Source organism: Bos javanicus, chromosome 18 (genome assembly GCF_032452875.1).
Source record: "Bos javanicus breed banteng chromosome 18, ARS-OSU_banteng_1.0, whole genome shotgun sequence".
Lineage (NCBI taxonomy): Eukaryota > Metazoa > Chordata > Mammalia > Artiodactyla > Bovidae > Bos > Bos javanicus.
In genome coordinates, this window is record NC_083885.1 from 57,780,002 (window position 1) to 57,849,962 (window position 69,961).

General features: G+C 46.0%; 4 protein-coding genes across 15 annotated transcripts in view; 1 reads left to right on the forward strand and 3 right to left on the reverse strand.

Moving 5' to 3' along the window:
* Nucleotides 1-4,210, forward strand: part of LOC133229701 (cytoplasmic tRNA 2-thiolation protein 1-like) — an 8,292-nt gene extending 4,082 nt beyond the window's left edge. The window contains 3 exon segments of the mRNA XM_061386415.1: nt 1-227; nt 229-505; nt 2,219-4,210. The exon segment at nt 1-227 is cut by the window's left edge and continues 41 nt beyond it. Of these exon segments, the coding sequence (XP_061242399.1) occupies nt 1-227; nt 229-505; nt 2,219-2,754 (1,040 nt within the window). The 3' untranslated portion in view covers nt 2,755-4,210.
* A 6,799-nt stretch (nt 4,211-11,009) lies between these two features.
* LOC133229684 (sialic acid-binding Ig-like lectin 5) lies at nt 11,010-26,130 on the reverse strand. 6 transcript variants are annotated; one of them, XM_061386365.1, is made up of 9 exons: nt 26,026-26,128; nt 25,540-25,929; nt 25,063-25,326; nt 24,788-24,859; nt 23,765-24,022; nt 23,396-23,680; nt 23,078-23,168; nt 21,862-21,943; nt 11,010-11,575 (listed from the first exon to the last, which is right to left on the reverse strand). In XM_061386365.1, the coding sequence occupies exons 1-9, from the start codon at nt 26,060-26,062 to the stop codon at nt 11,384-11,386; spliced, it is 1,671 nt and encodes a 556-aa protein (XP_061242349.1). In that variant the 5' UTR covers nt 26,063-26,128; the 3' UTR covers nt 11,010-11,383. The 6 variants fall into 6 exon arrangements, with proteins under 6 accessions (XP_061242349.1, XP_061242350.1, XP_061242348.1 ...); XM_061386366.1 differs by having other exon boundaries at nt 24,788-24,835; nt 26,026-26,127; XM_061386364.1 differs by having other exon boundaries at nt 23,396-24,022; nt 24,788-24,835.
* Nucleotides 26,131-28,008: 1,878 nt separating this feature from the next.
* Nucleotides 28,009-41,739, reverse strand: LOC133229706 (sialic acid-binding Ig-like lectin 14). Of its 4 annotated transcripts, none has more exons than XM_061386428.1 (7): nt 41,626-41,739; nt 41,140-41,529; nt 40,663-40,926; nt 40,377-40,424; nt 39,341-39,553; nt 39,102-39,237; nt 28,009-28,102 (listed from the first exon to the last, which is right to left on the reverse strand). In XM_061386428.1, the coding sequence occupies exons 1-7, from the start codon at nt 41,660-41,662 to the stop codon at nt 28,072-28,074; spliced, it is 1,119 nt and encodes a 372-aa protein (XP_061242412.1). In that variant the 5' UTR covers nt 41,663-41,739; the 3' UTR covers nt 28,009-28,071. The 4 variants fall into 4 exon arrangements, with proteins under 4 accessions (XP_061242412.1, XP_061242413.1, XP_061242410.1 ...); XM_061386426.1 differs by having other exon boundaries at nt 28,010-28,102; nt 39,341-39,595; nt 41,626-41,738; XM_061386427.1 differs by lacking the exon at nt 28,009-28,102 and adding an exon at nt 38,042-38,832 and having other exon boundaries at nt 39,341-39,595; nt 41,626-41,736.
* A 12,953-nt stretch (nt 41,740-54,692) lies between these two features.
* Nucleotides 54,693-58,851, reverse strand: LOC133229705 (sialic acid-binding Ig-like lectin 14). Of its 4 annotated transcripts, none has more exons than XM_061386424.1 (7): nt 58,256-58,851; nt 57,770-58,159; nt 57,293-57,556; nt 57,013-57,084; nt 55,995-56,207; nt 55,756-55,891; nt 54,693-55,485 (listed from the first exon to the last, which is right to left on the reverse strand). In XM_061386424.1, the coding sequence occupies exons 1-7, from the start codon at nt 58,290-58,292 to the stop codon at nt 55,470-55,472; spliced, it is 1,128 nt and encodes a 375-aa protein (XP_061242408.1). In that variant the 5' UTR covers nt 58,293-58,851; the 3' UTR covers nt 54,693-55,469. The 4 variants fall into 4 exon arrangements, with proteins under 4 accessions (XP_061242408.1, XP_061242406.1, XP_061242407.1 ...); XM_061386422.1 differs by having other exon boundaries at nt 55,995-56,249; XM_061386423.1 differs by having other exon boundaries at nt 55,995-56,249; nt 57,013-57,060; nt 58,256-58,849.
* Nucleotides 58,852-69,961: the final 11,110 nt, after the last annotated feature.

The window sequence follows — 69,961 nt, forward strand, 5'->3', positions numbered from 1 at the left end:
CTGCCCCGCAGTGCGCCTCTTGCCACAAGGCGCGCGCCGCCCTCCGCCGTCCGCGCTCGGGCCAGGCGCTGTGCGGCGCCTGCTTCTGCGCCGCCTTCGAGGCCGAGGTGCTGCACACGGTCGTCGCGGGCCGCCTGCTGCCCCCTGGCGCCGTGGTGGCCGTGGGCGCCTCGGGCGGCAAGGACTCCACGGTGCTGGCGCACGTGTTGCGCGAGCTGGCCCCGCGCCTTGGGCATCTCGCTGCACCTCGTGGCGGTAGACGAGGGCATCGGCGGCTACCGGGACGCGGCGCTGGCGGCTGTGAGGCGGCAGGCGGCGCGCTGGGAGCTCCCGCTCACCGTCGTGGCCTACGCGGACCTCTTCGGGGGCTGGACTATGGACGCCGTGGCCCGCAGCACGGCTGGCTCCGGCCGCAGCCGCGCCTGTTGCACCTTCTGCGGGGTGCTGCGGCGCCGCGCGCTGGAGGAAGGGGCGCGCCTCGTGGGAGCCACGCACGTCGTGACCGGTGAGCGCAGGCGCGGCCCAGAGCGGGCCTGGTGGGAGGGGCGCATGCGCAGGATAGGGCACCGTAAGGGCGCTGGAGTGCGTGCCCAAGTGGTAAAATGGAGGCTTCGTGTGTCTTAATTGGAGAATCTAAATAGCAAGAAGGGGATATGCACGCTCACTGAAGGTTCATGGGCATATCGTGTGCACATCTTTACAAGCTTTTGAGTCACTGCCATTATCTGGTAACATTCATGGATGCCAAGTCACTTCAGTCGTCTCTCTTTGCAACCCTATGGACTGTAGCCGACAACAGCCAGGCTCCTTGGTGCATGGGATTCTCCAGGCAACAATACTGGAGTGGGTTGCTATGCCCTCCTCCGGGGGATCTTCCCAACCCAGGGATAGAACCTGCGTCTCCTGTGGCTTCTGCATTGCAGGCGGATGCTTCACCGCTGAGCCACGGGGGCTCACATGCTGGCACACACAGGTGGCAAATAGAGGGGTGGAAGAGTACTCTCTGGGGCTAGGGCTGTGGTTTTCTGCAGTTTTTTTTAAATGACATTCTCTGTGTCCCTTTTCATAAAAGGAGGGGCATGGCGGGATATCGCCCATCAAAAGCCATCTATAGTCTGAAACGCAACTGTGTCTTTTAACTCCTTTTGTCTTTCATTCTCTCTCTGCTGACTTTTTCTCTGTCCCAGTCATTACTTCAACAAATAATTATTGACCATTTATTTTGTACCACATGCAGGCTATGTACCGGAGAACAAACTACCTAACCTCAGTTTCCTCTCCTATACAACAGGGCTATTAATATTATCCAGATCCTAGACTTCCTGGGACTTAGATGAATTATGTATGAAACACTCAGATGAGAGACTGAGAAACAGTAAACCTATAAACATTTGCTGCTATGATGATGCACAAGCCAGTGTCTGATCCTGTCCATTTCTCACATACATAATTACAACCTGTAAGTGCAGCTAAGGCAAGTGATGCAGGAAGACCTAGTGAAGGGAGAAAGGAAGAGTTTCCTGAGTAATCAGAGACCTGAAGGCTGAGTGGGTCCTTAGATGAAGGACCAAAAGGGGATTGGGAGAGATTCTGAGCAGAGGAAACAGCAAAGGCCCTCAGGAGGGAAAGTATGGTCGGGTTGAGAAGCCCTAAGACCCATTTTTACTATAGACTCAAGTATGAGCATTCCATAGACAGAAGCGCCTGGCGGGCTCCATGGGGTCGCAAAGAGTCGGACACGACTTTCACACACACATACAAAAATAAGATGACAAGTTGCAGAATAAATTGAGCTTCAGTTTTACGGTGACTGTTGTGTAGATGCGCACTTACTGCCTCCTGGTCTTCTAAACGCCATGATCTGCATTCCCAGAGGCACTTGTGTCAACAGCCCACTTGAGAGTCTCCATCAAAGGCCATGTGGACGTCTATGCAGTCTGAAGTACACTTTTCACTGAGATTGAAGTGAGATTTGTTGCGTAAAGCACTTTTACTCGATACATGAAAGGGCGCCTAGCACGGGGCCTGGTCTGCGATAAGTGGGGGGTAAGTGAGGCACCCCGGGTTGCTCCACGGGAGCCTGGGTGCGTCGCCCTCTTGTTTCTCGCCGGGTCCCCCAGCAGCCTCCCGCAGGCCACCCCGCGGTGCCCCGGCGTCTCCTCCCGAGGCCCCGCCGGCCCCGGCCCCCTCCTCACTGCTCCCGTCTCCCCTCCCTCAGGACACAACGCGGACGACATGGCGGAGACGGTGCTCATGAACTTCCTGCGGGGCGACGCGGGCCGGCTGGCGCGGGGCGGGGGCCTGGGCTCCCCGGGCGAGGGGGGCGCCCTGCCGCGCTGCCGCCCGCTGCAGCTGGCGTCGCAGAAGGAGGTGGTGCTGTACGCGCACTTCCGCCGCCTGGACTACTTCTCCGAGGAGTGCGTGTACGCGCCCGAGGCCTTCCGCGGCCACGCGCGCGACCTGCTCAAGATGCTGGAGGCGGCGCGGCCGTCGGCGGTGCTGGACCTGGTGCACTCGGCCGAGCGCCTGGCGCTGGCCCCGACCGCGCGGCCCCCGCCGCCCGGCGCCTGCTCCCGCTGCGGGGCGCTGGCCAGCCGCGCGCTCTGCCAGGCCTGCGCGCTCCTGGACGGCCTGAACCGCGGCCGGCCCCGCCTGGCCATCGGCAAGGGCAGCCGGGGGCTGGACGAGGAGGGGCCGCCACGGGAGCCGCAGCCGTCCCGACCGCCGACTTCCGAGCCGGTCCCCGACTTCTAGAGACCCCAGTTCCCCGCGGGGATCCGGCGCCGTGGGGGCGCGGGGCCGCCTATAAATGACACGGAATGAACCCGAGTTACCTGAGCCCGGGCTTCGTGTGCAGCTGGGAGAGAGACGGAACCTGTTAACCTGCGATCTTGCAGACGCTGGGGCTCTAGGCTCCTGGGGCTGGGGGCTGGGGACTCCTAGGTCTCAGAGAGGGGAGCACTAAACGACCTTCCATTCCTGAGTGAGTGGGAATTAGGGGGCTGCTTGCCTGTACCTCTGTGGGGTTCTGGACGTGCTCAGATAGCCCTAACCCTTCTCGATCGCCTACTGCCCGCCTGATGATCGTGTTTGCCTGTAGTAGGATAAGCACAAACACGCAGCTGGATGGACATGTCAGTTACAGCACTCATGGTGCTTCTGTGTGAGCGCTGGGTGTACTGCAGGCGCTGGGCCATCTCATTTCACCCGCACCACGATCTCATTGGCTGTAGCCCGAGGCCCATAACTGGCCTGGGGTCACCTCTCTGGAGCCCCACCTGGGGGCTCACACCCAGGTCCACCTGGGGCTCTTCAAGACAGTGGAATTAGTCCTTATCCCCACTACCACCTGAATCTCTGATGGATGAAGAGCAACTGGGGCGGCTCTCCAGACTTCAGATTCTAGAGGCAGAGCTGGGTGAGCTTGGGTCAGTGACTTAACCTCTCGGATCTTCCATTTGCTCCGCTAAAAATGGAATCAAGGCCTCCCACCGAAGCACTGTTGTGAATGTTTGATAAAGCCCTCAGTAAATGTGTTCGACTTGGCTGTTCACTTGGCTGGCCACCAGGGGGCGCTCGATTTCGGGGTTGCTGCCCTGCGGATCCAGACGGGTGTGAGGCTCGGAAACTGCCTGCCTGACTCCTGAGGAGGCTTGGGGTCCTCAGTCCCACCTCCAAGCTTTGCTGGGTTGCTCCTTTGTTAGAAATGCCCTCCTTTCCCATCTTCCTGCTCACATCCTCCAGGAGCCTCCTGGAAGTGTCCCTGAATCTCTTCTCCCACCCTGCCCAGCCCAGGACATTGGGACTCTCCCAAACCCCAGCCGCTGGGTCTTGTTCTTACCGTGTGGCCATTCAGCCTTTTGGGGTTTTGTTCTCCCTAATTGAACTGAACTTTGGGGACAGAAACCAGATCTGTGTTTCCACTGGATAACACAACATCATTCTTTCCACATTTATGGAGCCCTTGATGTCTGCAAGGGCATTTCTAGACATCGGTGGGAGAGAAAATTAAAAAAAAAAAAATTAAAACCATTTGGTTGCAGAATTTACAATCTTGTGGGAGAGAGGTAATAGGCAAATATGTAATATGAAGTCATAATGATGGGTGCTATGAATAGGAAACAAAACAACATAAGGGGAAAGGGAGTGAAGAGTCCTGTTTTAGTTTTGAGAGGCCAAGGCCTCTTTGAGAAGGTGACTTTTGAGCAAAGACTAAAATAAAGCAAACAAGGGACTTCCGTTGTGTTTCAGTGGATAATACTCAGCACTCCCAATGCAGAGGGCCTGGGTTCGATCTCTGGTCAGAGAACTAGATCCCACATACCACAAGGAAAGATCCCGTGTGCCCTAAGACTTGGTGCAGCCAAATAAATCTTTAAAACAGTGCCAAATAAAGCAAACAAGGTTTCCATCCTTAATGGAATATCTCATGTCAGAGTAACACTTCCATTAAGACCAACTAGGAACACACACGCTATTTGAACACATGAAACAGCTACCAAGACAGCGAAGAGGCCACAAAAAAGAGCAGCTCGTTCAGTGGGAGGGGCCAGAAGGCAGAGAAAGCAAGCAGAAAGCATAAGCTAAGCTGAGCTGAACTTTCAGTAGCAACACAAGGCTGGAGACAGAAATGGAGTGTGGGGCCAATGAGGCAGGCAGGACTGGAGGGGCCAAAATCCTGGGCAGAAGGGAAGAGCATTGGGATCAGCCCATTGTGAGGAATGGTTGTGACAAGAGACACTGCCTTGCCAGTTGTTGGGTGTCCTACCCCCTCACCAGACCCTAGCATGGGGTTCAGGATCTCCTTGTGCCTTGACTCCGGGGTCGCCAGGATGCAAATGTCAGGTATTAGGGTCAGCACCAAGGAGGGACAGAGAGAACCAGAGCTCGCAAAGCATGACAATAATGAGAGGCTGAAACTGAGAAGTGAGGTGCTGGCTCCAGCCCAGAATTAGATGTGATGTTTGCAGGTTTCTGGGGTCAATTTGAGTTCAGAAAGCCACTTGATTTGTAGACAGCTGTCAGTCAATTCTCAGGTTTCCCATGAATCCTGCAATCACACCTTGAGAATGAGTTCTAACCTCTTATCACTTCCTCCAGTCCCAGAAAACCTTCCCTCTTTATAGCATCTATCGAATCTTCCTCTTCTTACCCCACTACTACCTTTTCCTGATCTTGCCTGGCTTTCTCTACTCTTCATAATTCTCTGTGCAGTGGCCCATTGAGGCCCCAAGATCTTTTCCCCACTCTGAATATTTACCGTTCATGTAGAATGAAGGAAAACTTAGAATTTACTTTTGTGACCTATCAGTTAAACCAGATTTCTGAGACTTCATTCCTTTATTCAGGCTGAATCAGGACTTGGCAGAGCACCAGGCACAGAAAATGATCATAATCATGTTCTCTATCATCCAGAGTCCCGCGGCAGTATGACAAAGGGGTTAAAAACAAGTGCAGAATATCAACCTACTGAAAAGTGAGGGGAGAAAGGGGAGAAACCTGACACAGAAGATTTTCTGCAAAGGGTGAGGGTAGTCAGTCCTGAGGGAAAAGGAACTCAGTAGCCTGTGAGAAATGCATTGTGTCTCTGAAGCTAAGTCCCCTACCCCCCTGGAAGAGGAGGTTTTCAGGGGAGACTGAGGAGCTTGGCTGTCTCCTGCCCAGCACCTCTGTCCTGAGGGACAGAAGGTCACCAGTCCCGTTTCACAGCCCTCTTTCCTCTGCATTTGAGACTAGTCAAGGCACTAGGGGGACTCCAATCACCTTGCCAGACCCCCGGAGCGCCTAGCTGAAGGGTTGTCGCTGTCCATGGTCCTGGAGCGTAGCTGGGGTCCCAGTAATGGATTCTAGGAATCCATGTCCTCTTAGACCACACTAGAACTATCGACTTCTTTCCTCACAGCCACTAGATAAAGCTTAGGAAATAATTAATCCTTGTTTAGGTGATTGTTTTGTGTTGTGGGGGTGTACTCGCCAAGGCCCACACTACTTGGTGAAAGTGCAAGTTGCTCAGTCATGTCCAACTCTTTGCAACCCCATGGACTATACAGTCCATGGAATTCTCCAGGCCAGAATACTGGAGGGGTAGCCTTTCCCTTCTCCAGGAGATCTTCCAAACCCGGGGATCGAACCCAGTTCAGTTCAGTCACTCAGTCATGTCTAACTCTTTGCGACCCCATGAGCTGCAGCACCCCAGGCCTCCCTGTCCATCACCAACTCCCGGAGTCCACCCAAACTCATGTCCATTGAGTCAGTGATGCCATCCAACCATCTCATCCTCTACTGTCCCCTTCTCCTCCTGCCCTCAATCTTTCCCAGCATTGGGGTCTTTTCAAATGAGTCAGCTTTTGTATCAGGTGGCCAAAGTACTGGAGTGTCAACTTCAACATCAGTCCTTCCAATGATCACCCAGGACTGATCTCCTTTAGAATGGACTGGTTGGATCTCCATGCAGTCCAAGGGACTCTCAGAGTCTTCTCCAACACCATAGTTCAAAAGCACCAATTTTTCTGCCCTCAGCTTTCTTCATATTCCAACTCTCACATCCATACATGACCACTTGAAAAACCATAGCCTTGACTAGAAGGACCTTTGTTGGCAAAGTAATGTCTCTGCTTTTTAATATGCTGTCTAGGTTGGTCATAACTTTCCTTCCAAGGAGTAAGCATCTTTTAATTTCATGGCTGCAATCACCATCTGCAGTGATTTTGGAGCTCGGAAAAATAAAGTCAGCCACTGTCTCTACAGTTTCCCCATTTATTTGCCATGACGTAATGGGACTAGAAAACAACAGAATGGGAAAGACTAGAGATCTCTTCAAGAAAGTTAGAGACAACAAAGGAATATTTCATGCAAAGATGGGCTCAATAAAGGACAGAAATGGTATGGACTTAACAGAAGCAGAAGATATTAAGAAGAGATGGCAGGAATACACAGAAGAACTATACAAAAAAGATCTTCATGATCAAGATAATCACGATGGTGTGATCACTCACCTAGAGCCAGACATCCTGGAATATGAAGTCAAGTAGGCCTTAGAAAGCATCACTATGAACAAAGCTAGTGGATGTGATGGAATTCCAGTTGATCTATTTCAAATCCTGAAAGATGATGTTGTGAAAGTGCTGCACTCAATATGCCAGCAAATTTGGAAAACTCAGCAGTAGCCACAGGACTGGAAAAGGTCAGTTTTCATTCCACTCCCAAAGAAAGGCAATGCCAAAGAATGCTCAAACTACTGCACAATTGCACTCATCTCACACACTAGTAAAGTAATGCTCAAAATTCTCCAAGCCAGGCTCCAGCAATACATGAACCGTGAACTTCCAGATGTTCAAGCTGGATTTAGAAAAGGCAGAGGAAGCAGAGATCAAATTGCCAACATCTGCTGGATCACTGAAAAGGCAAGAGAGTTCCAGAAAAACACCTACTTCTGCTTTATTGATTATGGGAAAACCTTTCACTGTGTGGATCACAACAAACTGTGGAAAATTCTGAAAGAGATGGGAATACCAGACCACCTGACCTGCCTCTTGAGAAACCTATATGCAGGTCAGGAAGCAACAGTTAGAACTGGACATGGACCAACAGACTGGTTCTAAATAGCAAAAGGAGTACGTCAAGGCTGTATATTGTCACCCTGCTTATTTAACTTATATGCAGAGTACATCATGAGAAACGCTGGGCTGGAGGAAGCACAAGCTGGAATCAAGATTGCCGGGAGAAATATCAATAACCTCAGATATGCAGATGACACCACCCTTATGGCAGAAAGTGAAGAGGAACTCAAAAGCCTCTTGATGAAAGTGAAAGTGGAGAGTGAAAAAGTTGGCTTAAAGCTCAACATTCAGAAAACAAAGATCATGGCATCTGGTCCCATCACTTCATGGGAAATAGATGGGGAAACAGTGGAAACAGTGTCAGACTTTATTTTTGGGGGCTCCAGAATCCCTGCAGATGGTGACTGCAGCCATGAAACAAAAAGACGCTTACTCCTTGGAAGAAAAGTTATGACCAACCTGGATAGCATATTGAAAAGCAGAGACATTACTTTGCCAAAAAAGGTCCATCTAGTAAAGGCTATGGTTTTTCCAGTGGTCATGTATGGGTGTGAGAGTTGGACTGTGAAGAAAGCTGAGTGCCGAAGAATTGATGCTTTTGAACTGTGGTGTTGGAGAAGACTCAAGAGTCCCTTGGGCTGCAAGGAGATCCAACCAGTCCATTCTGAAGGAGATCAGCCCTGGGATTTCTTTGGAAGGAATGATACTAAAGCTGAAACTCCAAGAGTTAACTCATTGGAAAAGACTCTGATGCTGGGAGGGATTGGGGGCAGGAGGAGAAGGGGACAACAGAGAATGAGATGGCTGGATGGCATCACTGACTCGATGGACGTGAGTCTGAATGAACTCCGGGAGTTGGTGATGGACAGGGAGGCCTGGCATGCTGTGATTCATGGAGTCACAAAGAGTCAGACACGACTGAGTGGCTGAACTGAACTGAACTGAATGGGACTGGATGCCATGATCTCCGTTTTCTGAATGTTGAGCTTTAAGCCAACTTTTTCACTCTCCTCTTTCACTTTCATCAAGAGGCTCTTTAGTTCTTCACTTTCTGCCATAAGGGTGGTGTCATCTGCATATCTGAGGTTATTGAGATTTCTCCTGGCAATCTTGATTCCAGCTTGTGCTTCTTCCAGCCCAGCGTTTCTCATGATGTATTCTGCATATAAGTTAAATAAGCAGGGTGACAATATACAGCCTTGATGGAACCCAGGTCTCCTGCATTGCAGGCAGATTCTTTACCAGCTGAGCCACCAGTGAAGCCCTTGGGGCCAGCCCCTAAAGAGATTCCTCGACCAGAGCCAATGTTGTAGATGGGCTGGCCCCTGTTCTTATTATGACTGCAAGATACACTTCAGCAAAAACTATCAGGAAACTTTGAAAAAAGCAAGGCCTACTGCTCACAAGTCCTGGAGGATACACAGCACACCCGAGGCTCAGGTGAAGGAGGTGGGAGAGAGCATGGATCCTTAGCTCTGCCTTTATTGGGGTACACGGTGGGGTCCCTAGGGTATCGTGGGTTCACTTTTATGGCGAATTTAAAACATAGGAACTGGAATTAGGGCGTAAGAAGGGGAAAACAGGGTCACACAAGAGTCAGTTGTCTACTTCACACAGAGCTTTCTAAACGGGAACTTCAGGGACTTCTCTGGAGGTCCAGTGGTTAAGGCTTCTCCTTCCAGTGCAGGTTGGGGCGTGTGTGTGTGTGGGGTTCAATCTCTGGTTAGGAAGCTAAGATCCCACGTGCTTTGTGGCAAAAAACCAAAATATAAAACAGAGGCTATGTTGTAACAAATTCAATAAAGATTTTTTAAATTGTCCCCATCCAAAAAAAAAAAAAAATCTTTAAAAGGGAACTTCATGGGTGCGGTCACCTGGCTCTTTAAAGTCATAGCTGTCAATGTTTATTTGAGATGAATTATTTGACCTTGATGCCTCTGAAATGGATGCCTGGGCAATCAAAAGTTTAATGTCAGGCATTTACATTCAAAAAAGCTTAAGCTTATTGTTAGGCACTCACACTACACAGGTGCTGGTGAAATACTGTCTATTTTTGCATTAGTGCTTCTTCCCGTAAAAATTAATTCAATTTTAGAGGAAGGGGAGTATGAGCTCTTTCTTCAGTAAAAGAAAGAGCTCATACTCTCAATCCAAATCTGTCGACAAGCTCAGGTTTGAAGGATGAGATGGTGGAAACAGATGAAAGCCAGGTAGCCTGACCTCCAGGAAAGAGATCTCAAATTGCAAAGACATTTGTGTGAACCAGCCTGGAAGGCATAAGGAAGGATGGACCAAGAGGAGAGGGTGGATGAGTACATAGCAGTGAGGTCGCCAGTCAGTCAGTCAGTTCAGTTGCTCAGTAGTGTCCAACTCTTTGCGACCCCATGGACTGCAGCACACCAGGCTTCCCTGTCACCAACTCCCGGAGCTTGCTCAAACTCATGTCCATCGAGTTGCTGATGCTGTCCAACTATCTCATCCTCTGCTATCCCCTTCTCTTCCTGCCTTCAATCTTTTCCAGGGTCATGGTCTTTTCCAATGAATCAGTTATTCACATCAGGTGGCCAAAGTATTGGAGTTTCAGCTTCAACATCAGTCCTTCCAATGAACACCCAGGACTGATCTCCTTTAGGATGCACTGGTTGGATCTCCTTGCAGTCCAAGTGACTCTCAAGAGTCTTCTCCAACATCACAGTTCAAAAGCATCAATTCTTTGGTGCTCAACTTTCCTTATAGTCCAACTCTCTATGGACAGTTTTAGTGTGGTGCTAAGAGGGAATAGGTTTGTTCAGGAGAGTCGGGGTCAGCTCTCTGGCTATTGGAAAGATCCCTTTAGGGTCTATAAATGAAATAAGGAAGGGACTGGAGGTCAGCAGGTAAAGAAATATGCTGGAAGAATGGACAGATAAATGTGAGACAAGGAGATAACCCCAGAGAGATTATAAGATGCTGTATTATGAACTGAATGCCAGGCTGAGGGGCTAGTCTTTCCCTGGGGAGACTCCAAAGAGTTTCGGGATGGAGAATGACATCAATAAGTTGCCACTCTGTCCTCTGTTCTGGTGTAAAAAACGAATAAACTGAAGCCTCAGTTAGAGTCCAGAAGGGGGCACTCTCACTGGCAGTGATGATACCAGAGCCCAACAGGAAGAAGGAAGACTCCTTTCCTGGCAAGGACTCAGCCAATGAAAAGCCATGGACTCACTCTTTCCTCTAGCCCTCAACTTCCTTTGCTCCTCTATAAAAGTGGTCTCCTTCCCTCCTTGAATTGGAACTTGCACATGGCTCTCCATGGTTGCAGACCCTAAGCCGCAATTCTAGGCTAATGCCAAATTAAACCCATCTTTGCTGGGAAATAGCTGTCTGTCTACTCGTCACCCTCAGAAGAACTTGACGGGAGGACCTTTCTGTTCAGGAAGAGGAACCAGCAGACACTAGGCACACGCCATGTGATGGGACCTCTGTTCGTTGGTTTTAATATGTTCTTCCTTTTTTTCTTTTGAGGATTTTCCCCTTTATTTTTTTCTTTTTATATGTTCTTTCTTTAACGTTCACCAACTTGGAGGTAAGACACATGATCTCTGATTTACAGAACAGAAAACCGAGACACAGACAGGTGGACTGAATTGCTTGATGACGATACCTTAGGAAGTGCTGGAACCTGTCTGTGAGCCTGTTTCTCTAATCCCATCCCCTGTCTTCTTTCTGTTCTACCTGGGGACACTCATACAGTAGTTAAATATTGCCACCAAGGCTTCATCAACTAGTCCCTGACCTCTCCTTGTCCCCATAGAGGCTGGGACTGAGGTCTGGATGAGTCCTCATTAGCTTGTTTTGATCTCAGAGTACTCGGTGCTGGTGGCCTCCTGGTCCTGAGGCTTCCGAGATATCATCTCATGAAAGTTGAGGGAGGCATAATGGAGGTCTTCCTGTTCCCCTGGGGGTGGGGCGTCCTCTGCAGGGGACAGCACCATCTGGTCAGGGGGGCTGTCTGAGCAAGGCTTTTGCCTGGAACCCTGAGAAAAAGGGAGAAAAAGGAGTCAGAGAAGGAGTAAGCAGGCATGAGCCCCAAAGGAAAGTTCAGTAGATGGGACATTTATTCACTCATCTTATTCCTCACGTGCTTCCTGTGAACTCAAATATTCACTCATTCATTTACAATTTTGCCAAGACTGACTGGGCCGTATTGCAGGCTTATGAATCCTATTTAACCTTCACAGAAACCCAGTAGGAGTGATATTCTTATTATTCCCATTTTACAGGTAAGAAAATTGAGGTGGGGGAGAGGTGAAGTAACTTGCCCAAGGTCACTCATAGAATGGATGGCAGAGCGAGGATTCAAACCCAGGCCTGCTGTTTTCTTGACAGTGTACCCTGCACCAAGTCCTGGGTGAGAGGCCAAATGAGCAGTGTGAGAAAACAGACATTGACCCTGACCTCAGGCAGCTTGCAGTCGGCTAGGAGGACTGGATTAGAGACAAGTAAACACAGCTAATGTCTAACTCTGGTGTGATTTATGAACTAGCTTGTGCAGAAGCCAGAAGAGATGGCAATTCTGGATCTTGGACCTGGGTCCCATAAAACAAAAATGAAAATAAAGCAGGACCCAAGTCTCCCAGAAAAGAGGGTACCCAGACACTGGTATGCCATTCTCTTTTCTCCAAGTCTGTCCACGCACACCTACACCATCATGCTATAGACGAGTGTGTCGAAAGCAACATTAGCCTTCAAATGCTGCTGCTACTGCTAAGTCGCTTCAGTCGTGTCTGACTCTGTGCGACCCATAGACGGCAGCCCACCAGGCTCCCCTGTCCCTGGGATTCTCCAGGCAAGAACACTGGAGTGGGTTGCCATTTCCCTCTCCAATGCATGAAAGGAAAAGTGAAAGTGAAGTAGCTCAGTCATGTCTGACTCTTAGCGACCCCATGGACTATAGCCTACCAGGCTCCTTTGTCCATGGGATTTTTCCAGGTGAAAGTACTGGAGTGGGTTGCCATTGCCTTCTCCAAATAGTAGCTCATAAAAAAAGAAAAAGAATTCCAGGTTAGGAAAAAACGGTTTCACAACCTCAGAAAAAAAAAAAAAAAAAAAAGCATATCTAGACAGAGCTGTCCATATTAGGCATGAGCAAGATGGAATGACAAAACAGCTAGGTATTTTGACACTTCTGTAGCCAAAGAGGGAGAAATAAGAACATGTATCTTAATAGCCTTACCATATATTAAAAGAGGATTGAATTGATCCTCATAAGACAACACGGGCTTCCCAGGTCATGCTAGTAGTAAAGAATCCGCCTGCCAGTGCAAGAGACACAGATTCCATCCCTGGTTAGGAAGATACCCTGCAGTAGGAAGTGGCAACCCACTCCAGTATTCTTGCCTGGGAAACCCCATGGGCAGAAGAGCCTGGTGGGCTGCAGTCCATGGGGTTGCAAAGAATCAGACATGATTAGGTGACTGAGCACGCAGAAGACAAGATGCAGCTCAGATGAATAAACAGGAGAAAGCACTAAGTTCATTCCTTCATCCAACACCTCTTTGCTGAGTGCTGGTTATGAGCTAGGTGCCATTAAGTGCTGTTCTTTCAAAAGAGGACATATGAGGAAGTGAAACAGCCCAAAATACCTGCCCGCATGCCCAGTTCCTTATTAGAGAGGGGAATAGTAACATTAGGTAAGAGTTGTAAGCAATTTCCCATGACCTAGGCACATTTCTAAGCACTTCTTGTAACAACCCAATGAAACATGTACCAGCATAGCAATGGCCTCATTTCCAGAAGAGAAAATAAAGAAGCAGAGAGGTTAACTAACTTGTCCAAGGTCACACAGCTTGGAAGTGGTTGAGTCCAGGACTTGGACACAGGAGGCTGAACTCCAGGGACTATGCAGCTCATTGCTTTACTATTCTGCCTACAGTATCAAAGTTACAGAAAGGCTGAGAGAGTTGACTTATCAGGGAAAAAAACCCTGATGCTGCGAAAGATTGAAGGCAAAAGGAGAAGGAGGGGGAGAGGATGAGATGGTTAGATAACACCACTGACTCAATGGACATGAATTTGAGCAAAGTCCAGGAGATAGTGGAGGACAGTCCATGGCGTCGTGCGGTCCATGGGGTCGCAAAGAGTCTGACACGACTTAGTGGCTGTACAACAACAACATAATGGGGAAAACAAAGCTCTATCAGGGTTCCTGTTAAGATAGTGAATTCACACATACCACTGGCTCTGCTCACCAAGATCCAACAATCAAAAACTGTAGATGGAACTACGGGATAACAAAATTTTATAATCAATTGTTGATTGATTAATCACCTTGAGGTTACTGGGGGGAAGTAAAAGCTAATTTGAACACATGGGGCTGGGGAGGTGACACGCTACAGCCCAAGGCTAGGGAAGCTGGCTTGTCAACAAGAGGAAGAACAGGTTCCCACAGATGTGCTTGAATTCTGCTCCCTTCCCTCCTCCACCCTTGCCTTGGGGCAATCATTGCCTGCAGAATTCATAGAGCGTGGACAAGATGGCTATGTGCATGTGTCCAGAGGTAAATGCACCGAAGGCACCACCCCAGGGAGCACCGAAGGCTCCCGGGGTGAAGAGAAGGAGAGAGGCCATGGAGCCTCACTGGCCTTTGGGATTCTTGTCCTCCCTTTCTTCTTTCCCAAACTCCAGAGTCTGGTGGATCAAAATCCACAGAGATTTTGGATCAAAATCCAAAGCTCCTTCTCCTTGAGGTTGGAAGGCAAAGGGGTGACTTACTCTGCTTTTTCAGCGGAGAGAGGGGGACACGAAGTGGGACTGGTGGACAGTGGTTGTGGTGCCTGGGGCACTCCACCCTGCGACTGGTCCCCATCACTCCTTTGAGCCAACACAGGCCAGCATCTGCCCTTCACCTTCACCCAATCAACAGTCCAGACCAAATAGCTAACATCCCTGGGGAATATGCACCCCCCCACCCCCTGCCAGGTCAGAGGACTGAGCACCTGCAAAGTGTAAATATCCTGGAAGAAAAACCAACCAAAGGAGGCTGGGAACATCATGTACCTTCAAAAAACAAGTATTAGAACACTTTGATCAAGAGTTTTAAACCAAGCATGATAAACGCACTAAGAGGAGTAAGTGCTGACGTTACATCATGAACGTGAGACTAAGAAATTACGCTACTCTCTCAATCCCTCCCATCCTCTCCTTCACCAGCAGTGTCCAACATGAGTCTGTTCTCTCTCTGTATTATCATATGTAAATGAGATAGCAAGTGGGAAGTTGTTGTATAACACAGGGAGCTCAACCTGGTGCTCTGAGACAACCTAGAGGGGTGGGAGGGAGGTTCAGGAGGGAGGGGACACATGTATACTTGTGGCTGATTTACGTTGTTAAATGGCAGAAACCAACACAACACTGTAAAGCAATTATCCTCCAAATAAAAAAAAAAAACCAACAGGAAAAGAAATTATGTACATCACTCAGTAACGATGTAATATCTCCAAGTGGTGACATATTGTAACTAGACAGCATGGTGATCATTTTGAAACAGAAATATCGAATCACTTATACTTCAAAAACAAGAAACAAGCAAACCCCCAGAAAGAGAGATCAGATTTGTGGTTGCCAGAGGCAGAAGATGGGGATGGGGAAACTGAATCAAGGTGGTCAAAAGGTACAAACTTCCAGTTATAAGATAAGTATTGGAGAGGTAATGTAGAACGTAATCATTAGAATTAGCTCTGCTGTATGTTATATATGAAAGTTATTCAGAGTAAATCCTAACTGTTCTCATTGCAAGGAAAATATTTTTTTCTATTTCTTTAATTTTTTGTCTATAGGAGATGATGGATGTTCACTAATATTATTAGGCTAGTCATTTCATGATGTATGTAAATCAATTCATTATTCTGTACACCTTAAACTTATACAATGCTCTATGTCCAATATATCTCAGTAAGACTGGAAAAGAAAATTATACATATCAGTAATTATGTACATAAGATGTAAAACAAGAAGTTATGTAATCATGTAAGTTACATAAAAAGGAAATGTGTGTGCAGTTCTGTAAAACATGGAAATATGATGTCTGAGATATAAAAATAGGAAGAATCCAATGGTGGGATGAAGAATAGAATAAATACAATTGAAGTACACCCGGGAGCTAGAAGAACCTTTGAGTCTCCCATAGAAGGAAGCAGGGGAGGATGAAGAACGGAACATGTGAAAATGAAAGTTATGAATGACGAAGGAACTAGAAAATCTCAACATTCAGATGATAATGGTCCCCAAATGACATGCTTTCTCGGGGGGCCACACCACCGGCATGTGGGATCTTAGTTTCCCGGCCAGAGAGCAAACCTGTGCCTCCACACTGGGAGCATGGAGTCTTAACCACTGAGCCACCAGGGAAGTCCCAGTAGTCCCCAAATGAGATAAAAATGAAACCAAAAGAGGAAGAGATAATTGGACAAAAATAGTGGAGATAAAATTGTCAGAATTACAGAAAAAGTGAACTACATCAGCACAAAGTACCTCGCAAACACAAGAAAAAAGACAAGGAAAAGTCCACAGCCAAATAAAGTACAGTTCATCTCAAGACTGTCAAAACTAAGGAGAAACATGCAAATGTTTCCAGGGAGAATGAGTGGATTACCTGCCAATGTGTGAGACTTGAGACCTCTAACAGGGATACCCGGTACAAGAAACAGTGAATCAAGTGTTCAGAGTATCCAAAGGAAATCACCTTGATCCTGGAATTGAGAGCCTACCAAATAAAATTCAATTGTGGGGGCATAAAAATATTTCAGATACAAGTCTCAATACAGGAAATACCAAGTTAAAAACATGTTAGGAGAAAGAACTCAAATACAAAGAATGCAAATAAAAATAAGAAAACTAAGAAACCACACACAATGAATATAAGATACAAAGGTGATCAGATTACCTCAGCAAAATGTGTAGCTGTCTATTTTTTTTAATGATCAGAGAATAGAAAAATGTTGAGTGTGTTCATAATTACGCAGAATGAAAACTGGAGATCTAGAGAAAGAACCAGCATGGCTGTAGAAGGTGGATGGAGGGGACACCAAAAGATATAACAGCACTCGAGTTCTTTTTGTTAGGTGTAAGACAGAGATGTTACTTTTTTTTTTTTAATAAGAGAGGAGAAAATGAAATGTTTAAAAAAAATGGAACCAAGCAAAAGGAGAAGGTGAAATAGCACAAAGAAATCCACGTATATCAAGAACCACAATAAATACAAATAGCGTGAACTTGACACAGGATGTCAAGTTGGATTTTCAAATACCTGGTTCTAGGGCTTCCCTGGTGGCTCAGTGGTAAAGAATCTGCCTGCCAATGTAGGAGACACAGGTTCGATCCCTGAGTCCAGGAAGATCCCACGTGCCTCATGGCAAATAAACCCTTGCACCAGAATTACTGAGCCTGTGCTCTAGAGGCTGAGATTCACAACAAGAGAAGCCATCGCGATGAGATGGCACCACAACCAGAGAATACCCTTGCTGGCCACAGCTAGAGAAAAGCTTGTGCAGAGCGAAGACCCAGCACAGCCAAAAATAATAAATAACATTAAGAAAAAACAAACTTAGTCATATACTATTCAAAAGAATCATTGCTAAAGCATTAAAAAAAAAAGTTAGAAGTGGGTGGGGAGAGGAAAGGATGGAAAAATACCAGATATCTAACTAACCAATGACAAAGCGGTGTGTCTATCTTAAGATCTAACCAAATAGATTTGAAACAAAAAGTATCACTAGACAGAGACAATCACAAGGTGTGGTTAAACGTGAGAAGATACGATACTTCTAAACTATACCCTTTTAATTTAAAAGTACATCACCTGTAAGAAATATATTTGATAAAACTCCAGGGGAAAATTGACAAGTAAACTGTCATAAGAGTTCAGATAATGATAGTTTAGGAAGACCTATTAGTAAAGATTTGGATTTGAACAATACAATGAACACACACTGGCCTATTGACCTTAGTTGGAATTTATGAAATAGAGTGTATATATATATACTTCTTAAGCATACAGGAACTATTTACAGAAATTCTTCACATAACCAAGTCACAGATAAAGTCTCAACAAAGTTAAAAAGTAAATATCATCAAAAAAATGTACTCTGACAAAACCCAATTTAGTTAGAATTTAAGGATGGAAAGATGTTTTAAAATCCCCATACATTTGGATTTTTTTTTATTAAAATTTTTTTAATTTATTTATTTGGCTGCACTGGGTCTTAGCTGCAGCATGTGGGATCTAGTTCCCTGACCAAAGATTGAGCCTGGGCCCCCTTCATTGGGAGCTCAGAGTCTTAGCCATTGGTCCTCCAGGGAAGTCCCCTACATTTCAATTTTTAAAAATCCCCAATAATTTAAGATTCCTAAAAAAGTCACAATAGGTTTTTGCAATGTTTAGAACTGAATGGTATTAAAATAACACATTTCAAAATGTGTGAGGTGAAATTAAAGTGGTGTTCTGAGAGAAATATATCCATAAAAACTTTTATAATGAAAGAAGGGTGCTATATATTAATAAGCTAAGTTGTTGTTGCTTAGTTGCTAAGTCCTGTCTGACAAACTCTTTTGCCAGAGTACTATGAAGTGTAGCCATACCAGGCTCCTCTGTCCATGGGATTTTCCAGGCAGGAATACTGGAGTGGGTTGCCATTTCCTTATCCAGTGAATCTTCCCGACCCAGGGATCAAACCCGGGTCTCCTGCATTGCAGGAGGATTCTTTTCACCAGGGAAGCCCCCAATGGGGAATTAATCCTAATTAAACAATATGCAATTAAGAGAATACTACTCATAACCTTTTGTCAACAAATTATAAAACTTAGATGAAATGAACAAACTGTTATCTCTAACACACTGTTTGTGTGTTAACGGACACACAAAATGACTGAGTTAGAAAAACCACATATAGAGACAAGGGCAGACCCAGCGGCCTGTACAAGTGATACTTATTAATCATTCAAGAAGCAGATCATCTCAATTTTACACACTCTCTTTCAGATAATATTAATAGGAAAAATGGGAAGATTCTACAATTCCTCGATATTATCTTGATACCCAAACAAGAAAACAACAACAGGAGAAAGGAAGACGGAGGTCCATTTCACTCTTGCATACAGATGCAAAAGTGCTCAACAAAATATTAACAAACTGAATCTACCAGAGTTTTAGAAAAAGAAAAAAAAAACACTCACTGTGAACAATTTCATCTTTTCTCAGGAATGCTAGTTTCAAAATAGAAAATGTTGAACCGTTTCGCTCACCACTGGTAACAAATTATAGGGAAAATCATATCAGTGGATGTATCTGAAAAGTTCAACTGAGATGTATGATATAAACATAAAGTTATTTAGTGATAGAAAAGAACTTCCTCAGCCTGATAGAGACTATCCATACAAGCCACGACAGTTAAAAGCAAGAATATCACAAATTTTTCAGATGGTATCTTTATCTCTGAAAACGGATGGTTACAAGTAAGATATAAGAATTTTCCAGCTACCAAAGCAACAAGAATCTAAATGACACTCAAGACCAATTTGAGATTTTTTTTAATTACAAAATAAATCCTCACACTTAAAAAGAATTGTTTTTCATTCTGCATATAGCAATGAGCAATCAGAAAAAAGCATGTACAGTAGTAGCAATAACTAGTATTTAGGAAGAAAAAAATTTTTAAATACTAGTTATTGTTATAGAATAACTAGATGACCAAGACCTGTGTGAAGGAATTCTCCATCTTTCTTGAAAACATTTTTTTTAAAGACTTAAATGAATAGAGATAATCTGTTCTCTTGGATTAGAAGACTTGAATCCACAAATACACTCTTCCTGGATTGACCTATAGGTTCAATGCAATTCCAATCAAAACTCCAATAGGAGTATTTTGGGGAACTTGACATACTGATTTTAACATTTAAATAGAACAGCAGAGGTCCAAGAGTAGTCAAGACAACTTTGAAAGAAGAATCTGGAGAAGGACTTGCTCTATCAGATACCAGGACTTATTTTTGAGCTTATAGACTGTTGAATGTAGACACAGTTTTGACTCAAGGACACTAAAATTGATCATTGGAATAGAAGAGGTCACAGAAAGAGGACCACCCACATTTGGAATTTTGATGAATGGCAGATCCACAGGGGAGGAAGTGAAGGACTATTTTGCAAAAAAAGAAGGAACATATATAGGTCAACACTGTACACCACACAGAAAAATCAACTTCCCATAGATGAAGTCTTTAAATGCCAAAAGAAAAACAGAAAACTTTTAGTAGAAACTATCCTTGAATATCTTTCTACATCTTAAGATGGGAAAGAATTTCTTAAACCCCAAAGTTCTTATTACAATTAAGAACTTATCATCAAACGTCACCTTTAAAAAGGTAAAGTATGAGCTACTCACTGGGAGAAGATATTTACAATGTATATAATCTTTTAAAAAGCATAAAAATGTATAAAGCTCTCAAATTTAATAAGAAAAGGTCAAACATTCAGTAGGAAAATGGGCTGTCAATGAGACCAGGCATTTTATGGAAAAGATGTTCATATGCTGCTGAAGCTGTAGAGAGATTTTCATCTTCATTGGTAACCAAGGAAATGCAAATCAACACCATAATGAGAATGTGAGATGACTGAAAAAAAAAATTGAGAAAACCAAGTGTTGGAGAGATTGTAGATCAACAGAACCTGATAGGCATAGATGAGAGTATGAGTGAACACAGTTGCTTTGGAAAATATTGCCATGATCTTCTAAATAGGAACTTTACAGACCCTATGACCTAGTAATTAAATTTCTTAAGTAATGCTAAAGGAAAACTCTTGCATGTGAATACAATGAGACATGAATAAGGAATGTTTGTAATTGCAACACCAGGAAACAACTCCAATGTCCATCAATAGGAGCTTAGATAATAGACATAATCATAAAATGCATCATTATACAATGGGGAACTGCAACTTTGTGCAAAAACATGAATGAATCTTTGCTATATAAGACTGCGTCTACAAGGCAAGTCCAAGAAGCATACCTGGCACATGACACCCTTGGAAGGTTCAGAAGCAAGTAAACTGAAGAGTGTATATTTGGGGTAAACATATATGTGGTAACACCAGCATCAAAAGATTCAGAGCAGTGGTTACTGGGGGCGGGTCAGAGTAGAAGGATAGATGAAAGTTATCATCAGTGTTTTAAGTCTCAGGTTGGATGGTAGATTTACACGTGTTTATCATATCATGTGTAACGATGAGTAAGTAAAAGTGAATAGTGCTTGTTCCATTGATACTAGCTCAGTGATTAACAAAGCATTTTGGATAATTCCATTTGGGGCAACACAAGCCCAATTTTTAAAAAGGGAACAGGGGTCTTGCTGGACAGGGATGGTGTGAGAGAAAATTACAGCCCTCGTTCTCAAGGACTTTACATATACGATGAGAAGGTGGAGACAGGTCAATGCACTGATGTTGTGTGATGTAACACAGGGTGTCGGGGATGGACACAGGACTTGGTGGATGGAGAGAAGGAAGGGAGAAGGCAAAGGTTCCCAGAATAAGAGATGCTGAGCTTGCAGCTGGAAGGAGGCAGCGAGGTGGATGGTTGAACTGCGAAAGGGAGGGCAGCTCAGGTAGTGAAGGGAAAGTTGCTCAGTCATATCTGACTCTTGGCAACCCCATGGAGTGTATAGTCCATGGGATTCTCCAGTCCAGAATACAGAGTGGATAGCCATTCTCTTCTCCAGGATATCTTCCCAACCCAGGGATCAAACGCAGGTCTCCTGCATTGCAGGTGGATTCTTTACCATCTGAACTACCAGGGAAGCCTAGTTCAGGTAGAAGGAACTGTATATTCAAAGACTCCGAGTCATAAGGGAATAGATCTCTCTGGACACAGGGAGAAGGCCAGTGTAGCTGGACCCTAGGGCAGGACCAGTGGCTGGAGCGGCCGTCAGGGGAGACGCCAGGAAAGACATCATATATCAGACCAACGATTATGACTTGATTCTCTAAGCATTGGGAGCAACAGCTTTGAGACTCCAGAACGGCTGGAAAGTACTGGTTTGGGGGGAGATAGTTCTAGCAGCCTGTATCCAGTAAAGAAGTGAATAGGCTCAGTGGTCAGCAGAGCACCACTGGGCCTGGGAGATGAAGGGGAAGAACCGAAGGGAAGCCAGCTCCCAGGTGTCTGCCTGGGGGAGCAGGCAGGAGCAGGAACTACTGATGGACTTAGCCTGAGTCTGCCAAATGGACATGCCTGGGGCCCCCACGGCTGGAGAAGACGCCCGCATCACTCACCCAGGCGACGGTACCCATGACCGGGTCTTCATCATCCACACCCTCTGGTCTCATGGCTGCCTGCTTTCTGCGGGCTTTCAGTCTAAGAGAAGAAACCGGTGTGCTGCAGTCAGGGCGGCTCAGACAAAGGTGGGCAAGCTGCCTCCCACTGCCCTCCCACTGCCCCCAGAACGACGGCTCGGGTATCCAGACCCTGAAACACTGGACTCAGAGGCCTTCCTGACACGGAAGTAAGTGCTTCATCTTCTTGGATGACCAGGACTTTGGCCAAGACTGAATTTCCATCACTAGAGACTTGACTTACAAACTTGTACATGAATGTCATTATTATTGACATGGTGGCCAAAACAACCCAAATGTCCATCAGTGGATGAACGGATGAGTAGATGAATGAGTAGCTGAATGAGTAGCTAGTAAATGAATGAGTAGATGAATGAGTAGCTCCATTCATTCAAGGGAACATTGTTTGGAAATAAAAAAGAATGATGGAGACGTCTCTGGTGGCGCGGGGGATGAGAATCCGCCTGCCAATGCAAAGGACACAGGTTCAATCCCTGGTCTGGGAAGATTCCATGTGGCTCTGAGCAACTAAGCCTGTGCGCCACAGCTACTGAGCCTGCGCTCTAGAGCCCTTGAGCTGCAATTCTGGAAGCCCGCACATCTTAGAGCCTGCACTTTGCAATAAGAGAAGCCATGGCAATGAGAAGCCTGTGTACCACAACCAAGACCCAGCACGGCCAAAAATTAATGAATTAATTTTTTTTTTTAAAAAGGAGTGAAGGACTGCCATGCATGAACCTTCAAAACATCACGTAAAGTGAGAGAAGTCAGTCACATGGGACCACATATTTTATCACTGCCCTTATTTGAAATGTCCAGAACAGACAACTCTAGAGAGATGGAAAACAGCCTAGCGTTTGCCTAGGGCAGAAGGTGGAACGGAGGGGATGATCAGGGGTGTGGATTTCCTTTTGGTTTCTCTTTCATTTGGGGCTAATGCAAAAATTCTGTCAAAATCACTGTCAAAGACACGCAGTTCTGAATAGACTAAAAGCCAATGAACTGTGTACCTTAATGCACGGGAATTACATCTTGCTAAGGCTGTTACCCAACTCTGAACCTAATCTACGCTTCTCCACATTTCTGGGATTAAGAGACCTCTTTCCACACTCCCTACCACACACCTCCCTATACCTCCCCAAGAACACAGACTTACATGTAAAAGAAAAGGAGGCACAAGCAGAGGGACAGCAGGGCCATGGCACCAGCGCCTCCAAGAGCCCCAGCAACCAGGAGTGCAGGCTTCCCTGCAGGGAAGACGGCCAGGAGATGATCACGATCCTGAGATCGGTCTCTTGCCTTCCCGCCTCCTTGCAGAACTTTCTGGAGAGCCTCTTCAGGCCTGAGAAGGAGCCCCCTGTCCTAAAAAGCACCTTCTGCCCTGACCCCAGCCCCTCTCCCCGCCAAGCGTCATCTTCTCTAGGATGGAGACCCCTATCTCCTCTAAGCCTCTTCCCCCCAACAGACCCCTGACCTGGCAGCAGCAGGACAGACCCGCTCCGGGCCCCATGGATGTTCAGGGCCTCGCAGCTGAGGCTGACGCCAGAGCTGAGCCCCACTCGGAGGCTCAGGGAGCCGTTGGCCCAGGGCCCGGCGGAGCTGGAGCTGACCTCGAAGGAAGCGTTGCTGAAGTTCCCCTCCAGCAGCCCCTTGCCCAGCCTCCAGTGCAGGGAGGGGGCCGGCCGGGCTCGGGAGGAGCAGCTGCAGCGAAGACTCTCGTCCTCCTGGGAGCAGGAGGGGCCCAGCAGCTGTGGGGGGGCTGTGGGAGAGATGGGAGGGATCAGGGGCACCCCTCCCCTCCCTGGAACTCCAGCATCCTGTCCCCAGGAGACCCCACACTCACAGACCACGATGAGGCTCAGGAAGATATTTTGGAAGCCCAGCGGGTTCTGAGCCCGGCAGGTGAACTCCCCTTCTTCTGCTGCCCCTACACAAGGCAGCTCCAGGACCCCGGTGCTCGAGATGGGGGTGGCCTCCAGGGCGGGAGACCCCCGGAACCAGCTCAGCTGTGCAGGGGGGTTGCTGTCAGCAACACACAGCAGCTGCAGCTCCTGGCCCTCCGAGATGAGAATAGATGAGGTGTTCTGCAGAATCTTGAAGGCTTTGGGGGAAAGCGCAGTGGGAGAGCTGGGGGAGGCTGAGGTCTCCTCCTCCCTCTTTCCCAGGATCTCCTGGCCTCGCTCTCTCCTCCCCCCGCTGGCCAGCTGGGTTCCCTGCAGTCCCAGGGCTGGGCCTTCCCACCCTAAGCAGGCTGAGCCAACATGTCTGGGCCTCGTATCTTCAGGGGAGGCTTGGTGTCTCAATGGGACAGGCCTGGGCTGTTTGGTGGAAAGAAAACCCAGAGCCTCAAGGCTTGAGATGTTGATTCAGTGAAGGCAGCAGAGGATGCGACTAAGGAGGCTTTTGTGGAAGAAAGCCACACAATAGAACCATGGTGAAGGAAATGGGCTTTGAACAGGGTGTGTGAGTGTGTATACGTGTGGGGTGTATGTGTGTGTGCCTGAGTGCACGTGTGCCTGAGTGCACATGTATATGTCCATGAGTGTATGTGTACATGATGGGTGCCTGTGCTGTGGGTATATCTCTGTGTATATGTGTGATGTGTATGTGCCTGTGTGTATGGGCATTTCTGTGCATGTCTCAGTGTATGTTCACGTGTATGTACTATATGTGTGTGTGCCTGTGTGTGTGAGTCTCAGTGTGTATTGCATGTGTGTGTGGTCTAGTGCATGGGAGGTGGGGCAGGGTGGTGATTTTCTCCTTGCTCCTCCCCTATCCGATCACATTCAAGCCCACTCCCCTGCCCCACCTTGGAGGCAGTCCCAGGAGCAGGACCCAGCCCTGGAGAGGAGAGGTCCTGTCCTACCTGTGACATTTTTGAAGGAGAGGCTGATGTGGAGGTTCCTCGGAATATCTGGGGCAGAAAGACACGGGCTTGCTGCAGAGGGAGGAGTGGGAAGGAAACTGACCAGCACCCCAGGAGGGAAACCAGGAAGGAGGGGTGGGTGTCCTTCATGGCCACTCCCCACCTCAGCCCCCAGGGCGCAGACCCACAGACGAGTAGGCTGGCCTTCTCTCTACACACACACACACATACACACACCACCACCCTCAGGGACCCCATCACCCCTCCACACTCACAGGAGACGTTGAGAAGGACGGTTCTCTCTAGGGTCACCTGCTGGAATGTCACCCGACAGGTAAGGTTGGTGCCGTGGTCCTGGGGCCTCGGGGTGAGGGTGAGCTCCGAGGAGTGGAGGGTGTCTGGCTTCATGGCATCAAGGGCGTCCCCCGCCCAGGAGAACAGGAGAGGGTGTGGCTCCTCACAGGCTAGTGACAGTGTGCAGGTCAGCTTTGTGGGGCGGCCGGACACCAGAGGCTCCAGAAAATGGATGTCGGGTTTCCCTGGAGAAAGGGAGATGAGGAGACAGAGGGAGATGCCTGGACGCAGGGGTGTGGGGACCCAGAGGGTCAGGGTCACAACTCCTTCCCAGTTCTGGGTCTCTCCTGAACCCTCAAACCCCAAGACCTGGAGCAGGGAGGGCTCCTATACCCTGTTCCTGTTCTAATAGAGGAGTCTCCATGGGCCAGGATCCTCTCCTGGGCCCCCTGTCATACCTGTCACCTGCAAATTCAGCTTCTTATCTTTGTAACTGTATCTCACATCATGTCCTCTCTCCACTCGGAAGTAGTAGACTCCTGAGTCGCTCAGCCTGGCCTGTCTGATGCTCAGGGAGCAGTCATTGTTGCTGGGGTCCCCGAGGAGGCTGAATCGGCCCCGGGTCTCTGGCTTCACTCGTTTACTTGGGTCGTTTGTGGCCACAGCATCATTGGTGTGCTGGTCTTTTTCCCGGAACCAGTAGGTGAAAAGTTCGGCAGAGTAATACCAGGGATATCCCGAATTCCAGGGGTAGGAGAAGGAGCAGGTCACGCGGACGTCCATGCACGCCTTCACCGCCACTGATTCCTGCACTTCGAGCCTGTACCCTGCCATTTCCTGCAGGGACCCTGGGGAACACAGAGGCTCAGCGGCAGCTCCAGCCCCTCCCCACGCGTGCTCCCCTCCCCCAGCCGTGAGCCCCGTCCCCCACCTCCCCCACTCACCCCCCCACAGCAGGGGCAGCAGCAGCAGGGGCACCATGTCAGCATCCGCCAGCACAGAGCCAGTTCAGGTCCCTCTGCTGGGGAGGGAAGCGCCCTGAATGTGGGGAGGGAACGAGGAAGCCCCAACAGGAAGCCAGAGGGTGACAGAGACAGAGCCTTGGCCAAGCACAGAAGGGGAACTTGGATGCCCCAGGCCATGGAGGAGGGGTGGCCCTGAGAAGGCAGAAGGTCACACCCCACACCCCACACCGCAGGGGGAGATCCTGAGGCCCCCAGAGGCCGAGAGGCTTCACCGCACGTGGCTCTGACATGACCACCCATCCAGTGATGCTCGGGTCCACGGTGGGATCGCCCAGCGGGCGGCACAACCAGAAAAGAGAAACGGGGTCCAGCCCTGGTCATCGGGTGGAACCGACTCTGCAACAGAGAAACACTGAACTTTCTGGAAAAGAACATTGAAAGATTTCTCAAAACCATTCAGACTTGGGCAGGAAGACTCACATACGCTGGAGGGTGGAACCCAGGAAGGAAAGCTGAGAGTGAAAAGCTCCTTTGCCCAGAAGGGTTTTCAGAACAGGGTACACAGGCTGTGTGTCTTCATGGATCCGAGGGTCTGTGGGACCAGCCGACCAGGACACAGGCCCACGCAAAGTTGGGTGGTAAAGGAAGAACTTTGCCACATTCAGCTGGGACCCCAAAATCTAGACCTCACACAGAAACACAGTTCACAACCCCTCACTCTGGATGGCCTCCTTTTCAAAGCCACATGAAGGCTTAAGTCATGTGTGCAAAAAACCTGTGAACTTGCTGCCCTTTCGGGAAAAAATTCTTTAATTTTCACAAGTTTGACTATGATCATAAACATTTTTAGACACTTTCAGGAAGAAGCTATGGGACTGATGGAAAGTTTCTTTTACAGTTAGATAGAAATAATAATAAATTTTTTACTTTTTTAAACTACAGAAACAAAAAGAAATGTCCGTCAATCAATCAATTATCTTCTTTCTACTCTATTTTAGATATCATATAATTAATCTTATTTCCTCATATAATGGGCTTCCCTGCTAGCTCAGATGGTAAAGAATCTGCCCTCAGTGTGAAGACCAGAGTTCGATCCCTGGGTCAGGAAGATCTCCTGGAGAAGGGACTGGCAACCCACTCCAGTATCCTTGCTTGGAGAATTCCATGGACAGAGGGCCCTTGCAGGCTACAGTCCATAGGATCACAAAGAGTCAGACATGGCTGACTAACACTTTATTAGTAGAATATTCATATTAATTAATATACATGATTATTCTCCTAAAACGAGGCAATCAAAGAGGATCAGGCCAAAAGTATGGGGAACAGGTGTTACGCAGGTGTGATAGGTGTGCCTGACTTGTGAGAAAAATGGTATGGTGGCCCAGTGCTTAGCACTCTGCACTCTCACTGCCTCTGGCCCAGATTCAATCCCTGGTCTGAGAACTAAGACCCTACAAGCCCTAGGTCATGGTTGTAAAAAAAAAAGGAAGGAAGAAAAATAGTCTTCAATAACTGTCTTATCTTTTGGTTTTCAGCATTTTATGTTTTGTGATTGATTACATAGGTTTCTCATTTCGAAAGAAACTCAGATGTGATGTGCCTGTGATAAAGAGACTTTTAGGAAATATATATTTGGCCTTCATCCACAGTTCCTGGCTCACAGATTCATGAATTGTTGGAATTTTCTGATTGATAAGAGATATGGCAGGTTCTTTGTCCAAATATTTGCTCTTTGTTCTCAGTCCCTGAAAACACTTCAGGGCCACACCAGAGACATGGGGGTCACATTTTGTATTTGGGGGCCATGTCTGTATTGTATTCAGTGACACCATTGTTTTGCCTAAGGAGGGATCTGAGCACTTGAGTCAATGTCAGGCTCCACAGAACCCTGGACTGGCCCTGCCCAGGGTCCTGGTGAAAAAGAGGGGATGAGCTCTCTCCCTCACTCCTCACCGGTTGCGGGAACATTGCTGGACAAGCAGGCGCTGGAGAAGGCCAGGATCCGCAGGGCTGTGCAGCACACCTTCAGAGCGGCTGGTGTCCAGCAAAGGTCAAGCTGGGACGGTCAAAGAACAAGAAACAAGCAGTGTTGGTGAGGACGTGGGGTAAAGGGAACCCTTGGGCACTGCTGGTGGGAATGTGAATTGTGCGGCCACTATGGGGACACTGTGCAGGTTCCTCAAAACTAACAATAGAGCCTCAAGCACTTTCACTTTGGGGCCTTTAAAGAAGATGAAAATGGCAATTTGAAAATATATATGCACCCCATGTTCATGGAAGTGTTATGTACATTATTGAAGACACGGAAACAACTTCCATATCTAATGATGAGAGAATGAAAAAGAAACTGCAGTGTGTGCATACTCGTGGTCACTCTTCAGCTATAAAAGAGAAGGAAATCCTGCCTTTGCAATACATGGATGGTACGCGAGGGCATTAGGGTAATGAAATACGTTAGACAGAGGAAGAAAAATACTGTATGATCTCACAGGTAGGTGGAACTAAAAAAAAACAAACAACATAAAGTCAAAGATAAAGAGAAATAACTGGTGGTTCTCAGAGGTAGAGAGTGGGCTCTATGGCAAAATTGGCAAAGTGGTCAGAAGGTACACATTTCCAGGAATAAAATAAATAAGTATGGACATGTAATGTACATCATGGTGACTATATTTAAAATGTTAAGGACACTAATACAGTTAACAATACTGCACTGTACATTTGAAAGTTGCTAAAAGACTAGATCTTAAAATTTCTCTTCACAGAAAAAAATTTTAGCCTTGTAGATATAAATGTTAATTAGGCATATGTGGTGATCATTTTGTAATATGTACATATATTAAATCATTATATTGTACACCTGAAACTAACACAATATTATACCTGTATCTCAGAGAGAATATGTGTCTATGTATGTAAAAGATTTGAACAATGTCAATTGGGGGCTTGGATTAGAGTGGTCCAAAACTAAGAGAGTGTTCCCTGCTTGACAGGCTCCAGTGGACTTTCAACAGCTGCACAATCGATTACTTACGTTACATTTCCTCTGTGGAAATATACAATACGTAGTGTGGCTTCTAGTGTGGCTACTGTCCCTGATTTACTGATTAAATCTCCAGAGATGAAAACAATGAACACTGGATGAGTGCGAATGCCTTTGTGATAAAATTCACAGTGCATTGGAAATAAAAGAGAAATTCCCTAAAAAGATGAAGGGTATCTTTAGATAACATCATACTTAATGGAGTACCATAGGTTCCACCCTAGCAAGTCAACAAATATCGGTAAAAGGTATAACAATTGAAAGGAAAAAAGAAAGATTTTGTACATAAAAGTTCTACATGTAGAAAAATCCAAAAGTTTATACCGATACATTTAGAGGTTTAACAAGAGAGCACAATGACTTGAGACAAATTCAAACTTGAAAAATCCATTGCAGACTTCCCTGTGGTCCATGATCAAGCATCTGCCTTCTAAAGCAAGGGATGGGAATTTGATCCCTGATAAGGGAACCAAGGTCCCACATGCCTTGCCACTCGGCCAAAAAAGATCAATTACGTTCTCATATCACAGTAATATAAAACTGTATGAGAGCCATTGACAGTTGCATCAAAAATTAGGATATACCTGGAATCTATCTAACATTTAGAAAGGTATACAACAAGAGGATATACAAAACCTCAATGGAGAAAATTATAAATCTGTCTTGAAGGACATTAAAGATATAAATAAATGGGAAAATATACCACATTAGGGGTTTGAAAAAAGAATATAAATATCCATTCTACTCAAAATAATGTGCAGAATCAAAATGTATGTCACCACATCCCAAGTGGACATCTGTGGAACTCAATAATTCCACTGTAAATTTTATTTATTTATTTATTTATTTTCCACTGTAAAATTTAAAAGGAAGCAGACATTTCAAGGAAGGCAAGGGAACCTTGAAAAGAACAGTGTGTGAGGCCTGGCTCTGCAAGTTGTGAAGATACAGAACCCCTTGCCTGCTTCCTTAGTTGGACAGTCATGTCCGACTCTTTGCCACCCCATGGAATGTAGCCCACAAGACTCCTGGGTCCATGGGATTGTCCAGGCAAGAATACTGGATTGGGTTGCCATTCTCTTCTCCAGGGTATATTAGAGCATAGTAGAACAAAACTTTTGGACTGAAAGAGGGATGGTCAGGTAGACTAGTGGATCGGAAAAGGGAACCTAGAAATAAACCCCAACCACAGGAAGCATCATGTGTAATAGAAAAGGTGATAGAAAGAAGTGACAAAGAGATAGGCGTTTCAATTACTCTGTGGGCGACAGGGGATCTGAAGCCAGTCAAATGCAACTGCACCCCTAACTCATATGGGAACCAAAATCAAGTGCAGATGGGCTGAAGATCTATTTAGAGAGACAAACAGTAGAGCTGCTGCAAGACACTGCAGCAGGTGTCTCCATGAACTGCGGGGGATGGGGGGGGCAGGATTCCTGAACAACACAGAAACAACGCCATCTCTAAGACAGACGCCGAAATCCCGAGCTGTATTAAAATGAAGAACTCTTCATAACAGACATCCCTGGGAGTGCCGAATTGAAAGCCATCAGGTGGGAGAAGACACTGATGACACAGATAACCATCAAAGGAACAGTAGTCAAAATATGAGTTTCTACAAATGCCTAAGGTAAAAGAAATATAGAGAAATGGGCCCAAATGAGCAGGACTTTCATCGAGGGCAACGTATAAGGAGACCGTCAGGGAATGGAAAGCTGCCCCACGTAACTGCAGTCAGGAACCTGCACATTAAGGCACTAACAGGGCATGACTACGTGTGCTCCAAGTAGCCAGCTATTAAAGTCTCTCAAAACACCAACTGCTGGGAAAGTGTGGAGCAGTGGTTGTTGAAATCTAAGTTGGCCCACACATTTGAGAGGAAAACAGCTTCTTACAGCAAGCTGAGCTTGTTCTTACATGAGGACCCAACACTTCCACTCCTTGGATGCATGTTCTAGACCAGCCATGATGATGAATGGTGGCCAAAACCCACATGTGGCAATTGAAGGGTTTAAAGCCGGTATAAGGCTGGGTGTTGGGAGGGGCCACATGAAGTGCTGTAAGGTGAAACGACACTGGGTTTCCAGATTTAGTACAAGAAAATGAATGTAGATGATTGTGGGCCCGATTCCAATGTGTCTGTCAGTTCGACCACATCACGCACAAGCAATTCTGTTGAATTGAGTTGAATTCTCAGAATTCAACTCAACTCAATCCAACTCAATGTTGACACTGTCTACCTGTAAATAGCATCACATCCTACAAGACTTCAGTTCTTCCAGACTGCCCCTCCAGTTTCATATGCCTGTTTCAAATCCAGGTTGTCACATGTACACCTGATCTGCTGGTTACTCATGATTCATTCAGTTCAGTCATTCTGTCATGTCCGATTCTTGGAGATCCCATAGACTGCAGCATGTCAGGCCTCCCTGTCCATCACCAACTCCCGGAGTTTACTCAAACTCAAGTCCATTGAGTCGGTGATGCCATCCAACCATTTCATCCTCTGTCGTCCCCTTCTCCTCCCGCCTTCAATCTTTCCCAGTATCAGGGCCTTTTCCAATGAGTCGGTTCCTTGCATCAGGTGGTAAAGTGTTGGGGTTTCAGCTTCAGAATCAGTGCTTTCAATGAATATTGAGGACCGATCTCCTTTAGGATGGACTGGCTTGATGTCCTTGCAGTCCAAGGATTCTCAAGAGTCTTCTCCAACACCACAATACAAAAGCATCAATTCTTCAGCAGTCAGCTTTCTTTATGGTCCAACTGTCACATCCATACATGACTACTGGCAAAAACATGGCTTTGACTAGACAGACCTTTATCGGCCAAGTAATGACTGCTTTTAAATATGCTGTCTAGGCTGGTCATAACTTTCCTGCCAAGAAGTAAGTGTCTTTTAATTTCATGGCTGCAGTCTCCATATTCAGTGATTTTGGAGCCCCCCAAAATAAAGTCTGCCACTGTTTCTACTGTTTCCCCATATGTTTTCCTTGAAGTGATGGGACTGGATGCCATGATCTTAGTTTTCTGAATGCTGAGTTTTAAGCCAACTTTATCATTCAGATGGGTATATCCTTCCTTTTCTCCTTTGCCTTTCGCTTCTCTTCTTTTCTCAGCTATTTGTAGGCCTCCTCAGACAACCATTTGCATTTTTGCATTTCTTTTTCATGGGGATTGTCTTGATCACTGCCTCCTGTACAATGTAACGAACCTCCATAGTCCATAGTTCGTCAGGCACTCTGTCTATCAGATCCAATTCCTTAAATCTATTTCTCACTTCCACTGTATAATCGTGAGGGATTTGAGTTAGGTCATACCTGAATGGTCTAGTGGTTTTCCCCACTTTCTTCAATTTCAGTCTGAATTTGACAGTAAGGAGTTCAAGATCTGAGCCACAGTCAGCTCCTGGTCTTGTTTTGCTGACTGTGTAGAGTTTATCCACCTTTGGTTGCTAAGAATATAATCACTCTGATTTCGGTGTTGACCATTTGGTGATGTCCATGTGTAGTCTTCTCTTCTATTGTTGGAAGAGGGTGTTTGCTATGACCAGTGTATTCTCTTGGCAAAATTCTATTAGCCTTTGCCCTGCTTCATTCTGTACTCCAAGGCCAAATTTGCCTGTTACTCCTAGTATTTCTTGACTTCCTACTTTTGTATTCCAGTCCCCTATAATGAAAAGGACATCTTTCATGAGTGTGAGTTCTAGAAAGTCTTGTAGGTTTTCATAGAACCGTTCAACTTCAGCATTACTGGTAGGATCATAGACTTGGATTAATGTGATATTGAATGATTTGCCTTGGAAATGAACAGAGATCATTCTGTCATTTTTGAGATTGCATCCAAGTACTGCACTCAGACACTTTTGTTGACTATGATGGCTACTCCATTTCTTCTAAGGGATTCTTGTCCGCAGTAGTAGATATAATGGTCATCTGAGTTAAATTCGCCCATTCCAGTCCATCTTAGTTTGCTGATTCCTAAAATGTCAATGTTCAGTCTTGCCATCTCCTGTTGACCACTTTCAATTTACCTTGATTCACAGACCTAACATCCAGGTTCCTATGCAATATTATTCTTTACAGCATTGGACTGTACTTCCATCACCAGTCACATCTACAACTGGGTGTTGTTTTTGCTTTGGCTCCGGCTCATCATTCTGTCTGGTGTTATTTCTCCACTGATCTCCAGTAGCATATTGGGCACCTACTGACCTGGGGAGTTCATCTTTCAGTGTCCTATCTTTTTGCCTTTTCATACTGTTCATGGGGTTCTCAAGGCAATACTGAAGCAGTTTGGCATTCCCTTCTCCAGTGGACCACGTTTTGTCAGAACTCTCCACCATGACCCGTCTGTCTTGGGTGGCCCTATATGGCATGGCTCATAGTTTCATTGAGTTAAACAAGGCTGTGGTTCATGTGATCGAATTGGTTAGTTATCTCCCACTGAAACGTGAAACTGAGTTCTGTTATGATGCTGGGATGGAAATTCACTTGGCTAATCAAGAGAACTCTTTGAGGCTGCCTTCTAGAATTAAATAAATGCTGGCCTTATGGCGAAACACTTCCTTACCCACCAGGAAAGAAGTGCTGTGCTGCTGTGATGTGCTTATTCCCTCAGTCATTTCCTACACTGTGGACCACATGGATTGCAGCCCGCCAGGTTCCTCTGTCCATGGGGATTCTCCAGGCAAGAACAATGGAAGTCAGTTGCCATGCCTTTCTCCAAGGGACCTCCCCAACCCAGGGATCAAACCCTGGTGTCTCCCATTGCAGGTGGATTCTTTACCAGTTGAGTCACCAGGGAAGCGCAAGAACACTGGAATGGGTAGTCTATCCCTTCTCCAGGGGAACTTCCTGACCCAGGAGTTGAACCAGGTCTCCAGCATTGCAGGCAGATTCTTTACTGACTGTGTGGATCACAACAAACTGTGGGAAATTGTTCAAGAGATAAGAAGACCAGACTACCTTACCTGCCTCCTACAAAACCTGTTTGCAGGTCAAGAAGCAACAGTTAGAACCAGACATGGAACAAGAGACTGGTTCAAAATCGGGGAAGGAGTACGTCACAGCTGCATACTGTCACCTTGCTTTTCTAACTTATATGCAGAGTACATCATGAGAAATGCTGGGCTGGACAAAGCACTAGCTGGAATCAAGATTGCCAGGACAAGTAACAATAACCTCAGATATGCAGGTGACACCACCCTTATGGTGGAAAGTGAGAAGGAAACTAAACAGCCTCTACATGAAGGTGAAAGAGGAGAGTGAAAAATCTGGCTTAAAACCCAACATTCAAAAAACTAAGTTCATGGCATCTCGTCCCATCACTTCATGGCAAATAGATGGGGAAACAATGACAGACTTTATTTTGGGGGGCTCCAAAATCACAGCAGATGGGGACTGCAGCCATGAAATTAAAACATGCTTGATCCTTGGAAGAAAAGCTATATTTCCTTCCAAACCTAGACAGCATATTGAAGAGCAGAGACATTACTTTGCTGATAAAGTTCTGTATAGTCAGAGCTATGGTTTTTCCAGTAGTCATGTATGGATGTGCGAGCTGGACTATAGAGAAATTGAGTGCCAAAGAATTGATGCTTTTGAACTGTGGTGTTGGAGAAGACTCTTGAAAGTCCCTTGGAATGCAAGGAGATCCAACCAATCCATCCTAAAGGAAATCAACCTTGAATATTCACTGGAAGTGTTGCAGGAAGGGGGACCCCTTCCAGGGCCTGAAACTGGGCTCTTGTCCAACACTCAGAAATGGATTGTCCGAAGAGACATATGTGCTGACAAAGCAAGAGCCCAGAGGGTTCTGAGCTTGCCAGGCGAACTCTCTTTCTGCAGGTCTCAGCCCTGCATCTCCAGGATCCTGGTGCTGGAGATGGGGGCAGCGTCCAGGGTGGGAAACCCTGGAACCCAGCTCAGCTGTGCAGGAGGGTTGCTGTCAGCAACACAGAGCAGCTGCAGTGCCTGGCTCTCTGAGATGAGAAGGGACGAGGTGTTCTGCAGAATCTTGAGGCTTTTGGGGAAAGCCCAGCAGGAGAGCTGGGGGAGGCTGAGTTCTCACCATCCGGCCTTCCCAGGATCTATTAACATCTGTGCATATATCTTTGTGTATATTGCATGTGTGTGTGGTCTAGTGCATGGGAGGTGGGGCGGGGTGGTGATTTTCTCGCTGTTCTTCCCATATCTGATCGCACTCAAGTGCACACCCCCCCGTCCTTGGAGGTGGTCCTAGGAGCAGGACCCAGCCCTGGAGAGCAGAGGTCCTGTCCTACCTGTGATGTTTCTGAAGGAGAGGCTGATGCGGAGGTTCCTCAGGGCATCTGGGGCAGAAAGACATGGGCTTGCTGCAGAGGAGGAGTGGGATGGAAACTGACCAGCACCCCAGGAGGGAAACCAGGAAGCGGAGGGCTGTCCTTCACGGCCACTCCCCACCTCAGCTCCCAGTGCGTAGACCCATAGAAGAGTAGGCTGGCCTTCTCTCTACACACTCACACACACACACACACACACACACACACACACCACTGCCCTGAGGGACTCAGCCACCCCTCCACACTCACAGGAGACATTGAGCTGGATGGCTCTCTCCATGGTCACCTGAGATCCTTGGAGATTCACCCAACATGTGAGGTCAGTGCTGTGGTCCTGGGGCCTCAGGGTGGGGGTGAACTTCAAGGAATGCAGAGTCTCTGGGTGCAGCAGCAGCAGCGGTACCATGTCCGCATCCTCCAGCCCAGGTCCAGGTGCCTCCGTCTGGGAGGAAGTGCCCCAAATGTGGGGAAGGAAGGAGGAAGCCCCAACAGGAAGCCAGGAAGGCAGCAGGTGATGAAGACTGGCTGGCGAAGAAGGGGGAGGTGGACTCCATAGGCGGGTCTGGGAGGGTATCGATGAGAAGTCAGGCTGTTTCACGTTCTCCCTCCAACCTCTCCCCCCTCCCCTCTGCCGCAGGCTGCAGGGGAGAGCATGAAGCCCCAGAGCTGGCAAGGTTTCACCATATGTGACTCTGAAATGTTGTTGTTTACTCACTATGCTGTGTCCGACTCTGCGGCCCCAGGGATCATAGCCCGCTGGACTTCTCAACCCATGGGATTACCCAGGCAAGAATACTGGAGTGGGTTGCCATTTTGTTCTCCAGGGGATCTTCCCAACCCAGGTACTGAACCCACATCTTCTGCATTGCAGCCTGACTCTTTACCACCGAGATACCAGGGAAGCCCGGATGTGACATGATCACCTTCCGAATGATTTTCATGTTCACCATGGGATCGCCCCGGGAGCAGTGAAACCAGAAAAAGAGAAACAAAGTCCAGCCCTGGTCATCCGGCTTGACCCACCTACAGCTGAAAAACACCGAACGTTCTGGAAAAGAATATTGAAAAATTTATCAAAACCATTCCACTTCAGGCAGGAAAAAAGTTTCCAGACCCCCAAACAGTGGAGGATGGAGCCCAGGAAGGAAAACTTGAACATTAAAGCTCCTTTGCCCAGAAGGGTTGTCAGAACACGGCACAGGCCTACAGGTCTACGTGGACCTGAGTGTCTGTAGGACCAGCCCCCGGGGCACTGCTGCTGCTGCTGTCACTTCAGTCGTGTCCGACTCTGTGCGACCCCATAGACAGCAGCCCACCAGGCTCCCCTGTCCCTGGGATTCTCCAGGCAAGAACACTGGAGTGGGTTGCCATTTCCTTCTCCAATGCATGAAAGTGAAAAGTGAAAGTGAAGTCCTCAGTCGTGTCTGACCCTCAGCGACCCCATGGACTGCAGCCCACCAGGCTCCTCCGTCCATAGGATTTTCCAGGCAAGAGTATTGGAGTGGGGTGCCATTGCCTTCTCCGGGGCACAGGCCCATGCAAAATGGGGTGGCTGAAGTGAGCGCCTTGCCCCACTCAGTGCAGACCCCCGAAGCCCGGACTTCACAAGAATGGCATTCAGGACCCCTCACACTGCATGCCCTTGTTTTCAAAGCCACGTGAAGGCTCAAGCCATGTATGGAAATAACCTGTGATGTCAATGCTCTTTAGGATTGATATTTCATAAGGTTTCCTGAATTTGACAGTGCCCCTAAACATTCTACACCCTCCCAGTAACCAGTTCTGGAAACCAAAAAAAAAAAACAAAAAACCTTTCTTTAATATTTATTTAGAAATACTCTGTTTACATTTGTTAGTTTCTTAAAGTGTAAAAATCTTAAAATTTTGTCAGAGGGAGGAAGGATAAATTGGGAGATTGGGATTGACAAATACACACTATAGTATCTAAAATAGATAACCAACAAGGACCAGCTGTACAGCCCACGAAGTATACTAACAAAGTTGTAAAAAAGTATAATGGGAAAGAATCTGGGGAGAATATATGTATATCACTGAATCACTTTGCTGTACTGTGAAACTAATACAGCATTAGAAATCAATTATATTTTAATTTTTAAAAAGTCACATCCAGACTAAACAATTCAAATTAACAAGAAAAAGACTGCCCAATTTTTATTTTTTTAAATTACATAGAAGTGATTTTTATTTATTTTATTTTATTTTATTTTTAAACTTTACAATATTGTATTAGTTTTGCCAAATATCGAAATGAATCCGCCACAGGTATACCTGTGTTCCCCATCCTGAACCCTCCTCCCTCCTCCCTCCCCATACTCTCCCTCTGGGTTGTCCCAGTGCACCAGCCCCAAGCATCCAGTATCGTGCATCGAACTTGGACTGGCGACTCGTTTCATACATGATATTATACATGTTTCAATGCTATTCTCCCAAATCTCCCCACCCTCTCCCTCTCCCACAGAGTCCATAAGACTGATCTATACATCAGTGTCTCTTTTGCTGTCTCGAAAGAATACATTTGAATCAGTTCTAATGAGATGGATGAAACTGGAACCTAGTATACAGAGTGAAGTGAGCCAGAAAGAAAAACACCAATACAGTATACTAACACATATATATGGAATGTAGAAAGATGGTACCAATTTTTATTTTAAGTGGGCAAAGATCGAAACAGGAATTTCACTAAAGAAGATATTCAGACGGCTCAACATCATTGTACATGAGGGAAAGAAACTAAAAAGGCAAGGAGATACCGTCACAGTGGAGTGCAGTGCTGAAAACTGACCGTGTAGGTAATACAAGTGCTCCTGAGGGTGTACAAAGCTCAGAACCCTCACATATGGCATGGAATACAAACTCATCTAACTACTCAAAAGAACTCTCTTAGGCTACCTTCTCAAACTAAATATATGCCAAATTTATGATGAAGCAGTTCCACACCCACCAGGAGGAAAGTGCTAGCCCTCCTATTTTCATCACACCATTCACGTCAACATTACTTTGAATGAGCCAAAATTTGCAAACGAAGGCAATGTCATCATATTTTAGAGTCCATACATAACTGGAGGAATAGTCATACATAAAATACTATTTTCAAGACAAAACCAAGCAATACCAACAATGAGTTATTGATACATGTAAAAACATGAGTAATCCCATACTAAGCGAGGTAAGTCAGAAAGTCGCCTTTCAATGGCATTGACTCTTCCTACTGTCACGCAGTCATCTCCACAAATAAAGGCTCGTGGATGCAAACGACACAGGGTTGGAGGCGAGAGTTTCCAGGGAGAAGCAAACTGTGATGTCCCCACGTCTGTCCTCTGGGCTCTGCATCCTCGGGTGAATCTCGTCATGAGAGGGAGCGAGGCTCAGCCATACCCCTCAGCCCAGCTCCTAGTGGCCACCACACCTGCAGAGCCAATAGAGTCTCAGGTCCGAGAGTCAGACCCATTTCATTCATTCTGGGCTCTGCCTCAAGGCATATGCGACCTTAGTTCCTCAACCCAGGATCGAGCCCCTGCCCCCTGCATGGAAACTCACAGGCTCAACCACTGGACCAACAGGGAAGGCCCTGGAGAATCACACAGCTTAGCTCCAGGCAGGACAGGACCGCCCAGCCCCACCGGCAACTCCAGAGCCATTCCCCGGACGTCCGCGCAGGGGCACAGGGGCGCTCACCTGGTGTAGTAGGTCCAGGTGAGGCCATAGGTGAGGAGGAAGCCAGCCCCCATGAGGGCCCCTCTGATCAGGGTGAGGACCAGGGGCCAGGAGCCCTGCTGCTCCTCAGTCTCACAGCTGCAGGGAGGGGGGCCTTCTGGGGAAGGGAGAGGGGTTGAAGCTCAGTCCCCAGACCCAGCCCTCCCAAAGGCACACACCTGCCCAGGCTGCCCGTCCCCAGCACCTGCCCTACAACTCACTCTGCACAGAGAGGCTGAAGGAAACTTGCTGGGAGCCCAGAGGGTTCTGCGCTCGGCAGGTGACTTCTCCATCTCCAGCCGGTACTTGTGGTATCTCCAAGACCCCGGTGCTGGAGATGGGGGTAGCCTCCAGGGTGGGAGACCCTTGGAACCAGCTCAGCTGTGCAGAGGGATTGCTGTCAGCAACACACAGCAGCTGCAGCGCCTGGCCTTCTGAGATGAGAATAGATGCGGTGTTCTGCAGAATCTTGTGGGCTTTGGGGGAAAGCCCAGTGGGAGAGCTGGGGGAGGCTGAGGTCTCCTCCTCCCTCCTTCCCAGGATCTCCTGGCTTCGCTTTGTCCTCCCCTGGCTGGCCAGCTGGGTTCCCTGTGGTCCCAGGGCTGGACCTTCCCACCCTAAGCAGGCTGAGCCAACATGTCTGGGCCTCGTATCTTCAGGGGAGGCTTGGTGTCTCAATGGGACAGGCCTGGGCTGTTTGGTGGAAAGAAAACACAGAGCCTCAAGGCTTGAGATGTTGATTCAGTGAAGGCAGCAGGAGATGGGACTAAGGAGGCTTTTGTGGAAGAAAGCCACACAATAGAACCATGGTGAAGGAAATGGGCTTTGAACAGGGTGTGTGAGTGTGTATATATGTGGGGTGTATGTGTGTGTGCCTGTGTGAATGTGTGCCTGAGTGCACGTGTGACTGAGTGCACATGTATATGTCCATGAGTGTATGTGTACATGATGGGTGCCTGTGCTGTGGGTATATCTCTGTGCATATGTGTGATGTGTATGTGCCTGTGTGTATGGGCGTTTCTGTGTGTGTCTCAGTGTATGTTCACGTGTATGTACTATATGTGTGTGTGCCTGTGTGTGTGAGTCTCAGTGTGTATTGCATGTGTGTGTGGTCTAGTGCATGGGAGGTGGGGCAGGGTGGTGATTTTCTCCTTGCTCCTCCCCTATGTGATCACATTCAAGCCCACTCCCCGGCCCCACCTTGCAGGCAGTCCCAGGAGCAGGACCCAGCCCTGGAGAGGAGAGGTCCTGTCCTACCTGTGACATTTCTGAAGGAGAGGCTGATGCGGAGGTTCCTCGGAGCATCTGGGGCAGAAAGACATGGGCTTGCTGCAGAGGGAGGAGTGGGATGGAAACTGACCAGCACCCCAGGAGGGAAACCAGGAATGGGGGGGCTGTCCTTCACGGTCACTCCCACCTCAGCTCCCAGGGCGCAGACCCATAGAAGAGTGGGCTGGCCTTCTCTCTACACACGCACACACACGCACACACCCACACACACACACCACCGCCCTCAGGGACCCCATCACCCCTCCACACTCACAGGAGACGTTGAGAAGGACGGTTCTCTCTAGGGTCACCTGCTGGAATGTCACCTGACAGGTAAGGTTGGTGCCGTGGTCCTGGGGCTTCGGGGTGAGGGTGAGCTCCGAGGAGTGGAGGGTGTCTGGGTTCATGGCATCAAGGGCGTCCCCCGCCCAGGAGAACAGGAGAGGGTGTGGCTCATCACAGGCTAGTGACAGTCTGCAGGTCAGCTTTGTGGGGCGGCCGGACTCCAGAGGCTCCAGAAAATGGATGTCGGGTTTCCCTGGAGAAAGGGAGATGAGGAGACAGAGGGAGATGCCTGGGCGCAGGGGTGTGGGGACCCAGAGGGTCAGGGTCACAACTCCTTCCCAGTTCTGGGTCTCTCCTGAACCCTCAAACCCCAAGACCTGGAGCAGGGAGGGCTCCTATACCCTGTTCCTGTTCTAATAGAGGAGTCTCCATGGGCCAGGGTCCTCTCCTGGGCCCCCTGTCATACCTGTCACCTGCAAATTCAGCTTCTTATCTCTGTAACTGTATCTCACATCACGTCCTCTCTCCACTCGGAAGTAGTAGACTCCTGAGTCGCTCAGCCTGGCCTGTCTGATGCTCAGGGAGCAGTCATTGTTGCTGGGGTCCTGGAGGAGGCTGAATCGGTCCTGGGTCTCTGGCCTCACTTGTTTCCTTGGGTTGTTTGTGGCCACAGCATCATCGGTGTGCTGGTCTTTTTCCCGGAACCAGTAGGTGAAAAGTTCGGCAGAGGAATACCAGGGATATCCCGAATTCCAGGGGTAGGAGAAGGAGCAGGTCACGCGGACGTCCATGCACGCCTTCACTGCCACTGATTCCTGCACTTCGAGCCCGTACCCTGGCAATTCCTGCAGGGACCCTGGGGAACACAGGGGCTCAGCGGCAGCTCCAGCCCCTCCCCACGCATGCTCCCCTCCCCCAGCCGTGAGCCCCGTCCCCCACCTCCCCCACTCACCCCCCCACAGCAGGGGCAGCAGCAGCAGGGGCACCATGTCAGCATCCGCCAGCACAGAGCCAGTTCAGGTCCCTCTGCTGGGGAGGGAAGCGCCCCGAATGTGGGGAGGGAACGAGGAAGCCCCAACAGGAAGCCAGAAGGTGACAGAGACAGAGCCTTGGCCAAGCACAGAAGGGGAACTTGGATGCCCCAGGCCATGGAGGAGGGGTGGCCCTGAGAAGGCAGAAGGTCCCACCCCACACCCCACACCGCAGGGGGAGATCCTGAGGCCCCCAGAGGCCGAGAGGCTTCACCGCACGTGGCTCTGACATGACCACCCATCCAGTGATCCTCGGGTCCACGCTGGGAACACCCAGCGGGCGGCACAACCAGAAAAGAGAAACGGGGTCCAGCCCTGGTCATCGGGTGGGACCGACTCTGCAACAGAGAAACACTGAACTTTCTGGAAAAGAACATTGAAAGATTTCTCAAAACCATTCAGACTTGGGCAGGAAGACTCACATACGCTGGAGGGTGGAACCCAGGAAGGAAAGCTGAGAGTGAAAAGCTCCTTTGCCCAGAAGGGTTTTCAGAACAGGGTACACAGGCTGTGTGTCTTCATGGATCCGAGGGTCTGTGGGACCAGCCGACCAGGACACAGGCCCACGCAAAGTTGGGTGGTAAAGGAAGAACTTTGCCACATTCAGCTGGGACCCCAAAATCTAGACCTCACACAGAAACACAGTTCACAACCCCTCACTCTGGATGGCCTTCTTTTCAAAGCCACATGAAGGCTTAAGTCATGTGTGCAAAAAACCTGTGAACCTACTGCCCTTTCGGGAAAAAATTCTTTAATTTTCACAAGTTTGACTATGATCATAAACATTTTAGACACTTTCAGGAAGAAGCTATGGGACTGATGGAAAGTTTCTTTTACAGTTAGATAGAAATATTAATATATTTTTTACTTTTTTAAACTACAGAAACAAAAAGAAATGTGTGTCGATCAATCAATTACCTTCTTTCTACTCTGTTTTAGATATCATATAATTAATCTTATTTCCTCATATGCTCAGATGGTAAAGAATCTGCCCTCAGTGTGAAGACCAGGGTTCGATCCCTGGGTCAGGAAGATCTCCTGGAGAAGGGACTGGCAACCCACTCCAGTATCCTTGCTTGGAGAATTCCATGGACAGAGGGCCCTTGCAGGCTACAGTCCATGGGATCACAAAGAGTCAGACATGGCTGACTAACACTTTATTAGTAGAATATTCATATTAATTAATATACATGCTTATTCTCCTAAAACGAGGCAAGCAAAGAGGATCAGGCCAAAAGTATGGGGAACAGGTGTTACGCAGGTGTGATAGGTGTGCCTGACTTGTGAGAAAAATGGTATGGTGGCCCAGTGCTTAGCACTCTGCACTCTCACTGCCTCTGGCCCAGATTCAATCCCTGGTCTGAGAACTAAGACCCTACAAGCCCTAGGTCATGGTTGTAAAAAAAAAAAAGGAAGGAAGAAAAATAGTCTTCAATAACTGTCTTATCTTTTGGTTTTCAGCATTTTATGTTTTGTGATTGATTACATAGGTTTCTCATTTCGAAAGAAACTCAGATGTGATGTGCCTGTGATAAAGAGACTTTTAGGAAATATATATTTGGCCTTCATCCACAGTTCCTGGCTCACAGATTCATGAATTGTTGGAATTTTCTGATTGATAAGAGATATGGCAGGTTCTTTGTCCAAATATTTGCTCTTTGTTCTCAGTCCCTGAAAACACTTCATGGCCACACCAGAGACATGGGGGTCACATTTTGTATTTGGGGGCCATGTCTGTATTGTATTCAGTGACACCATTGTTTTGCCTAAGGAGGGATCTGAATACTTGAGTCAATGTCAGGCTCCACAGAACCCTGGACTGGCCCTGCCCAGGGTCTTGGTGAAAAAGAGGGGACGAGCTCTCTCCCTCACTCCTCACCTGTTGCGGGAACATTGCTGGACAAGCAGGCGCTGGAGAAGGCCAGGATCCGCAGGGCTGTGCAGCACACCTTCAGAGCGGCTGGTGTCCAGCAAAGGTCAAGCTGGGATGGTCAAAGAACAAGAAACAAGCAGTGTTGGTGAGGACGTGGGGTAAAGGGAACCCTTGGGCACTGCTGGTGGGAATGTGAATTGTGCAGCCACTATGGGGACACTGTGCAGGTTCCTCAAAACTAAAAATAGAGCCTCAAGCACTTTCACTTTGGGGCCTTTAAAGAAGATGAAAATGGCAATTTGAAAATATATATGCACCCCATGTTCATGGAAGTGTTATGTACATTATTGAAGACACGGAAACAACTTCCATATCTAATGATGAGAGAATGAAAAAGAAACTGCAGTGTGTGCATACTCGTGATCACTCTTCAGCTATAAAAGAGAAGGAAATCCTGCCTTTGCAATACATGGATGGTACGCGAGGGCATTAGGGTAGTGAAATACGTTAGACAGAGGAAGAAAAATACTGTATGATCTCACAGGTAGGTGGAACTAAAAAAAAACAAACAACATAAAGTCAAAGATAAAGAGAAATAACTGGTGGTTCTCAGAGGTAGAGAGTGGGGTCTATGGCAAAATTGGCAAAGTGGTCAGAAGGTACACATTTCCAGGAATAAAATAAATAATATGGACATGTAATGTACATCATGGTGACTATATTTAAAATGTTAAGGACACTAATACAGTTAACAATACTGTACTGTATATTTGAAAGTTGCTAAAAGACTAGATCTTAAAATTTCTCTTCACACAAAAAAATTTTAGCCTTATAGATATAAATGTTAATTAGGCATATGTGGTGATCATTTTGTAATATGTACATATATTAAATCATTATATTGTACACCTGAAACTAACACAATGTTATACCTGTATCTCAGAGAGAATATGTGTCTATGTATGTAAAAGATTTGAACAACGTCAATTGGGGGCTTGGATTAGAGTGGTCCAAAACTAAGAGAGTGTTCCCTGCTTGACAGGCTCCAGTGGCCTTTCAACAGCTGCACAATCGATTACTTATGTTACATTTCCTCTGTGGAAATACACAATACGTAGTGTGGCTTCTAGTGTGGCTACTGTCCCTGATTCACTGATTAAATCTCCAGAGATGAAAACAATGAACACTGGATGAGTGCGAATGCCTTTGTGATAAAATTCACAGTGCATTGGAAATAAAAGAGAAATTCCCTAAAAAGATGAAGGGTATCTTTAGATAACATCATACTTAATGGAGTAGCATAGGTTCCACCCTAGCAAGTCAACAAATATCGGTAAAAGGTATAACAATTGAAAGGAAAAAAGAAAGATTTTGTACATAAAAGTTCTACATGTAGAAAAATCCAAAAGTTTATACCGATACGTTTAGAGGTTTAACAAGAGAGCACAATGACTTGAGACAAATTCTAATTTGAAAAATTCATTGCACACTTCCCTGTGGTCCATGATCAAGCATCTACCTTCTAAAGCAAGGGATGGGAATTTGATCCCTGGTAAGGGAACCAAGGTCCCACATGCCTTGCCACTCGGCCAAAAAAGATCAATTACGTTCTCATATCACAGTAATATAAAACTGTATGAGAGCCATTGACAGTTGCATCAAAAATTAAGATATACCTGGAATCTATCTAACATTTAGAAAGGTATACAACAAGAGGATATACAAAACCTCAATGGAGAAAATTATAAATCTGTCTTGAAGGACATTAAAGATATAAATAAATGGGAAAATATACCACATTAGGGGATTGAAAAAAGAATATAAATATCCATTCTACTCAAAATAATGTGCAGAATCAAAATGTATGTCACTGCATCCCAAGTGGACATCTGTGGAACTCAGTAACTCCACTGTAAAATTTATAAGGAAGCAGACATTTCAAGGAAGGCAAGGGAACCTTGAAAAGAACAATGTGTGAGGCCTGGCTCTGCAAGTTGTGAAGATACATAACCCCCTGCCTGTTGCTTAGTTGGACAGTCGTGTCTGACTCTTTGCCACCCCATGGACTGTAGCCCACAAGACTCCTGGGTCCATGGGATTGTCCAGGCAAGAATACTGGATTGGGTTGCCATTCTCTTCTCCAGGGTATATTAGAGCATAGTAGAACCAAACTTTTGGACTGAAAGAGGGATGGTCAGGTAGACTAGTGGATCGGAAAAGGGAACCTAGAAATAAACCCCAACCACAGGAAGCATCATGTGCAATAGAAAAGGTGATAGAAAGAAGTGACAAAGAGATAGGCGTTTCAATTACTCTGTGGGCGACAGGGGATCTGAAGCCAGTCAAATGCAACTGCACCCCTAGCTCATATGGGAACCAAAATCAAGTGCAGATGGGCTGAAGATCTATTTAGAGAGACAAACAGTAGAGCTGCTGCAAGACACTGCAGCACGTGTCTCCATGAACTGCGGGGGATGGGGGGGGTAGGATTCCTGAACAACACAGAAACAACACCATCTCTAAGACAGACGCCGAAATCCCGAGCTATATAAAAATGAAGAACTCTTCATAACAGACATCCCTGGGAGTGCCGAATTGAAAGCCATCAGGTGGGAGAAGACACTGATGACATAGATAACCATCAAAGTAACAGTAGTCAAAATATGAGTTTCTACAAATGCCTAAGGTAAAAGAAATATACAGAAATGGGCCCAAATGAGCAGGACTTTCATCGAGGGCAACGTATAAGGAGACCGTCAGGGAATGGAAAGCTGCCCCACGTAACTGCAGTCAGGAACCTGCACATTAAGACACTAACAGGGCATGACTACGTGTGCTCCAAGTAGCCAGCTATTAAAGTCTCTCAAAACACCAACTGCTGGGAAAGTGTGGAGCAATGGTTGTTGAAATGTAAGTTGGCCCACACATTTGAGAGGAAAACAGCTTCTTACAGCAAGCTGAGCTTGTTCTTACATGAGGACCCAACACTTCCACTCCTTGGATGCATGTTCTAGAGCAGCCATGAGTAATGGTGGCCAAAACCCACAAGTGGCAATTGAAGGGTTTAAAGATGGTTATAAGGCTGGGTGTTGGGAGGGGCCACATGAAGTGCGGTAAGGTGAAACGACACTGGGTTTCCAGATTTAGTACAAGAAAATGAATGTAGATGATTGTGGGCCCGATTCCAATGTGTCTGTCAGTTCGACCACATCACGCACAAGCAATTCTGTTGAATTGAGTTGAATTCTCAGAATTCAACTCAACTCAATCCATCTCAATGTTGACACTGTCTACCTGTAAATAGCATCACATCCTACAAGACTTCAGTTCTTCCAGACTGCCCCTCCAGTTTCATATGCCTGTTTCAAATCCAGGTTGTCACATGTACACCTGATCTGCTGGTTACTCATGATTCATTCAGTTCAGTCACTCTGTCATGTCCGATTCTTGGAGATCCCATAGACTGCAGCACGCCAGGCCTCCCTGTCCATCACCAACTCCCGGAGTTTACTCAAACTCAAGTCCATTGAGTCGGTGATGCCATCCAACCATCTCATCTTCTGTCGTCCCCTTCTCCTCCCGCCTTCAATCTTTCCCAGTATCAGGGCCTTTTCCAATGAGTCGGTTCCTTGCATCAGGTGGTAAAGTGTTGGGGTTTCAGCTTCAGAATCAGTGCTTTCAATGAATATTGAGGACCGATCTCCTTTAGGATGGACTGGCTTGATGTCCTTGCAGTCCAAGGATTCTCAAGAGTCTTCTCCAACACCACAGTACAAAAGCATCAATTCTTCAGCAGTCAGCTTTCTTTATGGTCCAACTCTCACATCCATACATGACTACTGGCAAAAACATGGCTTTGACTAGACAGACCTTTATCGGCCAAGTAATGACTCTGCTTTTAAATATGCTGTCTAGGCTGGTCATAACTTTCCTGCCAAGAAGTAAGTGTCTTTTAATTTCATGGCTGCAGTCTCCATATTCAGTGATTTTGGAGCCCCCCAAAATAAAGTCTGCCACTGTTTCTACTGTTTCCCCATATGTTTTCCTTGAAGTCATGGGACTGGATGCCATGATCTTAGTTTTCTGAATGCTGAGTTTTAAGCCAACTTTATCACTTTCCACTTTCACTTTCATCAAGAGGCTCTTTAGTTCTTCACTTTCTGCCATAAGGGTGGTGTCATCTGCGTATCTGAGGTTATTGATATTTGTCCCAGCAATCTTGATTACAACTTGTGCTTCATCCAGTCCAGCATTTCTCGTGATATACTAGGCATATAAGTTAAATAAGCAGGGTACAATATGCAGGCTTGATGTACCTCTTTCCCGATTTGGAACAGTCTGTTATTCCATGTCCAGTTCTAACTGTTGCTTGCTGTTCTGCAGACAGATTTCTCAAGAGGCAGGTCAGGTGGTCTGCTATTCCCATCTCTTTAAGAGTTTTCCAGAGTTTGTTGTGATCCACACGGTGAAAGGCTTTCCCATAGTCAATAAAGCAGAAGTAGATGTTTTTCTGGAATTCTCTTGCTTTTTCGGTGATCCAGCAGATGTTGGCAATTTGATCTCTGCTTCCTCTGCCTTTTCTAAATCCAGCTTGAACATCTGGAAGTTCACAGTTCACGTATTGCTGAAGCCTGGCTTGGAGAATTTTGAGCATTACTTTACTAGTGTGTGAGAAGAGTGCAATTGTGCAGTAGTTTGAGCATTCTTTGACATTGCCTTTCTTTGGAATTGGAATGAAAACTGATCTTTCCCAGTCCTGTGGCCACTGCTGAGTTTTCCAACTTTGCTGGCATAAAGTGCAGCACTTCCACAGCATCATCATTTAAGACTTGAAATAGCTCAACTGGAATTCCATCACCTCCACTAGCTTTGTGATGCTTCCTAAGTGATGCTTCCTAAGGCCCACTTGACTTCCCATTCCAGGATGTCTGGCTCTAGGTGAGTGATCATACCATCGTGATTACCTGGGTCATGAAGATCTTTTTTGTACAGTTCTTCTGTGTATTCTTGCCACCTCTTTAATATCTTCTGCTTCTATTAGGTCCATACCATTTCTGTCCTTTATTGTGCCCATCGTTGTATGAAAAGTTCCCTTGGTACCTCTAATTTTCTTGAAGAGATCTCTAGTCTTCCCCCACTTAATTGTTTTCCTCTATTTCTTTGCATTGATTACTGAGGAAGGCTTTCTTATCTCTCCTTGCTGTTCTTTGAGACTCTGCATTCAGATGGGTATATCCTTCCTTTTCTCCTTTGCCTTTCGCTTCTCTTCTTTTCTCAGCTGTTTGTAGGCCTCCTCAGACAACCATTTGCATTTTTGCATTTCTTTTTCATGGGGATTGTCTTGATCACTGCCTCCTGTACAATGTAACGAACCTCCATAGTCCATAGTTCGTCAGGCACTCTGTCTATCATATCCAATTCCTTAAATCTATTTCTCACTTCCACTGTATAATCGTGAGGGATTTGAGTTAGGTCATACCTGAATGGTCTAGTGGTTTTCCCCACTTTCTTCAATTTCATTCTGAATTTGACAATAAGGAGTTCAAGATCTGAGCCACAGTCAGCTCCTGGTCTTGTTTTGCTGACTGTGTAGAGTTTATCCACCTTTGGTTGCTAAGAATATAATCACTCTGATTTCGGTGTTGACCATTTGGTGATGTCCATGTGTAGTCTTCTCTTCTATTGTTGGAAGAGGGTGTTTGCTATGACCAGTGTATTCTCTTGGCAAAATTCTATTAGCCTTTGCCCTGCTTCATTCTGTACTCCAAGGCCAAATTTGCCTGTTACTCCTAGTATTTCTTGACTTCCTACTTTTGTATTCCAGTCCCCTATAATGAAAAGGACATCTTTCATGAGTGTGAGTTCTAGAAAGTCTTGTAGGTTTTCATAGAACCGTTCAACTTCAGCATTACTGGTAGGATCATGGACTTGGATTAATGTGATATTGAATGGTTTGCCTTGGAAATGAACAGAGATCATTCTGTCATTTTTGAGATTGCATCCAAGTACTGCACTCAGACACTTTTGTTGACTATGATGGCTACTCCATTTCTTCTAAGGGATTCTTGTCCGCAGTAGTAGATATAATGGTCATCTGAGTTAAATTCGCCCATTCCAGTCCATCTTAGTTTGCTGATTCCTAAAATGTCAATGTTCAGTCTTGCCATCTCCTGTTGACCACTTTCGATTTACCTTGATTCACAGACCTAACATCCAGGTTCCTATGCAATATTATTCTTTACAACATTGGACTGTACTTCCATCACCAGTCACATCTACAACTGGGTGTTGTTTTTGCTTTGGCTCTGGCTCATCATTCTGTCTGGTGTTATTTCTCCACTGATCTCCAGTAGCACTTGGGCACCTACTGACCTGGGGAGTTCATCTTTCAGTGTCCTATCTTTTTGCCTTTTCATACTGTTCATGGGGTTCTCAAGGCAATACTGAAGCAGTTTGGCATTCCCTTCTCCAGTGGACCACGTTTTGTCAGAACTCTCCTCCATGACCCGTCTGTCTTGGGTGGCCCTATATGGCATGGCTCATAGTTTCATTGAGTTAAACAAGGCTGTGGTTCATGTGATCGAATTGGTTAGTTATCTCCCACTGAAACGTGAAACTGAGTTCTGTTATGATGCTGGGATGGAAATTCACTTGGCTAATCAAGAGAACTCTTTGAGGCTGCCTTCTAGAATTAAATAAATGCTGGCCTTATGGCGAAACACTTCCTTACCCACCAGGAAAGAAGTGCTGTGCTGCTGTGATGTGCTTATTCCCTCAGTCATTTCCTACACTGTGGACCACATGGACTGCAGCCCGCCAGGTTCCTCTGTCCATGGGGATTCTCCAGGCAAGAACACCAGAAGTCAGTTGCCATGCCTTTCTCCAAGGGACCTCCCCAACCCAGGGATCAAACCCTGGTGTCTCCCATTGCAGGTGGATTCTTTACCAGTTGAGTCACCAGGGAAGCCCAAGAACACTGGAGTGGGTAGTCTATCCCTTCTCCAGGGGAACTTCCTGACCCAGGAGTTGAACCAGGTCTCCAGCATTGCAGGCAGATTCTTTACTGACTGTGTGGATCACAACAAACTGTGGGAAATTGTTCAAGAGATAAGAAGACCAGACTACCTTACCTGCCTCCTACAAAACCTGTTTGCAGGTCAAGAAGCAACAGTTAGAACCAGACATGGAACAAGAGACTGGTTCAAAATCGGGGAAGGAGTACGTCACAGCTGCATACTGTCACCTTGCTTTTCTAACTTATATGCAGAGTACATCATGAGAAATGCTGGGCTGGACAAAGCACTAGCTGGAATCAAGATTGCCAGGACAAGTAACAATAACCTCAGATATGCAGGTGACACCACCCTTATGGTGGAAAGTGAGAAGGAAACTAAACAGCCTCTACATGAAGGTGAAAGAGGAGAGTGAAAAATCTGGCTTAAAACCCAACATTCAAAAAACTAAGTTCATGGCATCTCGTCCCATCACTTCATGGCAAATAGATGGGGAAACAATGACAGACTTTATTTTGGGGGGCTCCAAAATCACAGCAGATGGGGACTGCAGCCATGAAATTAAAACATGCTTGATCCTTGGAAGAAAAGCTATATTTCCTTCCAAACCTAGACAGCATATTGAAGAGCAGAGACATTACTTTGCTGATAAAGTTCTGTATAGTCAGAGCTATGGTTTTTCCAGTAGTCATGTATGGATGTGCGAGCTGGACTATAGAGAAATTGAGTGCCAAAGAATTGATGCTTTTGAACTGTGGTGTTGGAGAAGACTCTTGAAAGTCCCTTGGAATGCAAGGAGATCCAACCAATCCATCCTAAAGGAAATCAACCTTGAATATTCACTGGAAGTGTTGCAGGAAGGGGGACCCCTTCCAGAGCCTGAAACTGGGCTCTTGTCCAACACTCAGAAATGGATTGTCCGAAGAGACATATGTGCTGACAAAGCAAGAGCCCAGAGGGTTCTGAGCTTGCCAGGCGAACTCTCTTTCTGCAGGTTTCAGCCCTGCATCTCCAGGATCCCGGTGCTGGAGATGGGGGCAGCGTCCAGGGTGGGAAACCCTGGAACCCAGCTCAGCTGTGCAGGAGGGTTGCTGTCAGCAACACAGAGCAGCTGCAGTGCCTGGCTCTCTGAGATGAGAAGGGACGAGGTGTTCTGCACAATCTTGAGGGCTTTTGGGGAAAGCCCAGCAGGAGAGCTGGGGGAGGCTGAGTTCTCACCATCCGGCCTTCCCAGGATCTATTAACATCTGTGCATATATCTTTGTGTATATTGCATGTGTGTGTGGTCTAGTGCATGGGAGGTGGGGCGGGGTGGTGATTTTCTCGCTGTTCTTCCCATATCTGATCGCACTCAAGTGCACACCCCCCCCCCTCCTTGGAGGCGGTCCTAGGAGCAGGACCCAACCCTGGAGAGCAGAGGTCCTGTCCTACCTGTGATGTTTCTGAAGGAAAGGCTGATGCGGAGGTTCCTCAGGGCATCTGGGGCAGAAAGACATGGGCTTGCTGCAGAGGAGGAGTGGGATGGAAACTGACCAGCACCCCAGGAGGGAAACCAGGAAGCGGAGGGCTGTCCTTCACGGCCACTCCCCACCTCAGCTCCCAGTTCGTAGACCCATAGAAGAGTAGGCTGGCCTTCTCTCTACACACTCACACACACACACACACACACCACTGCCCTGAGGGACTCAGCCACCCCTCCACACTCACAGGAGACATTGAGCTGGATGGCTCTCTCCATGGTCACCTGAGATCCTTGGAGATTCACCCAACATGTGAGGTCAGTGCTGTGGTCCTGGGGCCTCAGGGTGGGGGTGAACTTCAAGGAATGCAGAGTCTCTGGGTGCAGCAGCAGCAGCGGTACCATGTCCGCATCCTCCAGCCCAGGTCCAGGTGCCTCCGTCTGGGAGGAAGTGCCCCAAATGTGGGGAAGGAAGGAGGAAGCCCCAACAGGAAGCCAGGAAGGCAGCAGGTGATGAAGACTGGCTGGCGAAGAAGGGGGAGGTGGACTCCATAGGCGGGTCTGGGAGGGTATCGATGAGAAGTCAGGCTGTTTCACGTTCTCCCTCCAACCTCTCCCCCCTCCCCTCTGCCGCAGGCTGCAGGGGAGAGCATGAAGCCCCAGAGCTGGCAAGGTTTCACCATATGTGACTCTGAAATGTTGTTGTTTACTCACTATGCTGTGTCCGACTCTGCGGCCCCAGGGACCATAGCCCGCTGGACTTCTCAACCCATGGGATTACCCAGGCAAGAATACTGGAGTGGGTTGCCATTTTGTTCTCCAGGGGATCTTCCCAACCCAGGTACTGAACCCACATCTTCTGCATTGCAGCCTGACTCTTTACCACCGAGATACCAGGGAAGCCCGGATGTGACATGATCACCTTCCGAATGATTTTCATGTTCACCATGGGATCGCCCCGGGAGCAGTGAAACCAGAAAAAGAGAAACAAAGTCCAGCCCTGGTCATCCGGCTTGACCCACCTACAGCTGAAAAACACCGAACGTTCTGGAAAAGAATATTGAAAAATTTATCAAAACCATTCCACTTCAGGCAGGAAAAAAGTTTCCAGACCCCCAAACAGTGGAGGATGGAGCCCAGGAAGGAAAACTTGAACATTAAAGCTCCTTTGCCCAGAAGGGTTGTCAGAACACGGCACAGGCCTACAGGTCTACGTGGACCTGAGTGTCTGTAGGACCAGCCCCCGGGGCACTGCTGCTGCTGCTGTCACTTCAGTCGTGTCCGACTCTGTGCTACCCCATAGACAGCAGCCCACCAGGCTCCCCCGTCCCTGGGATTCTCCAGGCAAGAACACTGGAGTGGGTTGCCATTTCCTTCTCCAATGCATGAAAGTGAAAAATGAAAGTGAAGTCCTCAGTCGTGTCTGACCCTCAGCGACCCCATGGACTGCAGCCCACCAGGCTCCTCCGTCCATAGGATTTTCCAGGCAAGAGTATTGGAGTGGGGTGCCATTGCCTTCTCCGGGGCACAGGCCCATGCAAAATGGGGTGGCTGAAGTGAGCGCCTTGCCCCACTCAGTGCAGACCCCGAAGCCCGGACTTCACAAGAATGGCATTCAGGACCCCTCACACTGCATGCCCTTGTTTTCAAAGCCACGTGAAGGCTCAAGCCATGTATGGAAATAACCTGTGATGTCAATGCTCTTTAGGATTGATATTTCATAAGGTTTCCTGAATTTGACAGTGCCCCTAAACATTCTACACCCTCCCGGTAACCAGTTCTGGAAACCAAAAAAAAAAAAAACAAAAAAAGCCTTTCTTTAATATTTATTTAGAAATACTCTGTTTACATTTGTTAGTTTCTTAAAGTGTAAAAATCTTAAAATTTTGTCAGAGGGAGGAAGGATAAATTGGGAGATTGGGATTGACAAATACACACTATAGTATCTAAAATAGATAACCAACAAGGACCAGCTGTACAGCCCACGAAGTATACTAACAAAGTTGTAAAAAAGTATAATGGGAAAGAATCTGGGGAGAATATATGTATATCACTGAATCACTTTGCTGTACTGTGAAACTAATACAGCATTAGAAATCAATTATATTTTAATTTTTTAAAAGTCACATCCAGACTAAAGAATTCAAATTAACAAGAAAAAGACTGCCCAATTTTTATTTTTTTAAATTACATAGAAGTGATTTTTATTTTTTAAATTTTATTTTATTTTTAAACTTTACAATATTGTATTAGTTTTGCCAAATATCGAAATGAATCCGCCACAGGTATACCTGTGTTCCCCATCCTGAACCCTCCTCCCTCCTCCCTCCCCATACTCTCCCTCTGGGTCGTCCCAGTGCACCAGCCCCAAGCATCCAGTATCGTGCCAAGTCCATCGAACTTGGACTGGCGACTCGTTCCATACATGATATTATACATATTTCAATGCTATTCTCCCAAATCTCCCCACCCTCTCCCTCTCCCACAGAGTCCATAAGACTGATCTATACATCAGTGTCTCTTCTGCTGTCTCGAAAGAATACATTTGAATCAGTTCTAATGAGATGGATGAAACGGGAACCTAGTATACAGAGTGAAGTAAGCCAGAAAGAAAAACACCAATACAGTATACTAACACATATATATGGAATTTAGAAAGATGGTACCAATTTTTATTTTAAGTGGGCAAAGATCGAAACAGGAATTTCACTAAAGAAGATATTCAGACGGCTCAACATCATTGCACATGAGGGAAAGAAACTAAAAAGGCAAGGAGATACCGTCACAGTGGAGTGCAGGGCTGAAAACTGACCGTGTAGGTAATACAAGTGCTCCTGAGGGTGTAGAAAGCTCAGAACCCTCACATATGCCATGGGATATAAACTCATCTAACTACTCAAAAGAACTCTCTGAGGCTACCTTCTCAAACTAAATATATGCCAAATTTATGATGAAGCAGTTCCACACCCACCAGGAGGAAAGTGCTAGCCCTCCTATTTTCATCACACCATTCACGTCAACATTACTTAGAGTGAGCCAAAATTTGCAAACGAAGGCAATGTCATCATATTTCAGAGTCCATACATAACTGGAGGAATAGTCATACATAAAATACTATTTTCAAGACAAAACCAAGCAATACCAACAATGAGTTATTGATACATGTAAAAACATGAGTAATCCCATACTAAGCGAGGTAAGTCAGAAAGTCGCCTTTCAATGGCATTGACTCTTCCTACTGTCACGCAGTCATCTCCACAAATAAAGGCTCGTGGATGCAAACGACACAGGGTTGGAGGCGAGAGTTTCCAGGGAGAAGCAAACTGTGATGTCCCCACGTCTGTCCTCTGGGCTCTGCATCCTCAGGTGAATCTCGTCATGAGAGGGAGCGAGGCTCAGCCATACCCCTCAGCCCAGCTCCTAGTGGCCACCACACCTGCAGAGCCAGTAGAGTCTCAGGTCCGAGAGTCAGACCCATTTCATTCATTCTGGGCTCTGCCTCAAGGCATATGCGACCTTAGTTCCTCAACCCAGGATCGAGCCCCTGCCCCCTGCAGTGGAAACTCACAGGCTCAACCACTGGACCAACAGGGAAGGCCCTGGAGAATCACACAGCTTAGCTCCAGGCAGGACAGGACCGCCCAGCCCCACCGGCAACTCCAGAGCCATTCCCCGGACGTCCGCGCAGGGGGACAGGGGTGCTCACCTGGTGTAGTAGGTCCAGGTGAGGCCATAGGTGAGGAGGAAGCCAGCCCCCATGAGGGCCCCTCTGATCAGGGTGAGGACCAGGGGCCAGGAGCCCTGCTGCTCCTCAGTCTCACAGCTGCAGGGAGGGGGGCCTTCTGCGGAAGGGAGAGGGGGTGAAGCTCAGTCCCCAGACCCAGCTCTCCCAAAGGCACACACCTGCCCAGGCTGCCTGCCCCCAGCACCTGTCCTGCAACTCACTCTGCACAGAGAGGCTGAAGGAAACTTGCTGGGAGCCCAGAGGGTTCTGCGCTCGGCAGGTGACTTCTCCATCTCCAGCCGGTACTTGTGGTATCTCCAAGACCCCGGTGCTGGAGATGGGGGTAGCCTCCAGGGTGGGAGACCCTTGGAACCAGCTCAGCTGTGCAGAGGGATTGCTGTCAGCAACACACAGCAGCTGCAGCGCCTGGCCTTCTGAGATGAGAATAGATGCAGTGTTCTGCAGAATCCTGTGGGCTTTGGGGGAAAGCGCAGTGGGAGAGCTGGGGGAGGCTGACGTCTCCTCCTCCCTCCTTCCCAGGATCTCCTGGCTTCGCTGTCTCCTCCCCTGGCTGGCCAGCTGGGTTCCCTGTGGTCTCAGGGCTGGACCTTCCCACCCTAAGCAGGCTGAGCCAACGTGTCTGGGCCTCGTATCTTCAGGGGAGGCTTGGTGTCTCAATGGGACAGGCCTGAGCTGTTTGGTGGAAAGAAAACCCAGAGCCTCAAGGCTTGAGATGTTGATTCAGTGAAGGCAGCAGGAGATGGGACTAAGGAGGCTTTTGTGGAAGAAAGCCACACAATAGAACCATGGTGAAGGAAATGGGCTTTGAACAGGGTGTGTGAGTGTGTATACGTGTGGGGTGTATGTGTGTGTGCCTGAGTGCACGTGTGCCTGAGTGCACATGTATATGTCCATGAGTGTATGTGTACATGATGGGTGCCTGTGCTGTGGGTATATCTCTGTGTATATGTGTGATGTGTATGTGCCTGTGTGTATGGGCATTTCTGTGCATGTCTCAGTGTATGTTCACGTGTATGTACTATATGTGTGTGCCTGTGTGTGTGAGTCTCAGTGTGTATTGCATGTGTGTGTGGTCTAGTGCATGGAAAGTGGGGCAGGGTGGTGACTTTCTCCTTGCTCCTCCCCTATCTGATCACATTCAAGCCCACTCCCCGGCCCCACCTTGGAGGCAGTCCCAGGAGCAGGACCCAGCCCTGGAGAGGAGAGGTCCTGTCCTACCTGTGACATTTCTGAAGGAGAGGCTGATGCGGAGGTTCCTCGGAGCATCTGGGGCAGAAAGACACGGGCTTGCTGCAGAGGGAGGAGTGGGAAGGAAACTGACCAGCACCCCAGGAGGGAAACCAGGAAGGGGGGGTGGGTGTCCTTCACGGCCACTCCCCACCTCAGCTCCCAGGGCGCAGACCCACAGACGAGTAGGCTGGCCTTCTCTCTACACACACACACACACACACACACACCACCACCACCCTCAGGGACCCCATCACCCCTCCACACTCACAGGAGACGTTGAGAAGGACGGTTCTCTCTAGGGTCACCTGCTGGAATGTCACCCGACAGGTAAGGTTGGTGCCGTGGTCCTGGGCCCTCGGGGTGAGGGTGAGCTCCGAGGAGTGGAGGGTGTCTGGGTTCATGGCATCAAGGGCGTCCCCCGCCCAGGAGAACAGGAGAGGGTGTGGCTCATCACAGGCTAGTGACAGTGTGCAGGTCAGCTTTGTGGGGCGGCCGGACTCCAGAGGCTCCAGAAAATGGATGTCGGGTTTCCCTGGAGAAAGGGAGATGAGGAGACAGAGGGAGATGCCTGGACGCAGGGGTGTGGGGACCCAGAGGGTCAGGGTCACAACTCCTTCCCAGTTCTGGGTCTCTCCTGAACCCTCAAACCCCAAGACCTGGAGCAGGGAGGGCTCCTATACCCTGTTCCTGTTCTAATAGAGGAGTCTCCATGGGCCAGGGTCCTCTCCTGGGCCCCCTGTCATACCTGTCACCTGCAAATTCAGCTTCTTATCTCTGTAACTGTATCTCATATCACGTCCTCTCTCCACTCGGAAGTAGTACACTCCTGAGTCGCTCAGCCTGGCCTGTCTGATGCTCAGGGAGCAGTCATTGTTGCTGGGGTCCCCGAGGAGGCTGAATCGGCCCCGGGTCTCTGGCTTCACTCGTTTCCTTGGGTCGTTTGTGGCCACAGTATTATTGGTGTGCTGGTCTTTTTCCCGGAACCAGTAGATGAAAAGTTTGCCAGAGGAATACCAGGGATATCCCGAATTCCAGGGGTAGGAGAAGGAGCAGGTCACGCGGACGTCCATGCACGCCTTCACCGCCACTGATTCCTGCACTTCGAGCCCGTACCCTGCCATTTCCTGCAGGGACCCTGGGGAACACAGAGGCTCAGCGGCAGCTCCAGCCCCTCCCCACGCGTGCTCCCCTCCCCCAGCCGTGAGCCCCGTCCCCCACCTCCCCCACTCACCCCCCCACAGCAGGGGCAGCAGCAGCAGGGGCACCATGTCAGCATCCGCCAGCACAGAGCCGGTTCAGGTCCCTCTGCTGGGGAGGGAAGCGCCCCGAATGTGGGGAGGGAACGAGGAAGCCCCAACGGGAAGCCAGAGGGTGACAGAGACAGAGCCTTGGCCAAGCACAGAAGGGGAACTTGGATGCCCCAGGCCATGGAGGAGGGGTGGCCCTGAGAAGGCAGAAGGTCACACCCCACACCCCACACCACAGGGGGAGATCCTGAGGCCCCCAGAGGTCGAGAGGCTTCACTGCACGTGGCTCTGACATGACCACCTGTCCAGTGATGCTCGGGTCCACGCTGGGAACACTCAGCGGGCGGCAGAACCAGAAAAGAGAAACCAGGTCCAGCCCTGGTCATCGGGTGGGACTGACCCTGCAACAGAGAAACACTGAACTTTCTGGAAAAGAACATTGAATGATTTCTCAAAACCATTCAGACTTGGGCAGGAAGACTCACATACGCTGGAGGGTGGAACCCAGGAAGGAAAGCTGAGCGTGAAAAGCTCCTTTGCCCAGAAGGGTTTTCAGAACAGGGTACACAGGCTGTGTGTCTTCATGGATCCGAGGGTCTGTGGGACCAGCCAACCCGGACACAGGCCCACGCAAAGTTGGGTGGTAAGGGAAGAACTTTGCCCCATTCAGCTTGGACCCCAAAATCTAGACCTCACACAGAAACACAGTTCACAACCCCTCACTCTGGATGGCCTCCTTTTCAAAGCCACATGAAGGCTTAAGTCATGTGTGCAAAAAACCTGTGAACTTACTGCCCTTTCGGGAAAAAATTCTTTAATTTTCACAAGTTTGACTATGATCATAAACATTTTAGACACTTTCAGGAAGAAGCTATGGGACTGATGGAAAGTTTCTTTTACAGTTAGATAGAAATAATAATAAATTTTTTACTTTTTTAAACTACAGAAACAAAAAGAAATGTCCGTCAATCAATCAATTATCTTCTTTCTACTCTATTTTAGATATCATATAATTAATCTTATTTCCTCATATAATGGGCTTCCCTGCTAGCTCAGATGGTAAAGAATCTGCCCTCAGTGTGAAGACCAGAGTTCGATCCCTGGGTCAGGAAGATCTCCTGGAGAAGGGACTGGCAACCCACTCCAGTATCCTTGCTTGGAGAATTCCATGGACAGAGGGCCCTTGCAGGCTACAGTCCATAGGATCACAAAGAGTCAGACATGGCTGACTAACACTTTATTAGTAGAATATTCATATTAATTAATATACATGATTATTCTCCTAAAACGAGGCAATCAAAGAGGATCAGGCCAAAAGTATGGGGAACAGGTGTTACGCAGGTGTGATAGGTGTGCCTGACTTGTGAGAAAAATGGTATGGTGGCCCAGTGCTTAGCACTCTGCCCTCTCACTGCCTCTGGCCCAGATTCAATCCCTGGTCTGAGAACTAAGACCCTACAAGCCCTAGGTCATGGTTGTAAAAAAAAAGGGAAGGAAGAAAAATAGTCTTCAATAACTGTCTTATCTTTTGGTTTTCAGCATTTTATGTTTTGTGATTGATTACATAGGTTTCTCATTTCGAAAGAAACTCAGATGTGATGTGCCTGTGATAAAGAGACTTTTAGGAAATATATATTTGGCCTTCATCCACAGTTCCTGGCTCACAGATTCATGAATTGTTGGAATTTTCTGATTGATAAGAGATATGGCAGGTTCTTTGTCCAAATATTTGCTCTTTGTTCTCAGTCCCTGAAAACACTTCATGGCCACACCAGAGACATGGGGGTCACATTTTGTATTTGGGGGCCATGTCTGTATTGTATTCAGTGACACCATTGTTTTGCCTAAGGAGGGATCTGAACACTTGAGTCAATGTCAGGCTCCACAGAACCCTGGACTGGCCCTGCCCAGGGTCCTGGTGAACAAGAGGGGATGAGCTCTCTCCCTCACTCCTCACCTGTTGCGGGAACATTGCTGGACAAGCAGGCGCTGGAGAAGGCCAGGATCCGCAGGGCTGTGCAGCACACCTTCAGAGCGGCTGGTGTCCAGCAAAGGTCAAGCTGGGACGGTCAAAGAACAAGAAACAAGCAGTGTTGGTGAGGACGTGGGGTAAAGGGAACCCTTGGGCACTGCTGGTCGGAACGTGAATTGGTGCGGCCATTATGGGGACACTGTGCAGGTTCCTCAAAATAGAGCCTCAAGCACTTTCACTTTGGGGCCTTTAAAGAAGATGAAAATGGCAATTTGAAAATATATATGCACCCCATGTTCATGGAAGTGTTATGTACATTATTGAAGACACGGAAGCAACTTCCATATGCAATGATGGGAGACTGAATAAAGAAACTGCGGTGTGTGCATACTCATGATCATTCTTCAGCTATAAAAGAGAAGGAAATCCTGCCTTTACAATACATGGATGGTACGAGAGGGCATTAGGGTAATGAAATACGTTAGACAGAGGAAGAAAAATACTGTATGATCTCACAGGTAGGTGGAACTAAAAAAAAACAAACAACATAAAGTCAAAGATAAAGAGAAATAACTGGTGGTTCTCAGAGGTAGAGAGTGGGCTCTATGGCAAAATTGGCAAAGTGGTCAGAAGGTACACATTTCCAGGAATAAAATAAATAAGTATTGACATGTAATGTACATCATGGTGACTATATTTAAAATGTTAAGGACACTAATACAGTTAACAATACTGCACTGTACATTTGAAAGTTGCTAAAAGACTAGATCTTAAAATTTCTCTTCACACAAAAAAATTTTACCCTGTAGATATAAATGTTAATTAGGCATATGTGGTGATCATTTTGTAATATGTACATAATAAATCATTATATTGTACACCTGAAACTAACACAATGTTATACCTGTATCTCAGAGAGAATATGTGTCTATGTACGTAAAAGATTTGAAAAACGTCAAGTTGGGGGCTTGGATTAGAGTGGTCCAAAACTAAGAGAGTGTTCCCTGCTTGACAGGCTCCAGTGGCCTTTCAACAGCTGCACAATCGATTACTTATGTTACATTTCCTCTGTGGAAATATACAATATGCAGTGTGGCTTCTAGTGTGGCTACTGTCCCTGATTTACTGATTAAATCTCCAGAGATGAAAACAATGAACACTGGATGATTACAAATGCCTTTGTGATAAAATTCGCAGTGCATTGGAAATAAAAGAGAAATTCCCTAAAAAGATGAAGGGTATCTTTAGATAACATCATACTTAATGGAGTAGCATAGGTTCCACCCTAGCAAGTCAACAAATATCAGTAAAAGGTATAACAATTGAAAGGAAAAAAGAAAGATTTATGTTCATAAAAGTTCTACATGTAGAAAAATCCAAAAGTTTATACCGATACATTTAGAGGTTTAACAAGAGAGCACAATGACTTGAGACAAATTCAAATTTGAAAAATTCATTGCACACTTCCCTGTGGTCCATGATCAAGCATCTACCTTCTAAAGCAAGGGATGGGAATTTGATCCCTGGTAAGGGAACCAAGGCCCCACATGCCTTGCCACTCGGCCACAAAAGATCAATTACGTTCTCATATCACAGTAATATAAAACTGTATGAGAGCCATTGACAGTTGCATCAAAAATTAGGATATACCTGGAATCTATCTAACATTTAGAAAGGTATACAACAAGAGGATATACAAAACCTCAATGGAGAAAATTATAAATCTGTCTTGAAGGACATTAAAGATATAAATGAATGGGAAAATATACCACATTAGGGGTTTGAAAAAAGAATATAAATATCCATTCTACTCAAAATAATGTGCAGAATCAAAATGTATGTCACCACATCCCAAGTGGACATCTGTAGAACTCAATAATTCCACTGTAAAATTTATTTATTTATTTATTTTCCACTGTAAAATTTATTTATTTTTTTTCTAATTTTATTTTATTTTTAAACTTTACATAATTGTATTAGTTTTGCCAAATATCAAAATGAATCCGCCACAGGTATACATGTGTTCCCCATCCCGAACCCTCCTCCCTCCTCCCTCCCCATACCATCCCTCTGGGCCGTCCCAGTGCACCAGCCCCAAGCATCCAGCATAGTGCATCGAACCTGGACTGGCAACTCGTTTCCTACATGATATTTTACATGTTTCATTGCCATTCTCCCAAATCTTCCCACCCTCTCCCTCTCCCACAGAGTCCATAAGACTGTTCTATACATCAGTGTCTCTTTTGCTGTCTCGTACACCGGGTTATTGTTACCATCTTTCTAAATTCCATATATATGCGTTAGTATACTGTATTTATGTTTTTCCTTCTGGCTTACTTCACTCTGTATAATAGGCTCCAGTTTCATCCACCTCATTAGAACTGATTCAAATGTATTCTTTTTAATGGCTGAGTAATACTCCATTGTGTATATGTACCACAGCTTTCTTATCCATTCATCTGCTGATGGACATCTAGGTTGCTTCCATGTCTTGGCTATTATAAACAGTGCTGCGATGAACATTGGGGTACACGTGTCTCTTTCCCTTCTGGTTTCCTCAGTGTGTATGCCCAGCAGTGGGGTTGCTGGATCATAAGGCAGTTCTATTTCCAGTTTTTTAAGGAATCTCCACACTGTTCTCCATAGTGGCTGTACTAGTTTGCATTCCCACCAACAGTGTAAGAGGGTTCCCTTTTCTCCACACTCTCTCCAGCATTTGTTATTTGTAGACTTTTGGATCACAGCCATTCTGACTGGTCTGAAATGGTACCTCATAGTGGTTTTGATTTGCATTTCTCTGATAATGAGTGATGGTGAGCATCTTTTCATGTGTTTGTTAGCCATCTGTATGCCTTCTTTGGAGAAATGTCTATTTAGTTCTTTGGCCCATTTTTTGATTGGGTCGTTTATTTTTCTGGAGTTGAGCTGTAGGAGTTGCTTGTATATTTTTGAGATTAGTTGTTTGTCGGTTGCTTCATTTGCTATTATTTTCTCCCATTCTGAAGGCTGTCTTTTCACCTTGCTAATAGTTTCCTTTGATGTGCAGAAGCTTTTAAGGTTAATTAGGTCCCATTTGTTTATTTTTGCTTTTATTTCCAATATTCTGGGAGGTGGGTCATAGAGGATCCTGCTGTGATGTATGTCGGAGAGTGTTTTGCCTATGTTCTCCTCTAGGAGTTTTATAGTTTCTGGTCTTACGTTTAGATCTTTAATCCATTTTGAGTTTATTTTTGTGTATGGTGTTAGAAAGTGGTCCAGTTTCATTCTTTTACAAGTGGTTGACCAGATTTCCCAGCACCACTTGTTAAAGAGATTGTCTTTAATCCATTGTATATTCTTGCCTCCTTTGTCAAAGATAAGGTGTCCATATGTGCGTGGATTTATCTCTGGGCTTTCTATTTTATTCCATTGATCAATATTTCTGTCTTTGTGCCAGTACCATACTGTCTTGATACCTGTGGCTTTGTAGTAGAGCCTGAAGTCAGGTAGGTTGATTCCTCCAGTTCCATTCTTCTTTCTCAAGATCGCTTTGGCTATTCGAGGTTTTTTGTATTTCCATACAAATTGTGAAATTATTTGTTCTAGCTCTGTGAAGAATACTGTTGGTAGCTTGATAGGGATTGCATTGAATCTATAAATTGCTTTGGGTAGTATACTCATTTTCACTATATTGATTCTTCCAATCCATGAACATGGTATATTTCTCCATCTATTAGTGTCCTCTTTGATTTCTTTCACCAGTGTTTTATAGTTTTCTATATATAGGTCTTTAGTTTCTTTAGGTAGATATATTCCCAAGTATTTTATTCTTTCCGTTGCAATGGTGAATGGAATTGTTTCCTTAATTTCTCTTTCTGTTTTCTCATTATTAGTGTATAGGAATGCAAGGGATTTCTGTGTGTTGATTTTATATCCTGCAACTTTACTATAGTCATTGATTATTTCTAGTAATTTTCTGGTGGAATCTTTAGGGTTTTCTATGTAGAGGATCATGTCATCTGCAAATAGTGAGAGTTTTACTTCTTCTTTTCCAATTTGGATTCCTTTTATTTCTTTTTCTGCTCTGATTGCTGTGGCCAAAACTTCCAAAACTATGTTGAATAGTAATGGTGAAAGTGGGCACCCTTGTCTTGTTCCTGACTTTAGAGGAAATGCTTTCAATTTTTCACCATTGAGGATAATGTTTGCTGTGGGTTTGTCATATACAGCTTTTATTATCTTGAGGTATGTTCCTTCTATTCCTGCTTTCTGGAGAGTTTTTATCATAAATGGATATTGAACTTTGTCAAAGGCTTTCTCTGCATCTATTGAGATAATCATATGGTTTTTATTTTTCAATTTGTTAATGTGGTGCATTACATTGATTGATTTGTGGATATTAAAGAATCCTTGCATCCCTGGGATAAAGCCCACTTGATCATGGTGTATGATCTTTTTAATGTGTTGTTGGATTCTGATTGCTAGAATTTTGTTAAGGATTTTTGCATCTATGTTCATCAGTGATATTGGCCTGTAGTTTTCTTTTTTTGTGGCATCTTTGTCAGGTTTTGGTATCAGGGTGATGGTGGCCTCATAGAATGAGTTTGGAAGTTTACCTTCCTCTGCAATTTTCTGGAAGAGTTTGAGCAGGATAGGTGTTAGCTCTTCTCTAAATTTTTGGTAGAATTCAGCTGTGAAGCCGTCTGGACCGGGGCTTTTGTTTGCTGGAAGATTTTTGATTACAGTTTCAATTTCCATGCTTGTGATGGGTCTGTTAAGATTTTCTATTTCTTCCTGGTCCAGTTTTGGAAAGTTTTACTTTTCTAAGAATTTGTCCATTTCTTCCACGTTGTCCATTTTATTGGCATATAATTGTTGATAGTAGTCTCTTATGATCCTTTTTATTTCTGTGTTGTCTGTTGTGATCTCTCCATTTTCGTTTCTAATTTTGTTGATTTGATTTTTCTCCCTTTGTTTCTTGATGAGTCTGGCTAATGGTTTGTCAATTTTATTTATCCTTTCAAAGAACCAGCTTTTGGTTTTGTTGATTTTTGCTATGGTCTCTTTTGTTTCTTTTGCATTTATTTCTGCTCTAATTTTTAAGATTTCTTTCCTTCTACTAACCCTGGGGTTCTTCATTTCTTCCTTTTCTAATTGCTTTAGGTGTAGAGTTAGGTTATTTATTTGACTTTTTTCTTGTTTCTTGAGGTGTGCCTGTATCGCTATGAACTTTCCCCTTAGGACTGCTTTTACCGTGTCCCACAGGTTTTGGGTTGTTGTGTTTTCATTTTCATTTGTTTCTATGCAAATTTTGATTTCTTTTTTGATTTCTTCTGTGATTTGTTGGTTATTCAGCAGTGTGTTGTTCAGCCTCCATATGTTGGAATTTTTAATAGTTTTTCTCCTGTAATTGAGATCTAATCTTACTGCATTGTGGTCAGAAAAAATGCTTGGAATGATTTCTATTTTTTTGAATTTACCAAGGCTAGCTTTATGGCCCAGGATGTGATCTATCCTGGAGAAGGTTCCATGTGCGCTTGAGAAAAAGGTGAAATTCATTGTTTTGGGATGAAATGTCCTATAGATATCAATTAGGTCTAACTGGTCTATTGTATCGTTTAAAGTTTGTGTTTCCTTGTTAATTTTCTGTTTAGTTGATCTATCCATAGGTGTAAGTGGGGTATTAAAGTCTCCCACTATTATTGTGTTATTGTTAATTTCTCCTTTCATACTTGTTAGCATTTGTCTTACGTACTGTGGTGCTCCCGTGTTGGGTGCATATATATTTATAATTGTTATATCTTCTTCTTGGATTGATCCTTTGATCATTATGTAGTGACCTTCTTTGTCTCTTTTCACAGCCTTTGTTTTAAAGTCTATTTTATCTGATATGAGTATTGCTACTCCTGCTTTCTTTTGGTCCCTATTTGCATGGAAAATCTTTTTCCAGCCCTTCACTTTCAGTCTGTATGTGTCCCCTGTTTTGAGGTGGGTCTCTTGTAGACAACATATGTAGGGGTCTTGTTTTTGTATCCATTCAGCCAGTCTTTGTCTTTTGGTTGGGGCATTCAACCCATTTACGTTTAAGGTAATTACTAATAAGTATGATCCCGTTGCCATTTACTTTATTGTTTTGGGTTCGAGTTTATACACCGTTTTTGCATTTCCTGTCTAGAGAATATCCTTTAGTATTTGTTGGAGAGCTGGTTTGGTGGTGCAGAATTCTCTCAGCTTTTGCTTGTCTGAAAAGCTTTTGATTTCTCCTTCATACTTGAATGAGATCCTTGCTGGGTACAATAATCTGGGCTGTAGGTTATTTTCTTTCATCATTTTAAGTATGTCTTGCCATTCCCTCCTGGCTTGAAGAGTTTCTCTTGAAAGATCAGCTGTTATCCTTATGGGAATTCCCTTGTGTGTTATTTGTTGTTTTTCCCTTGCTGCTTTTAATATTTGTTCTTTGTGTTTGATCTTTGCTAATTTGATTAATATGTGTCTTGGGGTGTTTCTCCTTGGGTTTATCCTGTTTGGGACTCTCTGGGTTTCTTGTACTTGGGTGATTATTTCCTTCCCCATTTTAGGGAAGTTTTCCACTATTATCTCCTCAAGTATTTTCTCATGGTCTTTCTTTTTGTCTTCTTCTTCTGGAACCCCTATGATTCGAATGTTGTAGCGTTTAATATTGTCCTGGAGGTCTCTGAGATTGTCCTCATTTCTTTTAATTCGTTTTTCTTTTATCCTCTCTGATTCATTTATTTCTACCATTCTATCTTCTAATTCATTAATCCTGTCTTCTGCCTCTGTTATTCTACTATTTGTTGCCTCCAGAGTGTTTTTAATTTCACTTATTGCATTATTCATTATATATTGACTCTTTTTTATTTCTTCTAGGTCCTTGTTAAACCTTTCTTGCATCTTCTCAATCCTTGTCTCCAGGCTATTTATCTGTGATTCCATTTTAGTTTCAAGATTTTGGATCAATTTCACTATCATTATTCGGAATTCTTTATCAGGTAGATTCCCTATCTCTTCCTCTTTTGTTTGGTTTGGTGGGCATTTATCCTGTTCCTTTATCTGCTGAGTATTCCTCTGTCTCTTCATCTTGTTTAAATTGCTGAGTTTGGGGTGTCCTTTCTGTATTTTGGCAGTTTGTGGAGTTCTCTTTATTGTGGCATTTCCTCACTGTGTGTGGGTTTGTACAGATGGCTTGTCAAGGATTCCTGGTTAGGGAAGCTTGTGTCGGTGTTCTGGTGGGTGGAGCTGTATTTCTTCTCTCTGGAGTGCAATGAAATGTCCAGTAATGAGTTATGAGATGTCTATAGTTTTGGGGTGACTTTGGGCAGCCTGTATCTTGAAGCTCAGGGCTGTGTTCCTTTGTTGCTGGAGAATTTGCTTGGTATGTCTTGCCCTGGAACTTATTGGCCCTTGTGTGGTGCTTGGTTTCAGTGTCGGTATGGAGGCATTTGATGAGCTCCTGTCAATTAATGTTCCTTGGAGTCAGGAGTTCCCTGGAGTCAGGATTTGGACTTAAGCCTCCTGCTTCCGGTTATCGGTCTTATTTTTACAGTAGTTTCAAAACTTCTCCTTCTATACAGCACCATTAATAAAACATCTACATTAAAGATGAAAAGTTTCTCTACAGTGAGGGTCACTCAGAGAGGTTCACAGGGTTACATGGAGAAGAGAAGAGGGAGGAGGGAGTTAGAGGTGACCCAAATGAGATGAGGTGAATCAATAGTGGAGAGAGTGGGCTAGCCAGTAGTCACTTCCTTATGTGCACTCCACAACTGGACCACTCAGAGATGTTCACGGGGTTATACAGAGAAGAGAAGAAGGAGGAAGGTAACAGAGGTGGCCAGAAGGATAAAAGGGGGCAATGAAAAGGAGGGAGACAGATCCAGCCAGTAATCAGTTCCCTAAGTGTTCTCCACCGTCTGGAACATACAGAAATTCACAGAGTTGGGTAGAGTAGAGAGGGGTTAGGGCGGAGACACAGGCGACCTGGTGGAGAAAAAGGAGAGTCCAAAGGGAGAGAGAGCAGTCAAGCCAGTAATCTCACTCCCTAGTGAAAAATGGGTCCTGAAGATTGGGTCCTTAAAGGTACAAAATTGGTAACAAATACATAAAAGCAAAAATTTAAAATCTAGAGTAGAGTTTGGAATTTCAAAAATACGATGTTAAAGAAAAGAAGAAGGAAAAGAAAGAGAGAAAAAACGAACAAACAAAAACAAACAAGGTCGCGAAAATTATAAAGAAAGTACAGGTACAAAATTGATAACTAATATCAGAAAGCAAAAATTAAAAATCTAGAGTAGAGTTTGGAATTTCAAAAATACGATGTTAAAGAAAAGAAGAAGGAAAAGAAAGAGAGAAAAAACGAACAAACAAAAACAAACAAGGTCGCAAAAATTATAAAGAAAGTACAGGTACAAAATTGATAACTAATACCAGAAAGCAAAAATTAAAAATCTAGAGTAGAGTTTGGAATTTCAAAAATACAATGTTAAAAAAAAAAAAAGAAGAAGAAGAAGAAGAAGAAGAAAAATAAAGACAGAAAACAAACAAACAAATACAAACAATGTCACAAAAATTATACAGAAAATACAGGTACAAAATTGATATCAAATTCCAAAAAGCATAAATTAAAAATCTAGAGTAAAGTTTGGAATTTCAGATATACAATGTTATATAAAAGAAGAAGAGAAAGAAACAGAGAAGAAGAAGAAAAAGAAAAAAGTCACAGAAATTATATAAAAAAAAAACTATAGGTACAAAATTGATAACATATACCAAAAAGCGAAAATTAAAAATCTAGAGTAGAGTTTGGAATTTCAAAAATACAATGTTAAAGAAAAGAAGAAAAAAACAAAAACAAAAACAAACAAACAAAAAAAACAAGGTCAAAAAATTATAAAATATATATATATGAAGTTTGCTGAAGAAGAAAAAAATAGGGTCTTTTTTTTTTTTTTGCAAAGTAATAGGTTATAAAAGTGAAAATTAAAGGAACAATAGAGGACTTAAAAATTTTTTTTTTAATTAAAAAAAAAAAGAAAGAATGATCGTAAAAATAATAAAAATATATCTAGGACTTTTTTGGGTTTTTTTTGTGGGTGTTGTGGGTTCAGTTCATTTTTGGCTAGTTCCTTGGTCAGATTTATATTTCTCAAGATCTATAGGCCCCTTCCTATGTAGTCCGTAGTAACCACAGGGTTTTGATCTATTGCCTGTAGCTTCCAAGGCGTTTCCCTCTGTTATATCTTCTTCTGTTTGCTAGTCTCTTCAGTATCTGGTTTCCACCCTGACACAAAGGGCACGGCGGAGGACACTTTTTTTTTTTTTTTAGGCTTACTTGTTCAGTTGCGCTGTGGGGAGGGAGGGAGGGATGCTGCAAACAAATAACACTGGCGTGGGCTCACAGTGCCTCAGCCACCCTGGGTCTGCCCCCGCTCACAGCGCGTGTAGCCTCCCTGTCCACACTGCTCGGACTCTAGGTTGTTCCGCCAGGAACAATCCGAGGCTGGCCCTGGGCTGCATGCACCTCCCAGGTCCAAGCCGCTCAGGTTCAGGCACTCGAGTAGTCCTCAGAGGCGCAGACTCAGTTGGGCCTGCGTTTTGTGCTCTTCCCAGGTCCGAGCAGCTCAGGTGATGAGGTGTTTGGTGAGCGCCAATGCTGCGACTTATCGCCTCCCCGCCACTCGGTTATCTGGGTGTAAAACCTTCTCAGGCAGATGTTGACCGT

Bases quoted from the DNA above. Each gene is read 5' to 3' on its own strand.
- LOC133229684 (XM_061386363.1), bottom strand. From the start codon at position 26,062: ATGGTGCCCCTGCTGCTGCTGCCCCTGCTGTGGGGGG. The intron at 24,860-25,062 runs GTGAGTGTGGAG...CTCCCTCTGCAG, and splicing joins CGTCCTTCTCAACGTCTCCT to CAAGCCCGTGTCTTTCTGCC. The intron at 23,169-23,395 runs GTCAGGGGTCTG...TCTTCCCTGCAG, and splicing joins GTCTGTCCTGCTGCTGCCAG to GGAAGCCTGCACTCCTGGTT.
- LOC133229706 (XM_061386426.1), bottom strand. From the start codon at position 41,662: ATGGTGCCCCTGCTGCTGCTGCCCCTGCTGTGGGGGG. The intron at 40,927-41,139 runs GTATGACAGGGG...CCCTTTCTCCAG, and splicing joins GCTGAATTTGCAGGTGACAG to GGAAACCCGACATCCATTTT. The intron at 39,238-39,340 runs GTGAGTTGTAGG...TCCCTTCCCCAG, and splicing joins CTTCAGCCTCTCTGTGCAGA to AAGGCCCCCCTCCCTGCAGC.
- LOC133229705 (XM_061386422.1), bottom strand. From the start codon at position 58,292: ATGGTGCCCCTGCTGCTGCTGCCCCTGCTGTGGGGGG. The intron at 58,160-58,255 runs GTGAGTGGGGGA...TGTGTTCCCCAG, and splicing joins GCTGCCCCTGCTGTGGGGGG to GGTCCCTGCAGGAAATGGCA. The intron at 55,892-55,994 runs GTGAGTTGCAGG...TCCCTTCCGCAG, and splicing joins CTTCAGCCTCTCTGTGCAGA to AAGGCCCCCCTCCCTGCAGC.